Below are 72,089 nucleotides of genomic sequence, written 5' to 3' on the forward strand. Positions count from 1 at the left end.
CAACAAGATAGCTATGAGTACAGACCCATTATATATGGTATCATTAAGTACAAGTTCACCAAAAATCTGGGCCTGTCCTCTGAGGTTACACATGTAACTACATTGTGTGTTGTGGTCCTGCTTTGTGTGGAAGGCTAATTTTGTCACATGCTGTTTCTACATGATGTCACAACAACACTATGTGCTTGTTTTAGCTGAGGAGGTTGTGCCTCCATTTTTTGGGGGGGCACCCTCACCATACCTGTTCACAGCAACGTTCAACTCTTATTGTACTGCCTGCTAATGGCAGTTGTCCACCAGGCAGGTTTGCTGTGCTATGAGGAGCTCATGTTCCTCTTATCACGTACAGCCAAGTCTATGCAGTTGTACTGCTGCTTAAATAATGCATGGGTGTAGAGCTCTGCATACTTGTCTGTCCCATCTGAGGGGGAGGTGCAGACAAGCTATGCAAACCATCCAATGGGAGGTAATAAATTGCTTTGTTGAAGTATATTTCAATATTTTCTGCAAGTGGGGAGTTAGGTCTGATAGTTTTAATGAGCCTGATCTGTGGTCAGCTCTCACCAGGGAGGACCTCACAGTGGGGGGCTGCAGTGGTCACCCATATTGTTTAATGCACGATGCACTATGTTGGCTCCCCTTGTGGGGATGTCACGTCACTGGTCCAGGGCATTGTAGTTAAGGATGTGGCTAACCTTTGGGCAAGTGAGCTTCAGTATGACTAAGCAACATAGTTAGTGGTTACTTAATGCCACTCCAAACCATGGTGTATTGCTATATCTTAACAGACACAAGTATATTCAAATAAGCACAGCGGGTGTCTGGATTCATGGAGCTGCTCATGTAGCTTGCAATGCCTTGATTTGGTGCCTTTCCAGCAGTGAATAGCACATGCAGTGTCTCCAGGAAATCACAGTGTTTCACTAAATCAGGATGTGTTTCTATCCTTAATAAATATGTATGCAAGTGGAAGGACGTGTAGTCCGGTATGGCTGTGGTGCTGTCCACAGCCTTGAACCAGGTGTTTTTACTGCACAAATGTCTGCATATTCCAAGGTGGGGACACCTTCCACAGATTGGGGTTTAGTGTTGCCATACTCAGCATGTAGTAGCATAATCGTAATGTTGTATGAAGATGTCATTCTCATTGGAAAGTTTTCCCTCCAGACAGTGCCTATAACATGCACTGTTGGGGTGTCAGCAGCCTTGGCCAGTACTTAAAATTCCAAGGGATTAGAAATTAATACCATCTCTAGCAAAGCATTCACGTCTGCTCAGCAAGTCATCCCAGGCAGACATGTAGCGGATGCCCTAACAATACTACACACTAAAGTAATTATTGACACCCATCATTTTCCATGTGTATTGAGCTATCATTCTAGGTGAGGGTCAAATGCAGCTGAAAGCTATGGGCATACCCAGGAGAGACACAGAGTGTCTAAGCTCACTCATGTGTCTGCATACATTCCTGTGATGTATGACCCCAGCTGTACACAGCTGCCAGCACTATGATATCATCATTATATTCCTTATATTCCTTGAGTTGTGGCAATGTGTGATATGGCATATTGTGTCAACCCACAGACAGCTAACTGTGACCTTTCCCATATGTAGCCTGGTGACAAAGACATCAGTGTGTCTCACAGTGTAATCACCTATGTATAATAGGTTTGATGTTGTGTCTTGCTTCAGGTGTTTGAGCAGTGAGACAGTTGTGCAAGCACTATTATATGTACTGTGCTCTACAAAAGTAGGATTTTCTGTTGTTTGAGAATGTATCTGGTAAAGAGCTGCCCAAATGCAGTTGTGTGTAATATGGGTGTGAGTGGTGCAGGAGGTGAGCTGTGCATGTTTGCAAAATGCTCATTGCCATATGTACTGACAGCTGTCTGAGATACTATGGAATCAAGGTTTGAAATACAATCACATCTGTCACATGTTGTGTTTGTGTGGCATAGGAGTAGAGAGGTGGATACTCTTTCCACATCTGGTCAGCAGGCATTGATACTGTCATTAGCAATACAGTCATGGTTGTGTGTACATCATAGTATGCCACTGATAGACAGTGTCATGACAGATGGCGAAATGTAACATGCCACCTTTATGTAGGTCCCCTAAAGTAATACAGCATCTGACAGTGTGCCAGCCATGTGGACCTTGAATTGATCATAATCCTGTCATTTGGCTTGGTCCAAATACCATACCTACAAATGTGACACTGTGCAAGTCCTGCAAAGATAGGGTCATGCTGCCACACCTTTGGGGTTGACAGCCTGAAACAAAGTGTTTTTAGGCACTCCTTGCAGTGAAGATGTTGATGCCTGTGCATGCAGAGTGGACCTGTTCAACATAGCTGACATTACGTTGGCCTTGGAAGCATATAATGTCTGTCAAGCAACCATACAGCAAACTGGCTGTTGTGTGACATGATGTGGGAACACAGACATGTTCTCGGTACATGACTGTACAGTGTGACATACCTAGGCCATGTAGCAGGTGGACACACTTTGTTGAAAGGTGGACACTCCTCTGCAGTAGACCTCACAGCCTTGTCATGCAGATACCCACCATTAACTTGCTGAAGACATAGTTCTTCTGTCCTGACATTCCATCCTGTGCTGTGATGTCTATGAGTTTATTGCCACTGTGTATCCATAGGTGTCCCGTACAGAATCCTGAAACTGAACCTTAAACAAGTCTATGACACACCTTTCATTGTGTAAGTACATAGCCATTACAACATCATACAACATAAGCTACATAATATTATGTGGCCTACGCATTACAAATGTCAGCATACAGCATCTGTCAGTGACCAGTACAAGTGGCATGGCAAAGCAACACTACATTACACAATTACATATCAATTTATATAGTCAACTTGTGCATCAGGCATAGCTTAATTTCCCTACATCAATGATGAGGTTGACAGGGATATGGAACAGGTATCATCACTTGCACAGGGTGTTGTGTGGGGGTGCAGGAGGCCTAGGCTGATTCAATAGGTTGAAATGATTTGTGTGAGTCAGGAAGGGAAGCAGGCAAGATGGACCATGGAAATGTACCGTGTGTTTCTGTAGATGACTTGAATTTGACAGTGGTATGTGAGTGTGTGCATGAAGACTGTCAAGCTCAGTGCTAGCCCTACACACGTGTATGTTGGACAGCATTGAACCATGCATGGTAGATCTGACAGTTCACAATCTCCACCCTCGAACACGGGAACTGTCTTGGCCATAAGTTCCACTGGCACCTGCATACCCAAGGTCAGAAGCGGTGCTAGTACATGACAGTGATTGCTGTCTACTGGGACCATGTCTTCCACAGGAACGCCCAGTACCCTGAGCCCATGGCCTACCAGTCTTGGTGTGGACAGCACACTCCCTTATTGAGCCCTGTATGTACTGTCATTATGGGACTGTGATTGTGCACAGCCACGTGGACTCTTAGCAGATGGAGTTGTTGACCTATGTCCATGAGTCCAATGCTCAACTCCAGCCAGACATTCCATCACAGACAATGTGTGCTCCAGTACAGATATTCTGTGATCTGTCTCAGACCACCTTCTTTCCACTGCATCAGTGAACTGATCCAGGGTATCACCAATGCAGAGGAGGCAGTCACAGATGTCAGCCTGTGCTGCATCCATAACCCTGAACATTCATCTGGAGTTCCTTTCAGAATGTGCCTGTGCCTCCATGATGGCCTTAAACAAGAGCCGTGTGCCCATGATGAGACACCTGCAACAGGTGGTGGAAGGACAGCAGGCCTCCTACAAGCACCCCAAATCAATCTGCCTGTATGGAACTTCACCAGCTCTTTGGAGATGCCCAATGTCTACACTCACTGGAGCCATAGTTGCCACACTTTCCTGTTCAATGTCCTCACTCTCTGACTGTCCAATATCTGTGGCCTCCTGGGATTGGGTATGTGTAGGCATACTGATTGTGTTCAGTGATAATGAGGGCAGAATAGGGATGTAAGCCTCTGGGACAGATTCAGCCCTTGGAACCCCCGCCTGTGCCTCACTTTGGCCACCATCATCATCAGAGTCTGAAGAGGCACTGACTTCGGGTTATGTAGGGGACAGAGACCAACCCCCCAGTCACCTATGTTAAGAAAGGGAAAAGCAGCACATTAATGCCTGCACTATGTTCTGCAGTACTATGTTGCAATATATGTAAAGCTGAATACACTGTTGTCACTATTACAGACCTGTTTAACCCCCAACCTCATATAGTAGAACACGAGGACATTACTTTTCTCACAAAAATTTGTAGTTACTTGTAAATAACATCTCTTTACACAGCAGTCTCATCAGCAACAATGAGGAACACTGTTGACATTTTTGAAGACTCTGCACAGTTAACACATATGGCAATCTGTAATGTCCTGACAATACTGTCACATCTATCAGTGTGGTCACACGTTCAAAGCATACATATGACTCTAAAGTGTGTACAGTCAGAAAATATCTGTGCAGTTGGCAAACATGCCAATAGTACAGCAATCCAGCCAGCAGGCCTGGGATAACACTTTAAGGAATATATTGCAGTAAATCTACATCTGTAACAAAACAGTGTTGTGCTTACAGGAGCAGAACCACAGCTTTGATTGATTCCTGAGGGACCTTTGAAAAGTTGAAGGAGAGGTAATGTAAACACCACTGCATGTTGCACTATAACAGGGTAATATGTCCATATATCTCACAATCACAGTAGCTACTTTGCGCATGAGATTCAAACTGCAGCTAACCCCCCTAAAGAACAAACACCTGACACCCACATAAAAGTATGTACACCCTGACATACTGAATGCTACAGTATTCCAATGCTGATCAAACTAAGCCTACCTGAATGCTCCTCTGGCATGGAAACTGTGTCACCCACATCCACCATATACAGTGTGATGGATGCTTGGGAGCTGTCATGTGTTCCTAGGTTCACCAGGAATTCCTTAGTGGCTGAGAGTGGTTGCTCTGCTGTAGGCACTCCACCGGTGACACCATGATCCCTGGCCACATCTGATGCTCTTCTGTGTGCACCATTAATCATATCTGTTGCACGGTATCAAACCTGCTCATATGTCCTGCTCTGATGACCTATGGCATTAACATCATGGACAAGGTCAGCCCACACTGCTGCCTGCTGTTTCCTGTTTTGCCTTCCCTTGGACAGTAAGAGTTCATAGTGTTGATGGAGGTCTTTCAGGATTATATCAGTCTCAGCACCAGTAAAAGGGGCACAGCATCTGGCATACATGTTTCCTGAAAGACAACAAAATGGGAACACGTCAGGATCACATATGTGAAAGTACACTACATAGAAATAAACAAGATCAGAATGTCTGGCAGTATCCACTGCTTGATCACACCTGTCATATTCCACAATGTCCAAACATACTAAACATGTGCATACAACTCAGATACTAGCAATGCGCTATTCCTGTTTGTGCCATGATAGATACTGCTGTATGATCACACACCCAACATAGGAGTCCATTGTAGTGTGTTCCCTAGAGGCAACCCCCTGATAATATGTCAAAACAACAGTGCCAAACAAGTAGCAGTGTGCTATTACAACCACTATAAAGGGACATTCCCACGAGACCAGTGTGCCACACTGAAAGAAAACATTCCATCCTTGATGTACTTTACGTCCTCTGTAGGTGTAACAAATCTGGATGTCATCATTACAGTTCTAAGAAAGGCTTAATGCTGTAATCCCCATTCCCCCTAAGTATGCTCACACATATGCATCATTTTGTAAACAAAACGGTTACATACCTGATGGAGTACTATACTCCTCTGTTGATATGTGCAGATGTATAAAGTTTTTGGCAACGTGTTTACTGTCTGAAGAAAGTCTCATACTGACTGGTTCCCCTAGTCAGCTGTTTGCCTTTTTAACAGGGTTTTCATTACCAGATGATTGGCTCTTGGTTCTGAAATGCTAATTGCAGCTAACACAGCTGATTTACAGTATAATCAGCCAATGACATGCAAGCACTGAACAAGATATAAGGCCTTTAAATAGATTAGAAGCCTTTTATGACACATCATGCTGGACATTACTGGGGTCAAGATACTACTTAATCGCAGAGGGTATGTCTGTACCAGCAATTTTTACATAGAGCTGTGTATGACACAGGCTGCAGCTGATGCAACAGGCAATAGGCATAGGCAGAGAATGTGAACACGTTAGAGTACAACAAGCTGTAAAAATAACTGTGGGAGCTGTGGCAGCCTTGTTGTAGAGGCACAGCCAGTGTGAGGGTACCCATTCCACTGCACATTAAGGCATGTGTTTAAGGTAAGTATGTTAGGTAAAGGTATCACTGACAGAGTACTAGGCAAAATGTTTGTTGTGTCCTTGAGCAACATAGTGGTGGGTAAATATACCATTATATCTACAATTTGGGCAACTGTCAGGCCATGTATTACATTATGCTGCTCATTTGGAATGTGTGTGCTGGCAGGCCTTGTGACTAGCAGGACCTCCATATGTGTATGTTAGTTGTGCAGCTGTGCTAATCTGTAATATAATTATGAAATGATTGTGTGCTGCAGTCTGATATTAGTGGGCCCCATTTGCATTACCTAAGTTAAAACTGACCTGACACTGTATGCACTTATATTGTTGCTATAGGGATATGCCAAGTGTGTTCCTATCTGCAGGCCTGTGCCTTCCATCAGTGAAAAACAGGCATTTGATTTGAAATGCATTGTGTGGATAAAGAGTACATGACTCAGTCATTCATTGATGGCTTCAGAATAATGCAATTTAAATGCTACATACCACTGGATTTGAACTCAGGACTATGTGTGGCAAAACTTACTGCTTGCAAAGCATTGAACACACTGAGCTACTGAGTCACTGTTACAGCATGTGTATTTGTAAAGGTGTAAGTGCACACATACAGTCTATAATGGGTCTATATCAAAATCACGAAAGACGGAAACCACAAATACAAATACATTGACATGTAAAGAGTGAACTACCAGAAGAGCGAACCACCTATTGAGCGAAAGGTTAAATATCAAATGGATTTGTTTGGGCAGCAGTGCAATTCTGGGGATGAGGGAATATACCCTTTCCCCCACTGTAGTGCAATCTCAGAGTTGATATATTTAAGTAGGGGTGTGGGTGACGCAGCCCCCACATGGGGGGGTGCAGGGGGGCTTTCCCCCTGCAAAAGTGTGTTATGTAACTTTTTTGCACTTAGTTTAGGTATACCTGCATGGCGCTGTTGGTTGGGGAAATCCATTCGATGTTTTGGTTTTCGCTCACTAGGTGGTTCGCTGTTCTGGTAGTTTGCTCTTTACATGTTAACGTATTTGTATTTGTGGTTTCCGTCTTTCATGATTTTGATAGAGACCCTCTGTAACATACCTCTATTACATCCATTATTATTTGCCTGGCTTTATAGGGATGCATTTCTCCACCAGAGTCCCAGTTGAACATGTATTATGCCATTAATGTTTTAGCAGGTGTACTTGTACATGTTGCTGATAAAAGTGCCCATTTACCTGCTAGTAGGGACCTCATTTACATCCATTAGTCTGTGTCTGGTTTTCAAGCGGTGTCATCCTGTACCAGACTCTAAATGTCACTCCCAGTTTTTCCATTACCTTTTCAGCAAGTTTGCGTGACGTGGTGCAATCGCAGCTCTGCTTAAGCACGCTTAATGTCAGTAACTTGCAATTACTATGTTTTGCTTAAACCACCTATTTTAATTAACAGATGTGTGGTGTGGCAGGTTAATGCAGGTGTGATGATCTTAGGTTCAAAATAGGGGACAGGTGTTTATTTTGTATGTGTTTATTATCATTTAAAACACATATATCAATATAGCTCCATTTAGCTGAGCTTAGTGACATGCTGCATCATGCAAAAAATCTTTAAAGAAAATAAAAATGGGGCAATAGGATGGTGGTGAAATGGGGTACAAGCAGGGGAAAAGCACAGTGAGAGGCAGGTAGGTATGTGCAGGAAAGGGATAGGAAAGAACCATAGCTACCGATTTCTTCTACAGCAACAACCATGCACTGACAGAATTTGTAGATGAATATGAACTGTCACCCTGAGACAGAGGGATGTGGACAACATAACTGCACTGTAAAGTAAATTGGACCAAATTATGTGCCTTCAGTGGACATGTGTATGAAATGGAGAGCTATGTTTGGGACGATATTTTTAGGACAGGTGCCCATTTTTTTTAATGTGAGAGTGGAATGTTGGGGAAGGGACATAGGTAGGTGTGGGAAGGGTAAGCTGAGAAGGTGGAGAAGCTTTTGCAGACATACAAGACAGACAAGACAGCAGATAGGGGTGGCGAGTGACACAAGAACACCTTGAATGGGGAGGGTGTTATAGAATCTTAGTCTCAGGTGCCTCCACACGGTAGCAACATAACTCAAGTTCCCACCCATGGAATGGTTGGCACTGTTCTTTTACTGCCCCTAGGGTGGCAGTGGTGAAAGCTGGGCTCTGGAGTGAAGCTGCCCCACCATGGTAGTGAGCATGCCCTCCATTCAGTGCAGGCAGCATCCAAAACCATGGAGCACAATCCTGCGCATCAATCCTGGCAGTTTGTCATGGGTGACAACACCCCCACCACCAACGCTCCCTGGGGTAAAGTATACACATGATATCTGCCTAGAACATGGACTACCTTACCCATATACTTTATTCCTGGAGTGGGAGGAATACAGAGCATTATTTCACTGAAAGTGGCCTGAAGACAGCCCTGAACCATACTGTGGATTGTGCAATACTTTTATCAAGCAATTACTTTTGCATTCTTTATTTATTTCAGTTTCACAATTGACTGCAGTGACATTAGAACACACATGCAGTCAATACAGCCCTACTGTAGTTATTTGCACACATTAGTCATCGAACCACAATCCTGCTTTACACCTTATTGCTTATTGGTATTGGTATTGTTTATCATTTATTGCACTACAGTTATCAGAAAATAATTGTAGTTACCACACTCACAGCGCATCCTCGCCAGCTGCCCGGCATGAGACTGGACATTGCAAGCCAGTTCAGCTACAGCTGTTGGAAGAGAAACACACCATTATGCATACCTGTTTTGCATGGATTTACCTTGTATTTTAGTAAAGTACTAACATACATACTTACATATCTGTGGAGCATGCCCAGCCCTAGCCTTTTGGACCCAGGTGTCCAAGTTTCCCTTCTTTCTTTGCTTCAGGTTGTCATAGTGGTGACAACACTGCTCACCAGTGTGGGGGGGGGGATACAAGTAGCACTGGTAAGATCACTGGCAATCTGATCGCAGGCTTCAGCTTTACATTCTGAGCCCTGGTAATCGCCCTGCAACAGCCAGGGTTTATAGTTGCAGACCAGGAGTCCAACAAACACTCTGGGCTCCTGCACACCCTACCTTTGCACCTGAAAGCACACTCCCTCACTAACTCTGCCAAGCATATTGAGAGGTTAATTAGACTCCAACAATTGCTGCAGAATTCTGTCTATTGACCTTAATATAGGCTGTTTTCCTGCCCTTACACGTCATACTGTAACATTCAAAAAAGTGCTGCATTGCTTAGCGTTGAGGAAACCCACTGAGTGGAGCGGATGATCATGTAAACTCGCACAACCATGTTTTAATGAAGCTTAGTAATGTGCAAACATGAGTAGCCATTATGTTTAAGAAGAACTTAGCACTGCGCCGCTTTTCCAAATGTAACAATTTTGTTTTAACGTTAAACCGGTCATCTCACACATTTCCACAGCAATAAATGTAAAAAGATAAGACAACTGGGAACTTGATCCCAGGACCTACAATACTTTAGGCCATGACTCTACCTATTTAGCTACTTGGATAGTAAGAAAACCAGTATACCTTCACATATACTACTAAGCTACCTGTTAGGCTTGCTAAGCACTGTGTCACAGCATGCAATCGGCCATTCATAATATAAAATAAAAACACGTAGATAAAAACACATAATTAATTACATCCACTTTCTATTTTTAGATGTCTAGCACGTCACCTGTGCATGTGCAAGTGAAGCTCGGCATTGCTGTACTTTGCGCTGTGCAAACAGGCATTAAAAGATGGTTTCTATTTTTAGATGTCTGGCAGTTGTCAGCTATATATGTGTTAAGTGCAGCTCAACACTGCTGTGCTCCATGCCATGCTGTGCAAACAAGCATTAAAAATAAGTAAATAAAACAAAAATTGCTAAAGTTCACGCATATATCTGCATTAGCAGGGTACATTACAGGATTCTTATCCTGTACATAACATCTGTCCAGGAATTCCCTGGACAATCCACAGCCACTGGACAGCCTCTACTCTACTGCCTATGTGGATTCAATATTCCAGTTACTATGATCTCCTTTGGCAATGCTCCATGATTAATATGCATGGCATGCTGCTGAGGCGGAACCATGGCCATCTACATGGGTACATTCCATGTAGGTTCTAACAGAGCCTACACAGATTTTATTGAATCTTGGGGTAAGAGAAAAAGTTAATAAACACTCACACACACCCACACTTGTAAGCACATTGTTGCACTTTGAGGTGTGCATATACAAGTACAGTTCACAAGTAAAATATTTCTTAAATGATTTCCAATGTCCTTGCCATCATAAAAGATTTGTAAGAACACTGGCATTATTTTGTACTAAAGTGTACACTATGTACATAAAAATAACATTAAGACATGTGCTGTCAGAAGAAGAGTCCAGAATGGAATATAATACATCTTTTAATAATCAGCACATATTAGTGATTCCTTACATTAATTTATGAAAACAAAAAGCATGGACTGTGTCAAATCTATGAAACTATATGAGAAATATTTCATTGCTGTTAAACAAATATGTTTTCTAGTAAGATACTTTTCAGTTTTATAATGACCTATGTGATACTTTCTGAAATTACTTTAGCAACCTTGGGGATTCGAGCTTATGTATTCATTTAATATACTTCGCTTTTTTGCAATCACAAGCTTTCGCTTTGCATGTTTTCCTTGGTGACACAGTAGTTATTTTGTCCTCATCTCCATTTTTCTTATATTCCTATAACAAAGCTTGTCAGTTTTTCTGCAAACATCATAGAAAACTGATATGGCATTTCTGACCAATCCTTAGCATTTTCATACTTTAGCCCTCCCCTATCCCTATTCTGGTTGTGCAGTATCAGCCCAATGTCTTGTATGTTCCCCTGTAATAGTTGAAAAGACTTATGTTTCACTCTTAATTCTCTTGTTTCTTTCTCTAGGATCATCTTCATATTCTATAAAATCCTAGAGTTTTTTTCTTTTCTTTTCTTCAGCACTCCACAAACATGTACACACACAAGCACCTATGCACATGTAAATCTATGCACATGTAAACACCCATACACACACACACACACACACACACACACACACACACACACACACACACACATGCACTACCTGAGTCCACTGCAACATGCTAGCCCAGCTCCATCCATTCGTTGCAGTCCTGCACTAAAAGACCAGTTTTCTTCCATTCCTGCACTAAATCCATCTATTGCTCGTCCATTCCTGCAATAAAAAACCTGTGAGAAGTCCTTCTCCTTTCCGCAAGGGCAAGCTGCTACCCAGCCTACAGACATTGCAGTCTGATCCCCTTCCAGTCTATGCAGTTGTAACTGCATGCGTCTGTGTGTGTTTGTGTTTCTGCATGTGTGTATGTGTGAGCATGTGTATGGATCTTTAAGTGTGCATAGGTGCTTTTGAGTGTGTGTGTGTGTGTGTGTGTGTGTGTGTGTGTGTGTGTGTGTGTGTGTGTAATGCCCCAGTTAAATATACCATGTGGCTAGAGACAACTCAGGAAATATACCTGGTGGCAGTCTCAAACTCTATACCTTGCAATCAGGTAGCAAGAGCTTGAATTCCCTACCCACTACCACTTGTGAAATTTTTGCCTCATAGGTTTGATATTGTGAAATATGTGGTTTTCGGGATTTTGAATTCACTAAATAATGACAAACATTTGAATTTCAGATGTCATATTCTTCAGACAGTGCAAGGTAACACAAAACCTTTTATTCTAACAATTTTCTGTTTATAAGATTGAACTGTTCCTATTTTGGGGCTGTTTTCCCCCATTATTGGCTTTGTCCAGGTTTTTTTGTGCTAAGAGGGTGAGAGAAATGGTGAGAACTGAATTAACTGAATATGTTTGGGAGCTGTATTCTCCCATTATTTGCTTTGTCTAGGTGTTTTGTTCTAAGAAGTTGAGAGCTATGGTGAGAACGGAATTCACTAAATGATAGCCATTTAAGTTTCAGTCTACCTGTCTTTCAAGTAACAGATGATTTGGCATAGTGGTATGTTTCTCTGACTGTAGTGCACAGGGTCCTGGGTTCAAGGCTTGGCAGTAAAATGCATGGTGGTAATACAGCATTTTAGTCTGGCAACTTTCCAAGATTATACAAGCAATGTTTAAAATGTGTCCCTTGTTTTTGGGCCTTTGTCCACCCCCAATAAATTTTGGCTTTTTCCAAATTTCTTATGATTTAAAATTGAGAGATACAGTTGAGTGTCAAGTGGATTTTACAAGGAGCTGAGAGCTTGAAGAGAAATTTAGTGCTGATTATGGTGAGTCTGCTTGCATTGTTAATAGCACAACAGGTAGTGTACTTGCTTTTGATGCAGAAGGCTGTGAGTTCTACTCCCACAGTATAGAGATGCATTGCTGATACTGTACTGTGTTGTACTTTTAAAGGGGGTGGCTGCTGCAGTCCTGACAATGTCCTCTTTGGCGGAGATACCTAGTAACGATGAACCTTTTATCAGTTTGCCATGCATTTCCTATTGCAATATTACTAGCTTATCATTTTTTTAATGTAACATAGGCAATTTATTCCTCAAAGGCTTCAGGCACTTTATTTGTATATGAAACAATGAAATATAAAATTGTTTGCTAGCAGCAACCTCTTCATTAGTTACAGATCTCTTTAATGTGGAATTATTTAGATGACTTTTATTTCTGCAGAGATTGTGCATATTTACTGATACTGGTGGACTGTAGAAGTTTGAGTAGACTTTTTTATGATGGAAATGTTCTGAACTGGGCAGTTTTGTCATTATCGGTGTATGCATTTTTGCTTCATTGTTTACTGGAAAAATGTTCAAAACAATAAATTTAAAATGCTTTTTAGCAACTGTACTGTATTATACAAGGAATATGATTTAATACAATCAGGAAGGCATATCAAAGAACGCATGAACGTTTCCTGTCCAATGGGGCCTATGATTTGAAAACAGCCCAAAGTTAATCTTTTTCTGTCACTGGCCAGATGTATTTTCTTTGAATGTGAGTTTCAATGCTGTTTCAATGAATTTGAGTTTGAAGGGCAGAGAAGTTTTAATGCTAAGTCTATTTTCATTGTGAGACTGCATTGCTTCGTTTAATTGATGTCTATTAGTGTTTGTGCTGTAAAATATAAAATAAAACTTAAATGAAATCAAAATAATCGTAGAAGTAAAGCAGTATGCACATTTCAGTGTTCATGGTAAATGGGGCGGAATAGTCAAGTAATGGGACATTGGAATAGCTGCAGGGGGGGCCCCATTCGACCATGATTTTGTGACAGGGGAAGGGTGGCAAACTCAGACAGCCCTGGCTGGATTATACCTCTTAACTGTCCAGATTTTTGCAGAATGAATAGATTTGTGCTTCCTATTTTTGGTTTGTTCCTCATAAAATTTGTAGTTTTTTCCGGCAAATCATTTAGGAATGAAGTCACTAAATAATGGCAGACAATGAGTTTCAGACTTCATATTCTTCAGAAAATGCATGCTAAAGCAAGACCTGTTGTTCTGTCAACTGTCTAAGTTTATACAAATGCAAATTTTAGTACTGTTTGTATGTTCCCCCAATATATTTGGCCTTGTCCAGATTTTCTGCATTAAGAGGTTGAGAGGTACACGCAAATAAATCACTTTATAAAATTAGATATATCCAGACTTCTCATCCGTCCCTGATTTTGGCTCAAAATGTTACTCTCCCCCTTATAATCCCTCTGTAGAATGGCAAATTTGGAAGAAAACATGGTGGGTTTGCAATTAATAAATAATTGTAATGATCAGAGTTATAGATTACTTTTAATTTCAGAAATGCATGTAGATTCTCTTATTTTGTCAGTTAACAGTACTAATATTTAAAAAAGTGTCCCTTCTTTGATAGGTTCCCAGCTGGGTTGAGTGGCTATTTTATATTTTGCATCACATTTTTAGTCTGTTTTTCATAAAATTGTGTTTTTCTGGCAAATTAGTGGCAAATCATTAAAGATTGAAGTTAGAAAATAATAACAGACATTTGAGTTTCAGATTTTATACCCTTCAGAAAATTCATACTAATGCCAGAACTACTATTATATTATCTTTCTAAGTTTATAAGAACAATATTTAGAAATTGTCCTTATTTTTGGACCTTTGTCCCACTTCTGTTTATGGCTTTGTCCAGATTTTTGCTCTGAGGCTGAGAGGTATGACAAATGTGTCAGGGAGGCCATCACTATCAACCATAGACATTGCAAATTGTGACATACTTGTTGCACCCCACTCCCCCATGTAGTGAGTCTGGATGTGTCCAAGCAAGGCAAGGAGCAGTTATGTTGTGTAAGTGTGCAAAGTATCACCCCATCTAAGGTAGACACAAGTACTACAGTGGCTTTTTATCTGACCTTGATTTTGCAGAATGTTCTGAGTTTCTGTCATATTTTTATACTGTTGATTTATGCTTCTTTTTATTCAGAAAATGTATGTTGTTGCAGTACCTGTTGCTCTATGTTTAAGTAGCAATGCTTTAATGATGATCAGGTAAGCTTGTATAAGACTGTAAGATGCAAGTAAGCTTTAATAAGCATACTGTTAAAGAATTACCAACATTGAAAGCCTTTTTATTGTTGCCATGCAGAGAATATTTACATAACTAGATAGGGTATAAGCCTTAGATATTGAAATGCATATGACAGTATTTGTAATAAAGGATAGGACTGCAGTATTTTCAGAAGCTCATTACATTTGTTGGAGACTTGCAGACATCTTTGCAGGCTTTACCCATAAACTAAACAGAATACCAATCCATTATGTGTGGTCCCTAACCCATGCAGTAATCTTTTAAGCAATGTATATTGAGCTTGTTTCTTGTTTGCTGTTCATTTTTTACTTTGATCATGTCTTCCCCATGAAACAAGTAGATAGTTGTTGTCGGGCAGCAGGTCTTTTTTGGTTAAGAAACATTTTTACAAGTGGGGGTATCACAGAGATTGCTGCTTTCAGCATGTTACTTGGTACTTTTATAAAGCTGATTATAAATATTAATTAGAACTGCAGTGCAAGGAGAAGTGGTTTGAGTTGAATGCTGCTTGTTTTTTATACTTGATTTTGACTGGCATTCCAGTAATGTATTTAAAAAGTAATTTATTTTTTCATGCCTCACAACCTTTTCATTTCCATCTAGATATTAAGTAAGCTGTCATATAGCCAATGCATGGAAATATATATTTTTTTCTTCTACAATTCATTTTGTCTTGAGTGGACTCTCATAATGACAGTTTGGCACCCAGGCCCCACCCATTCAGCTGTCTCCTGCAGCCCCCCCCCCTTTAATTTGAAATCACCAGCCACCACTGGCTCAACAGCTTTCTAGTTGGCCACACAGCTTCCCATTGGCCCCACCCATTCAGCTGTCTCCTGCAGCCCCCTTTTTCTTTGAAGTCACCAGCCGCCACTGGCAGTAGTGAATTTCATTCCAGATGGGTAACCCCACCATTGATCCTAGGAATTATATGCCCATTAGCCTCTATCTTATTTGCAAAGCATTTGAACATATTATAACTGGTCTGATAAACTATAATATTTAAAAAAATCTCATAAAGTTAGACCTGCAGTAGTTTCAGTTGTAGATCCTGTCTAATTAAACTGGTTAAATATTTCATAGGGTATCACAGGTTGTTGACAGCAATCATTTTGTCCACACAGTGTACTATTATCTGGCCATGGAGTTTGCCACTGTCCCCCATGCCTGCAAGCTTAATGCATTACAAATAGGTCTTTATGTGGTAAGATGAATAGCAAGTTGGTTTAAGACAAAACTCATGTAATGTAGCTAGGAAGTGCCTCATTGAATACTGATGTCCCATAGGGCTCAATGCTGGATCATCTTTTGTACGGCATTTACTTTTCTAAGCTCTAGATCATGAATCAAGACCTTTGGCTAACCAATTTTGCAGATGACTATAAACTTGACAATTACTTTAAAATGCCAATCTGATGCCCAAGCATTTCAGCAAGAACTTACACTCATAAACACCTGATGTAGTAACAATGAACTTAAATTTACTGTGCATGTGTGCAATTTTGTGACATGGTACCCCCCACCAGAGTACAACATAAGCAGCACCCCACTCCAAATGAGAATGTTGTTAAAGACCTTGGACTTGGGTTGATACTTCCCTATCCTTTGATCATCCTGTAACAACAGTCATGTAGTCCTCCTACATGGCACAGCTAATTAACGAAGGAATATCACAAGGATCAAAGGAGATATTTGTCACTTTATAATCAGCATTGATTATTTCATTTATTGAATACAATGCCCCCTTTGAGAGACACCTCACTAGACATATTAAACTAACTAGAATGAGCACAGGGGATCCTAAGTAAGAAGATTACTGGATTAAAGCTCATGAGCTACCTTTAGTACCTTATAGTTTCCAGAGGGCAGACTTATACCTTGTATTCCATGCCATTAGGGACTCAGTGGTCTTGTATCTTTTCTGTTTACACAAATGAAATAGTCCCACAAATTCCAGACTGAGAGGTCTAAATCTTCATCAGCAAATAAATAAAATACAGTGGAAATAATGTTTTATTACAATGCACCACCCTCCTTCTGGAATTGACCCCCGCTGTAAATTAAGCAGTGTGATACATTATCTCCCGTCAAATGGAAGCTGGATGAATGGATGGGTATTCACAAATTCACCTCTGGATTGACTGGCCTCACCCTTACTGAAGAAGGAGGTACAGTCTAAGGGTGGGTACTTACAATGAGTAAAATGTTTGCAAGACTTTGTAACTTTGCATTTTAATGGCCCTATGATCTTTGGAACTTGTGCATGAGGCATACCTCAACTGGGACATGTCATAATGCACATGCAAGACTTCTGTGTCACAGTACAGCACACAGTAATGTTTCATGAAGCTGTGCTACTCCTTATTCAAAAATATATGTACAATATAGGACTTTGTCCACTATATTACTGTGGTTCATTCTATGATGGTTGCTCATTTTTCACTTTACGCAGCTTGGATTTAATCATGATGAAGGACTCCTGCATGATAGGTGAAAGAAGCCAAAACGTTTTTTAATTTCACCTGAAAGATTACAGATACAGGCTTCTGGGGAAGTATGATGGCACATTTAAAAAGGTCAATGTCTGGCTTGACCTCAGCCAGACATTAATATGGGACATAGGTGCCTCTCAGTCTACAAAATGGCCACCCATTATTATGATGAACTCAGCTGACACTAACTTGACCTTTTCCATCAGTGAGAAGAAGAAGAAGAAGAAGAAGAAGAAGAAGAAGACGATGATGATGATGATGAACAGCATTACCATGAGATTTCTTTTTTTTTTACAAAACATTTTTTGGATCCCCGATACCTGCCAAGCGTCAACCCACTTTTACCCAGCATCCTTCCAAAGAGACAAGAGCCATCCACCACCGAGATAGCCATTAGGAGATTTGCTTTTTAGGCCTTGTCCACATTTCTCTGACCCAAGGAGAGGTGCACAATCCATTCTGCCTACTGTAAATCATCAGAATCCCTGATCCCATTGAAAAGACTGTAGGCCCATGTGACTTTGGCCTCCACCAGTGGTTCTAATTTGGAGGTGTGCAAAGGGAAAGCATCCCATCCCAGCCCTCCCCCCATGTAGTTAATGTGACGCAAGTCACTATATCCCACCACTCTGCTGAGTTCTGTGACTGAGTTCTGTGAATGCCCAAACTCAGGTAATCTGGGTTGCTGTCAGTGTTTCGTCCAATTGTGTCACAGTGCCAGGAAGCGATTCCCTGTGATGTTCTGTAGGCATTTATTGAAGCACATTTTTTCATGCTGACCACATACCTGCTAGTCAATTAGTCACTGGCACTGACAGTAATGATGTGCACATGTATCTTACAGCATAAGAAGAGCATGACCTAACCATTATAAGTTGTCACAGAAAACTTCAAAAAGAAATGGCCTGGCAGGGAGAATAGGACTGTGTTATGATCTGAACTGTCATGTATATCAATTATATTTTATATATCATACTTTTGCCAGACTTTCCATGTGTGTACTCTGGCCTAGATGAAGAATAAGGTGACATCCAGACACCTCCACCACAGCCTATTCTGCCTCATCAGAGAGGAGTGCTGGCCCTTCTCTGGTAGTTATCCTTGACTCATCTCCTGTAGTGTTCCAGCTGCAGCTGTAGTAGTTCATTAAGATAATGGTAGAGACACATCCATATAATTATGTAAGTCATGTCAAACATTTCTTTAAGGAAATTGCAGATTAATTTGTCAGGCAGGCCTTTGCCACTGGCCATCAATTTTAATTCAGACTCATGGCATCCCCCTAATCGAATCATCAGAAACAGACAGTTCTCTGTAGGTTGTCCAGTCAACTGGATTAGCAATACCCTTCAGCCAACACCCCACCTTTACAACTGCCTGGTGTCACCCCACCCCCCACGTTTCAATACACCTTATGTGTGGTCCAACCCTCCATATCACTATTTGTCCATCCCCTCCACATTTATGCATATGTCCATACCTTTTCACACCAACCTTATGTGTGCACTGTTGCATGTTGTCCATTTAGACCCAGGTTACCTTACATAGTATCCTATACCCCTCACCCTTTCTCACTTTATATGAAAAATGGAGTTCTCAAAACATATTATCCCTTCTTACTGCCTAACTGAACTTGCACTCCCCTATTTGTTCTCCTTATGTGATTCCTTTTGCTTGCTGCTATCCCCCTTTCTTACTGTCCTATACACCCCTATTTTCACCATCTTATTTTGCTGGTAAGTGAGGTTGTATGCCTGGTTTCCCAAGTATTAAGCAGCATACATTAGAAAACTTTTCAGCAGTGTTTTGATCCACTCTGATGCAAAGTGCTGCACTCCTCCACAGAATACGTCTTCTATCTGAGACTGTTTCACATTGCTCTTCAGTACTATGTATCTCAAGAGATGAGGTAACAAGCATGCTACTTCTATTCCAGAAGAACGCAGTAAGGTCAATTAACTTGGAATAATTAATGCATGGCTGGAATGTCATTTGGCATATTACTACTGAGCTGTGTAGGCTGCACAGCAACACAGTTCACCTCATTGTTACATATTTTTTGTTGTCTGAACCAAGTTGAACTGTGGTGGGCTACTAGCCACAACTCTGAGCTAAGATTCCAGATGTCTAGAGGTTTCTGATCTTCCCAAAAACATAAGCTGCCTGTTTTTTTTTTTTGCTTGATTATACTATTTACTGCACTTTTCATTGTATTCTACTTATTTAATACCGTATTTGAATACTGTAAACTAAACTGCACTATTTGTACTGTATTTGTCTGCCTTACTGTGTCTGTTAAATTATATTTTTTTGCTGTTTTCATTGTTTCCAAAGTTTTTGCTATTCTCACTGATTGCGAAGTAAGTGTTGCTACTTTTCACTGTTTGCTAAGCATCTGTTTTGTTTTTTCTCTTTTCCTGCCAATCAGTATTTTTAAATAATTGATTTGTTTGCTGTTTAAAGCATTTTTTAGTGTCTCCTTGTTGTTTTTCTGCTATTTAAATAATTTTTTTAGTGTTTCCAGCCTAAATCAGTGTAGCTAGCAGCTGTAGCATAGTCGAAATACTGGGTCTTTTGTAGTTGCTGTTGTACTCTGTACATTTTCCAAGCATTCTTTGATTAGAAGGGGCCCTCCTGCACTGTTGTAAGAGAAGTGTGCTGATTGGAACCTCTCTGGTGAAGGGTGATTGATCTAGGCTTGGAGTAAACACCCTCATTGGTTCTTTCGAACTTTTGACATTTTTTTTTAGGTTTTTATCTTCTGGTATTTAAGCTCTGTGTTTGAGTGGGTTTCTGCTTGCTTGCATGTTGTGCAGCACCACGCACTGCTAGACAATTGGGCAACATATCCGAATAGATAATTTTGACAATTTTTCCCTTAGATACAGCTGTAGTACATTAGTATAGTCTTCATCTTTAGTACATTTCCAGTATAAGAAGTATTGCTAATGAGCTTTGACCTATTAAACCATCAGCCAAAAACCCTGTCAGAAATATCCCTCTACAGAGCACCTCCTAGATCAGTCCTAAAAGGACCTCTGGTGTGATAACAGTTCTTCAAACCTAGCATTATGAGCAGTTAGACTACTCCTGTTTCTCCCACCAGCCGTGTAGACTTGTGTCTCCTGAGGCAGTGAAGCAACTGCCTCATGTACACTGACAGCCCTCTACTAATAACTCACTCTAGTACAGAGTGTGACAGATGTATTTACAGCAAGAATCTTGAATCTCGAATCTCTAGCCTCGAAATAGTAACACTGTAGAGGTTGTCAACTCACCCACCACTACTCATGCACATAGTATGTATCCAACACATAAATCAAAATAGGCAACGATTCTCTCAAAAAATTATCAAAACACCAGAGACCTCCAAAACACAAGACTGCTACAATAAACACAGTTCCCACAGCATCCAAGACGCATAGTAACACCAGTGTCTCACCTCACAAGCCCCTAAGGGGTAGCACTCATAAACCAAATTTTCTTGTCATTGGAGACTCTGTAGTGAGACACATGGATGTCACAATCACCAGGTTAGATAAGGAGAAAGTCACAGTCAGCTGCCTGTGTGGTGTCAGGATTTGTCAGGTCATGCATGTAGCTGGTCTCTCAGCAACAAATGCCATTATGACTCTGTCAAAGTTCATGTTGGAGTGAATGACCTGAGATGTACCTCACTGGACTATATGAAGAGAGACATGATTGAGCTCTCTGAGTATGTGTCTCAGGCAGATATGTCCATAGCCTTGAGCAGCATATTACCCCCACCTAGAATGATGCCACAGTATAAACAAAAAATGATCAATTTCAATAAGTAGCTTAGTTTTTGGTGTCATTCCAAGGGGATCCAGTTTCTGACAGCCTGGGATGACATTGTCAACAAACCTTGCTGCTTTGCCAGAGATGGCTTGCACCTGACACCACTAGGCTTTCTAATGATGTCAATGGCTCTTCCCTCCACAATAGTGCCTTTTTTAGGCAAGGTCTCAAAAACAAAATTACTGACATGAAATTTGTCAGTCATAACAAAATAAGGGTTATGCTGCTAAATGAAACAGCTTAAACCAAAAACTGCACACCCTGGAAGCACCCCTATCACTGGAGAATGCAGATGTCTATGTAGTCACAGAAATCTGTCTCAAGACCTTAGAGACTATCCTGGCCTTGCAAGGCTACAATGCCTTCCACACCTTCAAACTGCGAAACGAACATGTGAGAACTAAAGGAGGTGGTGTTTCTGTCTATATTAGAGATAAATTCACCTCCTGACCAGTTAGACAGCACAACTCCATGGGGTTACTCCAAGTTCAAATTACTGTGGGTAAGACCCCCATTTCAAGTCATAGCTGGTTATAGATCCCCTTCCATGGATCATGATGTGCACTAGGCTTACTTGACCAATTTAGTGTCAATCCAAATATTAACACTTTTGTCATGGGGGATTTCAATTATCCCACCATCAACTGACAAACCTACTGTAGCCCTAACTCACCAGCATAAAGTTCCTTGACTTTGTTAACTCAAATTCCCCAGAACAAATTGTTCAAACCCCAACAACAGCAAAAAAATTTACTAGATCTGCTCCTCACTAACATGACAAACAGATACACCGCCATGACTGTCTGACACTCATTAGTCAAATCTAACCATAAATCAGTTGCCTTCAAACTGGCACTAACACCAGAACTCACAAAGGGTGAAGTCAGACTAAAAAACTTTGACTATACCCTCCTAGGGAAATGTATAAATGCTTTCCAGGCCCCACCCCCAGCTGGAAGTAGTAACTACACCAAAGCATACACCAAAGCCCTGTACAATCACTTGTATAAGTGTATAGACTTAGTTGTTCCAGAGACAATCAAAGCCAAAGCCCCAAGTAAAAACAAGCCACCCTGGTGGACATCCATCATCAACAAACTTCACAACAAATCCAAAAGTTGCTGTCTTAGAAAACTAAGGTGAGGGCACACAATGGAAAAGCACCCTCCTCAGCCTCAAATGGCAAGTAAGACAACATGTCAAATCCTCTAAGAGTAACTTTGAGGAAATACTTAGCAATCACAACCAAGGATAACCATAAAGCCTTTTACAGCTATGTAAATAGCCTAAAAGGCAGGACCCAAGCATGTGCCAAACTAGTGACTAACAGTATCACACACACTGATCCCGCAGAGATAGCAAACCTGCTGGCAAACAGAGTTGGCAAACATTTCATTTCCTTATCCCATCCAAACCTATCACATACCTTGTCCCAACTTCATCCCCCACAAACACATATCTGGAGCAGGTCATTAAAGCCTTGTCTAATGCAAAAAAAATAAAAAAACACTGCCTCTTTTGGGTCAGGCAGCATCCCGGGCTGTCTTCTAAACAAACTAAAACATGAATTAGCATCACCATTAAGTACCCTATTCAATCACAACCTAACCACAGGCTATGTTCCTGCAGAATGGAGAGCAGCAACAGTTATTCCCCTCCACAAAGATGGCTTAGCAACAGACTTGGAGAAATATAGACACATAAATCCTGCCACTCTCATCTGTAAGGCCAGTGAACCTCAAGACATAGGCAACCTCCAAACCCTAGATCTGACCCAATTTGGCTTCGTCAAGGGCAGATCCTGCCTATTAAATCTGGTGGATATCTTCAAAAATGTGACAAGGGCCATTGACAAGGGCAAATCTGTGCACACAGATTACCTCAACTTGAATAAGGCCTTCAACACAATCCCACACGCAGGCATTGCTAATAAACTTAGCAAACTGAATGTAAACCCCTTTGTTGTAAGGTGGGTTGCCAACTCGCTCACCAACCGGTCACACAGTATCAAAGTGGGTAACTCCACATCAGCCAGCAGATCTGTCACCAGTTCATTGCCACAAGGGTCAGTGCTGCACCCCCTACTGTTTGGTATATACTTCTCAGGCATTTAGGCCAAAACTAAGGGGCTGTGGCTGAACAAGTTTGCTGACAACTGCAAACTGGATGCAATTATTGAATTCCCCAAATGATGGTGGTATACTTCATGAGGGCCTTATGCAGACCAACAACTGGTGTCTTAGTCAGGGTCTCAAACTAAATGCAAAGAAATGCATCATCATTCCCTTCAGTAAAAACAATGTCCCTTCACACTATCAAATTAACAACAATACCCTATGTACATACAAAGTGGTAAGTGATCTGGGATCACAAGTAAACTGCGACCTTAACTTTAACCACCATGTGTCTACTGTAGTAAGGAAGGCTTTCTATGTAGCAGACTTGATTAGCAAAGGTATAACCTCTAGAGCAAAGGAGGTGATAGCCCCTCTATATTTGTCACTATTCGCGTTCATAATTGAGTATAACACCCCTTTTGGCATGTACCATGCAAAGCACCTGCAACAATGGAGAGACCTCAGAGGTTTCTAACAAAGAAGATCACAGGACTCCAGCATGTGCCTTACACAGACTGACTAAATTCCCTGTCACTATACTCTTTATTGTATAGACTTCTCAGGGTAGACTTATGCCTGGCTTACAGAGCAATCTCTGACCCAAACCTAATGAATCTTCTGCACATCCATACATCAAATGGAACTAGAGCTACCCATTCCAGGGACATAAATATGGCCTGCAACTTGAATTGAACGTGCTGGAGGGACATATTTCTCCCAGCAACTGCTGCATCTTTGGAATAGGCTGCCAATTCATGTGAAGCACAGCACTTCTATGACAATGTTCAAAAGGAACCTGGATGAAAGGATGGGGCACCATAAATTCATATCAAGAATACCAACCACAACCTTCCTGGAGATGGGCAGTCGTTATTATATACAGTCCTGAATATTGACTAGAGTATATATGGTATTATATTGGGATGAAATAGCTAGACTTGAAATGACCTGCGGGTGGATAGCCTAGTAACCTCTATGATCCTGTGATCCTATATAGGATTAGGCTAATTACTCAGGAGAATGCTGCTTTTTATGAATCCCAGACACTGTGTTTTTCTTTTATTTTCATTCACTTTCTGTTCAAGCTAAGCAGTCTTTCATTGACAGATGAGGTCATAACAAGAAAAGTGAATGAACAGCTTAGGTTTCATTATAAAATCCTTCTGATAACTCTGAAATATGACTAAAGCTTTGATATAAAATGCATGACCAGACTATTTTGTTTTCTACAAAAAAGATAAAGTTTTGATGAATAGAATGGCATAATACTGTGATTATAATGTTGACATGTTTTCTCTTCCAAGATCTAATACAACTGGTGAATGAATAATGCTCTCTTTCTTTCTCTCTCTCTCTGTATAACTTAGAAACATATATTATGAGTGATATTTCATCTTGCAGTATCTTGCATAATGAGTCATTCTGGTATGACTTTACAATGCAAAGTTCTGCTGTAACAATTTTCCCAAGCTTCATAATGCCTTACTGTGCTTATTATTTGCATATGTTATGTTTCTTACCTCCTAAGTAATCATTCCCTTCTGTTGTACTAGACACTAAGTGGTAAGAATATGTGTTAGTGCTTCCTAAAACATCCTGAACTATACTGATTTGCCATCAAAAATATCCGCAATGTGTTGGGAAACTGTATATTTAGAGCTCAACTGCTTTGCATCAGTGCATTATTGGTGTCTGAGCAAACTGCTACTAGTATGTTGTGTGTGTGTGTGTGTGTGTGTGTGTGTGTGTGTGTGTGTGTGTGTGTGTGTGTGTGTGTGTGTGTGTGTGTGTGTGTGTGTGTGTGTGTGTGTGTGTGTGTGTGTGTGTGTGTGTGTGTGTTTGTGTGTGTTTGTGTGTATGGGTTCACTTCACTATCTCGAAATACTGAAATCTTGAATTTCAGTATCTCGAGACTAAAATATCGAAAGCCCAGTTGAGCAAAAGTCCACATAACTGAATCCGGAAATGTCGAATCAGCAGCTGTGGTAGTGTGCTGTGTTAATGGATAGCTGGAGATTCAGCTAAGTGTTTATATTTTAAGGGTTTGGGGTAGGGGTTTTAGTGTATGTTAGTGTGTTGGGAAGTTGCAGGTGTAGGTTATGGTATGTAGGCAAGAGTGTGAGTGTGTAAGTGTTGAGAATGGTGGTGTTTGTATGTATGTGATGTGTGTTTGTGTATGTAGAGTGCGTAGTGGTGGGTTTAGTGTCTTTGCCTTTTTAGTGTGACCTCGGAGTTAGTATATATAAGTAGCGGGGGTGTGGGAGGTTTGCCGCTCTGCTTATATGTAGGGTAAGTTTGTGTATTTGTGTTGTTGCATTTGCATGTGTTTTGTTTGTTTGTTATAGTGTGGGGAGGAAGGTGAATGTGTGTTTGTGTGGTGTAGGGTGTATTTAAAAGTCATGATTTTGAATTTCACACTTTTGGGATTTTGGTACTTTGATTTTTCGGCTTTATAGTCTTGAGATACTGAAATTCAAGATTTCAGTATTTCGAGATTTTAATGTGAATCCATGTGTCTGTTTGTGTGTGTGTGTGTATACATATATATATATATATATATATATATATACATCATTTTGTGAGATCACAAAGGGTTACTCATGAGTACAGTCTTTCCTACACTGAAGTGATCCTAGTGTTCTCTAGTACTTTTCAAAGCAGGATGCAACATTAATATGTTCATTTTCTGCAAGTTTGTGAGACCCTTTATCTGTGTGGACTTTTAATTAATGACAAGGAGTTCTAAGTTATAATTTAAGCAGACTGAAATGAATTCCAGAACAGCTACTACTAGCAAATACATTTATACATTTTCACTGTTATGTACAATAAAATATTTAGTAATGCATGTGTGCAATATCATTTTTACTAAACTCCTACATGATGTTAGAAGTTGAGAATCTTAATAATGTGATCACTATGAAAGGAAACCTATTTCCTCAGCCAATTCTTCAATATTGCTCTTCCTGTGCAGTCAGTAATAAAATGTTCTAGCTGCTGCCTTTACCATACATCTCGTCAGATAAGAATTTGGCACCAGCTGCTATTTCTTTTATTATACTTTAAATGTAGTCCTTAAAATTACACAATTGAGATACTTCAGTAGTATTAAATGGAATGTCATCATTCTGACAAGTGACTAGAAAGATTCTTGAATCATCTCTGTTCCAAAAATGTGGACAAGTGCTAATTCCAACAGTCTAATTTCTGAAGTCAATTTTATTTTGCTTTATACTGGTAATGTGCTTAACAGTTACATATTATTATTATTTCTGAAAATATGACTTTCATCTGGTAAAGATTTCAGGGGGTCAGTAAAAGTTCTATAATTATGAATAGAGTACTTTTCAAATCTCATTGCTATCATTAAGATTGGTACTTGATAAGAATACAGAGATGTCCTTCTGCATTACGTATTCAGTAAGATTAAGCAGGAGATGAAATTGCAATTGGAAGAGCAATGCTTCATCTGTTAGTATGTGCAAGCTGTGTCACTTGTGGCCCACCTCAGCAAAAATCATTCTTACTGCATGGCCAAAACTTTAGCCCTCAGATGTATTCATTACATTTTATATAATTAACTAGAACCAGATTACCTTACATAGTATCCTATACCCCTTATGTTTGGCATATGGATTGTTACATACAGATGAAAATGAACATAATAGGCACCAAGATAAATGTATTAACACACACAGGACTGCTTTTAAAGTTAAAGTTAAGGTGTGTTTTTCCTTTGCCTATGAGTGTAGAGGGACCTAATATTAGGAATATTATTCATAGTAACTGGAAAATTATTATAGGTAATCAAGATTTAAGTGAAGTAGTAGATTTGCAGCTGGAATTTATAAATAAGAAAACTAGAACTCTCAAACAATTGTTAGAAGGTTCTTCAAATATTATTCATAGGGATGAGAATGTTACACATTATGGTACTTATCCTTGTATGAATTGTGTAGGTTTATGATGGCAGTGAATAGCCATCATTTTAAACATATGGATTTTACACTGATGGCCAGAGAACAATTTAATTGTCAGAGTGAGGGTTTAGTTTACCTTGCAGTATGCTCAAATTGTGAGAATTTTTATACTGGAAAAACTATTAGGAAGTTGCTGCATAGAATAAGGGAACATATGCTTGCTATTAAAAAAAGAGATTTTAGTAATGCATTAGTGAAGCATTCAGCTCATTGTGTAGATTTTAGAACATTTACATTTTTTGTTGTTGAAAAAGTAGATAAAGCAGATTTGTAGAGTCTTTTAATAATTATTTAGAAAAAGCTGAGCTTAAATGGCAGATTTTCCTGAGAGCGGATGTAACTCCATGATTAAATGCTAAAGTTTCTGTAAAATGCCATTTAAAGTATGATAATGATTGAATAAATGTGTTTAACATTTATCTTAAAAGATTTATAGTGACATTGCTATATATATGTTGTGTATTAATGTATATGTATATGTATATCTATATATATATATATCTATATATGTATCTATATTTATATATATATATATATATATATATATATATATATATATATATATATATATATATATATATATATATATATATATATATTTTTTTTTTTTTTTTTTTTTTTTTTTTTTTTTTTTTAAATGGGTTAATAATTGGGGAAGTGATGTCATGATTTTGTATGTAGAAAAGGAAGTTATTATGTATTGAATGGTTGTTCTGAGGAAGTTCTGTAATAAACAGGATGGAAGCACTAAACTCAAAAGTTGTCTTGGATCAAGTGTTTTTCATTTATTCTGTGGTTTGCACTGGTATAGTCTTTTAAAGTGTTGTCTCTGTGCAGTTACACTAGACCTGAGAAAGTGTGACATCCAATTTGGATTTGCCTACATTGGTTTTAGAAGAATTATTTTGGCATTAGCTCTTTTTAGAACTAGATGTTGGTGGTATACATCTTCAGATTTGCCGACTGACGTTATTGCACTGAGAGGCCAGTAGCTGGTTATTTTGTGGACAAGTACCTATAAATAGCTTTTTTTAGAACTGGTATTTTGGTTAAAAAAGCTGAATACATCAAATATACTGCTGTCTTCCTTCAAAGGAATTTGTAGTTTGTATATTATGACCGATAGTGCCTTAAATAGCTCTTTTTAGAGCTGATTTCAGCTGTAAAAAGGCGTGGTTCATTAAAGAGAGTTTTAAACAGTATATGCTGCTTTCTCCTACTGTTGACATTCTGCAAAGTTCGTTTGAAGAACATTTTTAGTTTTTGTGCCTGAAAAATTTCTTTCTAGAGCTGGTAATTTTGGGTATAAGGCATATTAAGTGGTTTTCCAAGTATACAGATAACGTTATTTTTTAGCATTTAGACACAGTCTACCTGTATTTGGCGGCAATTGTCATTAGTTGCTATGGCTATGGAGAGTTTAACAGTGATGACATCAGTATTTACCCTACACCACAGGAAGTGGCTGCTTTGACTTGTAATCTCAAGGAAGTTATCGAGAAGGCACAAAATATCCTTCAAAGAGTAAAAGGGTGTTTCGGAGCCCACCAGAATGCCGGGAAAAGATCCGATGATTCATCTGCAGATGAGGGGAGCATTGTAGCAGATGAGGTGTTTGTGAATTGTTGACCTGTCCCTGATTTAATTGAGAGAAATGAGAACAATCCTTTTGGTGACCTCAGTTATAATACTGGAGGTTGCAAAGACTGTATGAAAGGACAGATAGAAGCACCGGACTTTAAAAAATGATTTTTTATACTGGAGAAAAAGGTACTGAAATTTAAAACATTAATTTGTGAAAATCAATCCTCTAGATTCACTATCCTTACATGCAAGACTAGCTTATGGAAGTATCAATTTAGGAGCAGGACGGCAGTGCGCCATGCATATTAATGAAGGTGTACTGCCTGAGCTCCTAAACTTACACAGAGTGTGTACGAGTGCAGGGGGGCATGTCTGAGAGCAGAGCTCTCAGAATATACATGCCCCTGCAATGAAGAACAGCAGAGTATGAGTAAGAATGAGTGAGACCACTCATAGGTGTTCACATACCCCCAGCAACATCCCACCATGTTTACAAGAGCAATAGTTAAACATAAAATATAAAGAATATTTTTTTATGACACAGATTACATTTAATCGTAGGTGCTTGAGTTTGCCCATCGCTTAGCTACGGTTAAGGCAGCTTAAATAGCACAAGAGGATAAAAAGCAAAATATATGCAAATGAAGCAGTACAGCAATAGTGTAGTGGGCAGAGCATTTGCCTTATGAGCAGTCGTTCCGGTTTGGAGTCCCACTCCAGTACAATCCATTTTCCATATCAAATCACTGTATGATCAATTTATTTTGTTGCGTAACCTACGATAACATATATTTACAACATTTATATATTTATAACATATATTTGTGAACTGGAGAACTGCATTAAATGCAGATGTGAGGTGTCATTGTCATAATGTTGCAAAGTCCACAGATAATCACAAGTGCCCCATACAGTATATGTATACAGGAATCAGGGATGCAAATGGAAGGTAAAATGTTTAATGAATGATAACTCCATACAGTTTCCAAATCCACCACCTTCCCAAGAACCATTAGACATTACTGTCTAAATGAGTGCAGTGGTAAGCTGGAGTAAGCACTAGTAAGCAAGTGTAAGCACTATTAAGCAGTAGTAAGTGGGAAAAACCATATTTAAGCAGTAGTAAGTAAATTTAAGCTTGTTTGTGTGGGGATAAGCAATGCGCACACAGGTTAAGCAATATTGAAGTTAACTCTCTGTAAGAATATTTCACCAAAGGTTAGCATAGCTTACCCTCATGCAAACCCACACAAACCCACTTACAATTGCATAAAAGTGCCCTAATCACTCTGTATGCAACAGCCGCTGTTCTGGCCAGAAACAAAATAAACAACCTTTGCATGTCTTGAACCTGGAACCTCGGCACTATAGTCACAGTAGTTAACCACTTAGTCATCACAGCAATACATAAGATTGAGGTATCACCAAACAGATCCTCACAATAGGAAAATCAAACTGATCATGTGAAAGGAATCTATATGGAGTTTTATGTTGTATAACCTACTACATAACATAAATATGTAAACTGGAGTACTGCATTAAGCCCAGATGTGAGGTGCCATTGTAATAAAGTGTTCAAATCCCCTAATAAACACAAGGACCCCATACAGTGTACATACACATGAATCATGGATACAAAACACATACATAACATGTAATGAATAATAAATCAATGCCAAAAAGCAAATAGTATGCAAATTAAAAATTAAGCACACTAAACATTGCACAGCCCAGCTTACTAGGTATAAGCAATGTGTGGGCCAGCTAACTCAATTTGCCCATTGGTATAACGCTTTAAGCAATGCCAACCTTAGGTAAGCAAGTTTGTCCATAGCTTAGCCTTTTCAAAACTGTCCAATCACTGCAAAGTGCTGGAAATTGGCCCTATTTAAACCCAATAGGCAGAAATACATCTCATAACTGGTTGTAGCTTCACCTTGCAGGCACTATGCCTGGAATGAGAGAAGTTGTGCACGTTTGGGCACAGCACTGGGGCATCCAGGAGTCCAGAGTCATGGCAGGACTTCTTGTGAAAGACTATGACCAGAGACTGCTGCAGGGCCAGTACCAGGGTTCCCAATACAAGGTGGAAGCCTAGGACCATCTTGCCCATGACCTCACCAGTGCCACTGGCATACCCCAAACTGGTGAGTAGTTCAGGCATCACTATGCTGACCTGAAGTGACAAAAGGGGATCTCTTGGATCAGTGGATCCAAGAGGCTAGGAGGACAAAGGAGGTCCCAGCCATGTGCAAGAATCAGTCCACTAACAATTTAATAATTGCCAGCTCATGTATATTATGGATAGGTATGGCTAAATATACCTCTTATGTCCTTCACAGCAGCAAGTGAGCGGTCTATGAACCAGGAGGCCCATGGATGTCGCTTGGAGCGGTTGCAACGTGAGGCAGGTTAGTAGTACTCTTGCATGTACTGTCAGAGGAAATAAATTTAAAAGTAGTAGTAAATTAATTGCCTGTATGAAACCTGTATTGTTTAAGGCATGTACTGCATACACCAGAGAATATAGCAGGAAGAGTCTCATATAGGTTGGATGTAAATAAAAGCATAATAGTCTGACAATAAATGTCTAACTGTTGGACTGCATGTGTTTACTCTGGTAAAATATGGCAATGCAGATTTTCAATGACTTAATAGTATTGTTGTATTAAGCACTGTCACAACAGTTAACCACTATGCCATGACCACTGTGAAGACAGTCGTTGTTTTTCCAATATATCTGTCATTACACATATTGATTAGTATTGAACAATTGCTTTGACTTCCACAGTTGTGTAGTACTTGCTGTTGATTTTAATGTTGCATCACATATGTTGCTATATCATAATGTACACATATCATATACATGGGGTGAGATACATCTGGGAAGGTATACACAACCGTGATGTTTACACATGACAGGAATATGGATATATACATATACATATGTTGATATATGTCTACATGTACATACACATGAATATTCATACATATGTCTGACTACACATATGGCCATTTGTAGATATCTTTCTATATACATACATATATATATATATATATATATATATATATATATATATATATATATATATATATATATATATATATATATATATATATATATATATATATATATATATATATAGATAGATATATATATATATATATATATATATATATATATAGATATATATATATATATATATATATAGATAGATATAGAGATAGATATATCTGTATGTATGTATGTATATCTATATATATATATATATATATATATATATATATATATATATATATATATAGATATATATATATATATATAGGCTAGGACCTAGCTATGAACGTATATATATATATATATATAGATATATAGATATATGGATATATATATATATATATATATATCTGTATATATAGAATAGATATATATATATATATATATATATATATATGTTCATACATTCATAGCTAGGTACTAGGCTATCTGCCCGAATATAAGTCTAGCTAGAATGTGTTGGCTTTTGCCACCCCCTTAGATTAGTTCCCTATGCCTCTGTCCAGCAGAGCCACTGAAGTGATCCCTGGGGTAAACTTTCTGTTTCCCATCCACTCGTCAAGGTTTTTTTTGAAGAGTGTTAGTGAGGAGCTCTGCCTAATGTTGATTGGAATCTTGTTCCAAAGCATGGGAAGTCTGTGGGACAGGAATCTATCACTCCAGCACGTCCTATTTATTGTTGTGGTGAGGTTTAGATCCCTACAGCATGTGGCTCAAGGGGATAAGGTTTTCTTTAGGTGGAGCATGTTCATTAATTCTGGTTTGGATATGGCCTTGTATGTCAGGCAGAGATCACCTCTAAGTAGGTGATATGCAACCGAGTACAGCTGGAGTTTCTTCAGTCGAGCTGCATGGGGCATCTGTTTGAGGCCAGTGATCCTCTTGGTGAGGTACTTCTGTGGTCTTTCTAGCTATTGCAGGTGTCTTGTAAGGTACATCCCAAATGGGACATTGTACTCTATGATGGATCTGATGAGTGATGAGTAGAGGGGTACAATGACCTCTTTTGATCTGGATGCGAACCCTTTTGTGATTAGGTGGACCACATAGAAGGATTTTCTAAACACTTTGGCAATGTTATTATCAATGGAGAGATTGCTATCTACTTGGGTCCCCAGATCCCATATTACATCTTCCGTATTTAGTCGGCTACCACCTATGTGGTAGTTTGTGGGTACTTTGTTTTTCCCAAAGGGGATCACTATGCACTTTCTGGCATTTAGCTTGAGGCCATGATTTTGACACCAGGTATCTGTCTCAGTGAGGCCCTTTTGGGAGATGTCTTTGTCAGCTGGAGAGTCAATTATAGCCCTTAGTTTGCAGTTGTCTGTGAACTTGGTCAGCCATAGTCCTCCTGTGCTTGCCTATACCTCTGAGAAGTATATGCCGAACAGGAGGGGTCTTAAGACTGAGTCCTGGGGAATGCCACTTGTAATAGGTTTAGAGTCGGACCTAGCTCCTGAAACTCTCACCATGTGGGTTCTGTCAGTGAGCCATTTGGCAACCCATCTTGTGACATAGGGGTTTATGTTTAGGCTGGTGAGCTTGTCTATAATACCAGAATGGGGAATGGTGTTGAAGGCCTTAGCAACATCTAGGTAGGCTGTGTGGACCACCTTTTCCTCATCTATAGCCTTGGTGACTGTCTCAAAGAAGTCCACCAGGTTTAGGAGGCATGATCTGCCCTTAACAAAGCCGAACTGGGTAGGGTCCAGTGTTTGGAGGTTCCCAATGTCTCTGTTAATGAGTTCCATGATGATGTGCTCCATAGCCTTGCAGACCAAGCTAGTCAGGCTTATAGGGCAATTTTTCCTGGGGTCTGTTGTGGCTCCACCTTTGTAGAGTGGAATAACTGTTGCTGTGCGCCACTCTATATTTACGTAGCCTGTGGAGAGGCTGAGTTTGACCTCTGCACCACCAGGTAGATCAGTGTTGTCATGTACCTGTGATATATGTATATACATATATATATATATATATATATATATATATATATATATATATATAAAATATGTATATATCTATCTATATCTATCTATATCTATATCTATCTATCTATCTATATATATATATATATATATATATATATATATATATATATATGTATATGTATATATAGATATATATGTATGCCCATCCTACGTGTACAGATATATCTATTTATGTTGATATATATGTAGATATCCATAACTATATGTGCATATGTATCTATATCTGTATATGTGTAGACATATATTGCTGTGCATATGTATATATTTGAGTGGAGTCCTTCCTCAGCACCAATAGTCCCAACCATTTAGTGCAAGGGGATGTCATGTATGTATTGCAGGCATATATGTAGACTGTTGCTACTCTAATAGGGGTTGTCTTAACAGACATGTTGTGTGTGGGAGGTCACATCTGTGTTTGACATGTGCGCCATTGGCTACTGACAGACATCCTAAGGACATCATAGTACAGTACCACTGCTAGCACAGTAATGATCCTGTGGACTACAGCAGAAATATGTCCAATATATGTCGACAGTGTGGCACTCTGTGGTCAGTCCACAGGTGTACACATAACCCCTTCATGCAAGACATGTGGACCACGCCTCCCAATATGGATGTTAATAGCCATGTACATGGGTATATTATGTAAATACTGGACTACATATGCCCACACAGTTTATGCATGCACACACACCAGTCTGTCCTGACACATAATACCTAGTTGTGCAGAGGTCACATGGCCACATACTACCCAGTAGTTAGTGACATACATCTGTACAGACTCCCACTGCTTTGTCAGAAATTCACAACAGTTATGGTAGCCTGGCAGTAGTATGTCTTGCAAATTACTGGACATAACAGCAAACTGGGTAATTACACTAGGCTGCTACGCATGTCACAAAGCACTGTGCAAACTACAGGCAGACTGTCACAACACTGAACTGCATTTTGTATGGGGGAATACACATGTACCTGTGATTATAGCGGGCTCTCCAAGTATGTCACAGCACAGAGTAACAGACACCTGTGAAAAAGTGCATACCCACAACCATTGTACACACAGCCACAGCCACATGTGGTACACAAGCTTAATATGACACTTTATGGACTGTCTGATAAACACCATCCTCATATGTTCCACTCACACACTTATCCTACATACACTGGGTCATGGCACAGTGTGGTCCGATGGCTGTCATTGGTATGGGACACGTGTGTGTCTGGCCCTACAGACATGTGAGCCAACAGGGTACCATACACTGGAGCAGCATGTAACATCAGGTAAAACAGGACCAAGAACAATGACATCTACCACAGTCTATGCACAGACCAAAGTACATATGTGCAATACACATACGGTCAACAATCACCCTAAGTACACAGACCCCAGTACTGTACACACAACCACAGAATGTCCAGGTTATGTCCTCAGAAACAGCACCTGCTATACATAACATGCCTAGCAGTCTGATATCTGACTGGCTTGTTATCAGGTATGATGTCAATAAATAATGGTGTACAGAACATATGCACCTCTTACTGCATGACATATGTTCAAAGGATGACAAACTTGTGGCTGGAACTATGAACACTGCACCAATATTGGCATGTTGCTGTGATAACCTCATACATTTACTGTCGTACCAGGGTTTGTCGTGACATATGTCCTATGAGGGATATGAGGTCAGTAACTCTCATGGCTGTCACCATGTACTGACTGCAATCCTCACACTATGCTTCTGCAGTTTTCAGATAGGTGTTCTGTGAGTAACACAAGAAAAAAAGGCTCCACAAACTGCCCAGTCTGCAGATGACCCTACAGATGGGAGTTTCCTCAAAACATAGCACTGTCATGACAGGTATTAAAACATGGTAGACCAGGCATATCCACACATACCATATTAAACTGTCATTACTCCAAATGCAGAATAGCAACACTTACATTCTGTAGTCATGTCTGGCACATCCCCCTCCTGTCTGTTGGCCTTTTTCCACAGTGTATGTTGTTAGAGGTAAATCCCAAAACCAACTTTGATGCTGTTTGCCAAACATCAGATCTAGATCCTGCTCACAGCGAATGAAAAGGCCCAACACCAACATGATGTTCCTAGATATTGGAGTGTGTTTCCATGCAATTGGCTATGGGAATGTTACCACAGCTATTCCACATGCAATCAGCTAAAGGAGAACTGCAATTTGTGTAGAGGCAATAAGCTGATCATGAGCAACACCTACAAAACACAAGCTGCTGCCTAAGCAAAACAGGTGTACTTCTTCACACCCACCAGAGGGGGAGTTAGAGAGACAGATAGAGACAAAGTAAGTCAGGGAGGGGATGGGAGAGTAAAACCTAAGCATGTTTGTGTCACACACCTACCAGTACAGGTTACCCCTGACTGACTATGTATTGCTATCACATGTCTGTGCACTTATTGCATTCACCACATAATTTAAATATTGGGGAGCTGTCCAAACGTACATCTGATGGAGAGTGGCATCTGCAACAGTGATATAGTAGCGATACGGTAGGTGTAGTACATGTGTCTGTCCACATGAACAGGTGTCAGTGTCAACACAGCCACACTCTCTCAGGGACTCACACACATTGACACACTTGGCAGTGCAGGAATACACTTCCTAACTAGTTACTTTGCCACAATATAGTAATGCGCAGGTATCACATGCACCACAGGGGTCGTCTGGAAGGTATATGGGCAAAGGGTATGTGAAGGTGCCTGACATCAGACAGCCTGCTTCAGTATGCCAATGGGAGTTGTAGTTAGTGTGAATGTGGTTGAAAGCAACATACACCACACACACAGACACAGGGTGCAAGAACTGACATGCATGGGTGCATTGCTTCACGGGTGTGTTGTGGTTGACTGTGCCAGAAGGCTATACAAGGCTAGGTGAAGGGTATACCTTGGCTTCAGGCCACATGATAATGGTCTGCTGTGTGGCTCAGGGCTGTAGTGTTTGGATTGGCCCACACAGGTGGGTATTGTATTCACCATCCTGTCACCTGGGTTACTATTGTGTGTGGCCGGTGCTGTGCAATGCTTGCCATGTATGTGTTCTATATTCCATGACATGGACAGTGTCTGGGATGTGCACACATCCCACATGCATGTACAGTGACATGGAGAACTGTGCCTGGGGTGTCTGGCCCATGTTGTGTACACAGAATGTTATCACCACATGTACCAGTCCTGGCATCATGTGAAGGGAACTGGTAATGGACAGCAGGTTGACCCTGCACCTACATTGATAGCATGATACAGGTATTCCCTGGTGTCTGTGGCATCTGTCCATACAGGTCATGTGTTTAAGGCATGGTATGTCCTTTGTGGATCACACTTGAAGGCACGACAGTTGTTGCAGGCATCCAGTGGGGAACATAGTGAAAGTGCACTGTCTGCAATTACTTGCCTATTGTACTGATGGACAGGGGGCCATGCCCTCTGTCGTCCACTGCAATCACACCATGGTTACTATCTGTGGGCAATATGCAGGGTACTACCAACATAGCAGTTGTTGCCTAGGCAAGTGTGTTTGTGTATGAGACATGGGTTGAGAGTGTTCTCTGGGTAATACAAAAGTTGCTTTCTTTGTTCGCCAGGCCTTGATGTCACATGTTGGGGTATGGATTGTCACCGCAGCCTCTCGGCTATTTGACATCTGTTATCCTTGTAAGGTGGACATTGTGACATATAATATGGCCACCATATAAGAAATTTGCAAAACCCACTCCACAATGAGTCCAGCTGTTAAACATTCACAGCCACTTCCACATAGGATATGAATGACAAACACAGACACACACTTGCTATGTCTGGGATTAGAACTCCTACCTAACTAGTTTATCACACTACAGCATTATGCAGTAATAGGACATACCACAGAGATGACTGGAGTACTCCTTCCCCAAAGTTGCATTTCACTGGGAATGACATCAGCAGGCTTAACAAAGAAGGTCAATGGAGGTTGTAGTGACTGTGAATGGCCTTCAAAAGCATTGCATCCTACACAGTCAAACAATCACACACATCCACATGTCATGTTTGGGAATAGAACCCTGACCAAACTACTATATCACACTACAGCATTACTCCGTTATAGGATGCTCCACAGAGGTTACTGGAGTACTTCTTACCAAAGGTGTATTTCATTGGGAATGACATCAGCAAGCTTGACAAAGTAGGTCAATGGAGGTTGTAGTGACTGTGAATGGCCTCAAAACCATTGCACCCTACACAGACAAGCATCCACATTTGCCATGTCTGGGAACAGAACCCCTACCGAACTACTATATCACACTACAACATAACGCAGTTATAGGATGCACCACAGAGATTACTGGGCTATTCTTTTCCCAAAGGTGTATTTCAAAGTGAATGACATCAGCAGGCTTGCCAAAGTAGGGCATTTGAATTGTATTGAGTATGACTAGCCTAAAAAGCATTGCTCCCTACACAGACACACACACACACACACACACACACACACACACACACACACACACACACACACACACACACACACATAAAGTTGCCATGTCTGGAATTTGAACTCCTACCTAATTAGTTTATCACACTACATAATTATACTGTTATAGAACATGCCACAGTATTTACAGGGGGATTTCTTTTCCCAAAGGTGTATTTCAAAGTGAATGGCATCAGCAGGCTTTTCAAAGTAGGGCATTTGAATTGTAGTGAGTGTGACTAGCCTAAAAAGGCATTGCACCCAACACAGACACACATTTGCCATGTTCGGGATTAGAACTCCTACCTAACTAGTTTATCACACTAAAGCATTACACAGTTATAGGACGCGCCACAGAGATTTCTGGGCTATTTTTTCCCAAAGGTGTATTTCAAAGTGAATGACATCAGCAGGCTTGCCAAAGTAGGGCATATGAATTGTAATGAGTGTGACTAGCCTAAAAAGCATTGCTCCTTACACAGACAGAAACAAACACACAGTTGCCATGTCTAGGATTAGAATGCCTACCTAACTTGGTTATCACACTGCAACATTACGCAGGTATAGGACGTGCCACAGAGATTATAGAGCTAGTTATTTCCCAAAGGTGTATTTCATAATGACTGACAACAGCAGGCTTGACATAGTAGGGCTCTGGGGAGGGCAGTGTGTGTGCATGGGTCATAACCCATCCATGTAGAGGTATACACACCACACTCAGACACACACAGGTTTATATTCCGCAAGTATGTGTATACAAATGATACATGACTACTGACTTGTACAGTCATGTTGCACAGCTAGCACTAGCACCACATAGTCTTTAATGCTGAGGGATACCAGTGGCTAATTTCTACAGTGAGTGACATTTACACATCATGTGGTTTTAGCCATTTGGCTGTGTGCAGGATGGGACAGGCCACATGATGGAAGGCTCTTTGTCACTGTCACTTTCTTCCACACATCTATGTATGTGTACTTTTGACATATTACAGTGGGTTGTCCTTGGATATATATATATATATATATATATATATATATATTTTTTTTTTCCTATCCAATGTATGTGCAAAGCATGACTGGTGCATACTGAGGAGTGTATGCACTAACATCTGCAGCTGTCAGATATGTATGGTCCATTGTTGTTGGCATTCATGGGCTTCATTTGTTTAAGTGTGTGAGCATGTCCAGTATGCCCATCTGTACACCTGGCTGTTCCAATGTATTTACATTGGATTGGGGGGGGCACACCAGACTGTTACTGCATTTCTAATTAGGATTGGGGGCACACCTGACTGTTTCTACATTTCTACATAGGATTGTGGGGGGGGGGCACACCTGACTGTTACTATATTTCTACTTAGAATTGGGGGTGGCCACACCTGACTGTTACAATGTGTCTACATAACATTGTGGGGGACACACCAGACTGTTACTACATTTCTAGTTAGGATTGCGGGTGGGGAACACCTGACTCTTTCTACATTTCTACATAGGATTGGGGGGGCACACCTGACTGTTTCTACATTTCTGCACAGGATTGTGGGGGCAAACCTGCCTGTTTCCACATTTCTACATAGGACTGGGGGGTACAGCTGACACTTGTACACATTTGCTATGACTGTACTGGTATGTCAGGTACTCCATTTCATTCTGTATTGTAAGCTATCATGCTGACTAGAGGCATGTCAGTGTACTACAGGTCTTAGGTTTGATTGACCTACATATCAGTTTCTGACTTTTTACCCTTCAGAACTCACATCCCACTGCCTGACCTGATGTAGTCTGTCTGTGTAGGGCTGGGGGGAGGTTACTAATAGCCATTATTCAAAGGCATTAGCACAGGCTTTGTTTGTGTTTGTCTACATCTATCCTGCTGGCTGACACTGTTGTTTGGTATGTAAACCTCCCTGAATGGCATGTGTGTGTCATATGGACACACATGTGGTCCAGCACATTTCCTGCAGTGAGTTTTGTCAACATGTGTAGTACTGCCTACTATGGTGACACCAGTATCTGTTACAGATCACATGCTGCCACTATAGGTGTCTACTATCTGCTGGCATCCCATTCAGCCACCCAATTCCCTTGCATGCTCACATCCCTACCATAGATACAAATAACAACACATTATACTCCATTCAGCAATTGGCAAGGAGAGTGACTTACCTTGTGGGTGTGTTAGTATTGAGAATGGTACTGGAGGGCTGCCTATGTTGGATGCACATAGTACACTCCCTATGCATGGTTGAGCACAGGTAGTGTCATGTTTGGCATCCGTTTTACTGTATGTGTGAGTCAGAGAGAGATGTAATTCCCTGGTTCCCTTCTATGTCAGTGTATGTGCTATGCGTTCCTCTTTGCCAAGGCCAGGGCATACTGGGCATGCCTCCTTCTGCCTACTGGGGCAGGTTCAGGTTGTTCCTCCTCCGAATCACTCTGAGCCTATGCAGGCCGTGGCAATGGAGGGGGGCTGTGTGGCTCTGCCCCGTGCTGATCCTGCTGCAGATGTTTCCACAGGATCATATTGTGTAGCATGGCACATACGATGACAATGTGAGTACATGTAGCTGGGGAGTACTGCAAGGCACCACCGGATGTGTCCAGGCAGCAGAACCGTGACTTGAGCATCTCAGACACGTGCTCTATTATAACTCTGGTCTGTGCATGTGCCTCATTATGGAGTTCTTGTTCGTGTGTGTGTGCATTTCTGATGGGTGTCATCAGCCATGGCTCCACTGCGTAACCAACATCCCACTATAGGTGACCATAAGGGATGTCCCCATTGGCCAATCTCTGGTAGAGCTGCATCAGATGCCAGATGGGGGAATCATGATAGCTTCCAGGGCAGTCAGCACACACATTCATTATTATGCCCTGGGTATCGCACACAACCTGGCAGTTGATGGAGGAAAAACCCTTGCTGTTGATGTAGACCATACCCAACTCACAGGGTGGTGCTTTGATGCATATGTGAGTGCAGTCTATGGCACCCACTACCTCAGGGTATTCTGCTATTTGGCAGAAGAGATACATATTGCTGGCCAATGCCTCACGGGTGTTGGGGAGGTATACGTGCTCACCGGCATGTGCTGACATGACTTCCAGGAACTGGTGCAGTACCCTAGATGCTGATGCCTGTAATATCCCCATGATATCCCCAGTTGGTCTTTGGAAGGTACCTGTGGCTAGTATTCTTAGGCCTACACATACCTTGGTATCCACTGGGATGGGTTCCTTTCTGTTAGTTCTGTGTATCAGGCATGGCTGGCACAGCTCAACAATTTGCTGTAGGAGGTCCCTGTCCACCATATAGCACTCCACTATCTCCAGCTCATGTAACCCCTGGTAGCATACCATGGGTCTGTACACTTTTCTACATCTCTTCACTGTGGGTTGGTCGACAGCATTCTCATCCTCACCACCCTCAGCCTCTTCCACATGTTGATGTATGATAGTTACTACAGCCCCTATCATTTTGTTGTTTTCATTTGTTAAAATTTCCCCGCTTGTATGCACCAGTGGTGCAGAGTATGTGGTAAAAAACAGAGGGAACGGTGTTTGCATAGTTTATAGTAGTGCTCTGGGCTGGGCTGGTTTGCTGCCTGTGTAATTGGCTGATTCTATACATTTCACCTGCCAGCTATGCTAGTTCTCCCTGATTACCTTCCTACTTCTGTTTTCCCTTCCAATTGCCTTCCTGTTTAAGCCCAGGGGTGTGCCATGGGTTTACTTTTTGTTTTCCTTTAAAACCCAGTGCGCAGCACAAACACCCGCTTAGGCAATGTAAAGAGTGCTAGGCAGCTTACAGTATTCCTGACACCCCCCCCCCCATGATGACAGCTAAGTCCTAGGCTTGCAGATTGGAGTCCTGTGGCTCGGGTTTGCCTTTAGCTTAAAAGAGCTAAGCAAGGGGGTGTGTCTGAGGCTGCCTAGCTCTCTTTACATTGCCTAAGCATGTGTGTGTGCCACGCACCGGGTTTTAAAGGGGGAAAAAAAGTAAACCAAGAAATAGCAGCTCTGTGCACATTTGAGCACTGTGTTTGTGTGGTGCGCCCCCAGGGTTAAACAGGAAGGCAATGGGAAGGGAAAACAGCAGTAGGAAGGTAATCTAGGAGAACTAGCATAGCTGGTAGGTGAAATATATCAGAATCAGCCAATTACACAGGCAGTAGACCAGCCCAGCCCAGAACACTACTATAAACTATGTAAACACTTTTCCCTCTGTTTTTTCCCACATACTCTACACCACTGGTGTATGCAAGCGGGGAACTTTTAACAAACAAAAATAACAAAATGATAGGGACTGCAGCCGCTATTAGACATCAACATGTGGAAGAGGCTGAGGGTGGCGAGGATGAGAATGCTGTCAATCAACCCACAGTGAGGAGACGGAGAAGGGTGTACAGACCCAGGGTAACCTACCAGAGGCTACATGAGCTGGAGATAGTGGAGTACTATCGGGTGGACAGGGACCTCCTACAGCAAATTGTTGAGCTGTGCTGGCCATGCCTGACACACAGAACTAACAGAGGGGAACCCATCCCAGTGGATACCAAGGTATGTGCAGGATTAGGAATACTAGCCACAGGTACCTCACAAAGCCCAACTGGGGATATCATGGGGATCCCACAAGCATCTGCATCTAGGGTATTCCACCAGTTCCTGGATGCCATGTCAGCACATGCTGGTGAGCAAGTATATTTCCTCAACACCCGTGAGGTGTTGGCCAGCAATATGCATCTCTTCCACCAAATAGCAGAATACCCTGAGGTAGTGGGTGCTATAGATTGCATGCACATATGCATCAAAGCACCACCTGGTGAGCAGATCAGGGTCTACAGCAACTGCAAGGGCTTCCCCTCCATCAACTGCAAGGTCGTGTGTGATGCCCAGGGCATAATAATGAATGTGTGTGCTGGCTGCCCTGGAAGCTATCACGATTCCCACATATGGCATCTGACACAGCTGTACCAGAGATTTGTCAATGGGGACATCCCTTACGGTCACCTAGTGGGGGATGCTGGTTACGTACTGGAGTCGTGGCTGATGGCACCCATCAGAAATGCACACACACCTGAACAAAAACTCCATAATGAGGCACACGCACAGACCAGAATTATAATAGAGCATGTGTTTGGGATGCTCAAGTCATGGTTCTGCTGCCTGGACACATCTGGTGGAGCCTTGCAGTACTCACCAGCTACATGTACTCAAATTGTCATCATATGTGCCATGCTACACAATATGATCCTACAGAAACAGCTGCAGCAGGAACAGCACGGAGCAGGGTCACACAGCCCCCCAACAATGCCAAAGACTGCACAGCCACAGAGTGACTAAGAGGAGGAACAACCTGAACCTGCCCCAGTAGGCAGATGGAGGCATGCCCAGTATGCCCTGGCCTTAGCAAAGAGGCAAAAATAGCACATACACTGACACAGTAGGGACCCAGGGAATTGTACCTCTCTCTGACTTGCACATAGCAGTAAAAGGGATGCCATACATGACACTACCTGTGCTCAACCATGTATAAGAAGTGTACTATGTGCATCCCACATAAGCAGGCATCCAGCACCATCCTCAGTACTGGCACATCCACAAGGTAAGTCACTCTTCTTACCAATTGCTGAATGGAGTAGTATGTGTTGCTATTTGTGTCAATGGTATGGATGTGAGCATGCAAGGGAATCGGGTGGCTGAATGGGATGCCAGCAGATAGTAGACACCTATAGTGGCAGCATGAGAGCTGTAACAAATATTGGTGTCATTATAGTAACCAGTACTACACATGGTGGCAAAACCCACTGCAGGAAATGTGCTGGGCCATATGTGTGTCCATATGACACACGTATGCAAGTCAAGGAGGTTCACATACCCAACAATAGTCTCAGCCAGCAGGACAGGTGTAGACAAACACAAACAAAGGCTATGCTAAGGCCTCTGAATGATGCCTATGCGTAACCCCCCCCCCCCCCAGGCCTACACAGACAGATTATTTCAGGTCAGGCAGTGGGATGTTAGTTCTGAAGGGTAGGAAGTCAGAAACTAATATGTAGGTCAATGAAACCTAAGACCTGTAGTACATTGATATTCCTCTAGTCACCATGATAGGTTAGAATACAGAATGAAATGGAGTACCTGACATACCAGTACAGTCATAGCAAATGTGTACAAATGTCAGGTGTGCCCCCCAATCCTGTATAGAAACGTAAAAACAGTCAGGTGTGCCCCCCAAATCCTATGTAGACATGTAGTAACAGTCAGGTGTGCCCCCCCAATCCTATGTAGAAATGTAGAAATAGTCAGGTGTGCCCCCCCAATCCTGTGTAGAAATGTAGAAGCAGTCAGGTGTACCCCTCCCCCAATCCTGTGTATAAATGTAGTAACAGTCAGGTGTGAACCCCCCCCCCAATCCTATGCAGAAATGTAGAAACATTCAGGTGTGCCCCCCCAATCCAAGTAGAAATGTATTAGCAGTCAGGTATGCCCACCCAATCCTACTTATAAATGTAATAACAGTGTGGTGTGCCCCCCCAATCTGATGTGCGCATGTTGTAACAGTCAGGTGTGCCCCCCCCAAATCCTATGTAGAAATGTAGTAACAGTCTGGTGTGCCCTCCCCTCCAATCTGATGTAGACATGTAGTAACATGTATGTGTAGGTATAATACCTGTGGAGCACAGATGACCCGAGGTGGCCAAGGTAGCAGGATAGATTGTAGCATTTGTACAGTATGCAGGTATGCATGTGCTAGGTTGGTGCGTGTTTCATATTGTGCGAGAGTGGTCATTAAATATGCATGTTGTGGTTTGACCTGGTGGCCATTGTCCACTACTGCCGATGACAGGCCAACATCCTCACAACTGCAGTGCCAAAGACAATTCTCCCCAGTATAACACATGCTAGCAGTAAGCCATTGTAAATGTATGGTGGTAATATGTGTCACTATCTGAAAGATGGACATGGCATGACTGTTGGGCTAGATATACAAGCAGTACACAGGGAAAAGTACCCCAGACATACAGTATATAATGTTCAACCATGAAATGGACACACCTTTGGAATTGTACATACAGGTATGCATCACATAATCTGGGCTTGTAGTAGGGAATACCGATGTCGTCTGGCCGAACACTTGCAGATCACAAAGGTGATAGCACTGATGTATTGGGAAATGGGTGATGTCTCTGCACAAGCCAGCATAACTGGAATGTCCCATGCATATCTGTGAGTCAGATGCAAGTAGTGTCCATAGCACACATGCACCCAGCTCACCCAAACACCACGCACAGGTAGCTCTCTGTCATATCCCTGCTGTTAGGAATAGATACAATATGACCCCCACCTGTGTATGGCAATAGTGAAAGAATGCAGCATGCAGTGCAGATGTCTCATGCGGGTATGTCCCTAGCTGTAAGTAGCACCCTGCCTGCATCCACACCACCTGATCAATGCTGATAGAATGTATTGGAATGAACACCTAGCACACCTACCCTGTCACCCCAGGGGAATATACTGTTTGGCAGTCTGGGACTGTAGGACTGACAGAATGCAATGGCCTGCTACAGCTGGCCTGCATCACCACCCAATGGCCTACAGGCCTCTGTGAAAGGCCTGTATCTCACCCGTACTGCCAATGTTTGTTATGTCATGGGCTCCCAAATAACAACATAACACACTCCATATAAGCCATATGCAAGGCCATGTGGACAAACCACAGTAACAAGTCCAACATGTCCCACTGCATGAAAAGTGGACCAACAACAAGACACAGCTGTGTTGAGATGATAGCTATAGGGAAAGTATCAGAGAATGTATGCATAATGTATGGAAGAGGACAGAATAATACAGAGAGGGGTGGGAGCATGGGCAGCTTGGAATGTGCAGGGTCCGACACACAGCTGTGTGCACATACTATCCCTGGCTGCAAACACAAAATGGGTGGTTGCAAACCTGCCCGTACACCACAATAGGGGTAATGTCCTGACTTATGACCTCTGCCCCTGGGTAACCTGTGTGAAGCTGTACAGCTGTGAGGTATTGCCACAGCAAGATAAAACCATACTGTCATGTCGATGGATGTACAAGTATGGGATCCTCTGCAAGCACTGTACCAAGGTACTGAACTGGATACACAGACCCAGCAGCAAGTGAATGCAGCTCCTTCTCCAGAGTGGCATAACTTTCCATGAATATGTAGGCATTTGATCACAATACTGGACACAGCTGCATTCACCCTGTGTTCTCCAGGACATCACTGTGATCCAAAATCTCCACCTGACAGTACTTAAAGATATAAAACATCACAATGTATAACAGTACACATGTCTGAATATCTTTGCTAGCACCAGTGCCATGTAGCAGAAGCAGCACAGACACAATCACCTACAGTACACACTATCCCTTGCACAGTTTGACCCCATATTGCCAACTGATCTACAGATATCCTGCAGAAACAGTTTGCTACCTGCAGGTGTAGAACACAAAGGTCTGCACTGGAGTACAAACTACCTGGAAGGGATCCATACATTCAATACAGAAGGGCATACTGGGCATGCTCACACACATAGAGAAATAAAGGCAATGTCAGACAACAACAACATACTGAAAGGTCATACTGGGCATGTGCATACACTTAAACAAATGAAGCCCATGTCTGCTAACAAAAGTGGACCATACATATCTGACAGTTGCAGATGTTAGTGCATACACTCCTCATTATGCACCAGTCATGCTTTGCACACACATTGGATAGGAACGCACTAATATATCCAAGGGCAACACACTATAATATGCCAAACATACACATACATAGATGTGTGGAAGAGAGTGACAGTGACAAAGAGCCTTCCATCATGATGCCTGTCCCACCCAGCACACAGCCAAATGGCTACAACCCCATGATGTGTAAATGTCACTCACTGTAGAAATTAGCCACTTTTATCCCTCAGCATTACAGACTCAGTGGTGTAAGTGCTAGCTGTGCAACATGACTGTACAAGGCAGTAGTCATCTAGCAGTTGTATACACATACCTGTGGAATATAAACCTGTGTGTTCCTGAGTGTGGTGTGTCTACCTATAGATGAATGGGTTATGGCCCACACACAAACACTGCCCTCCCCATAGCCTACTATGACAAGCCTGCTGATGTCATTCACTTTGAAATACACCTTTGGGAAAAGAGTCACCCAGTGATCTTTGTGGCACATCCCATAACTGTGTAATGCTGTAGTGTGATAATCTGCTAAGGTAGGAGTTCTAATCCTAGATATAGCAACTGAGTGTTTGTCTCTGTCAATGTAGGGAGCAATGTGTTTTAGTTTAGTCACACTCACTACAATTCAAATGCCCTACTTTGGCAAGGCTGCTGATGTTATTCACTTTGAAATACACCTTTGGGAAAAGAATAACCCATAAGCTCTGTGACACATCCTATAACTGCATAATGCTGTAGTGTGATAAACTAGTTTGGTAGGAGTTGTAATCCCAGATGTGGCAACTGTATGTGTGTCTCTGTCTGTGTAGGGAGCAATGCCTTTTTAGAATAGTCACACTCATTACAATTCAAATGCCCTACTTTGGAAAGGCTGCTGATGTCACTCACTTTGAAATACACCTTTGGAAAAAAAAATAGCCGAGTAATTTATGTGGTGCATCCTATAACTGTGTAATGCTGTAGTGTGATAAACTATCTAGGCAGGAGTTCTAGTCCCAGACATGGCAAATGTGTGTGTCTCTGTCTGTATAGGGAGCAATGCTTTTTAGGCTAGTCGCACTCACTACAATTCAAATGCCCTACTTTGGCAAGCCTGCTGATGTCATTCACTGTGAGATACAACTTTGGGAAAAGCTTAGCCCGGCAATCTCTGTGGTGCGTCCTATAACAGCGTCATGCTGTAGTGTGATATAGTACTTTGGTAGGGGCTCTATTCCCACACATGGCAAGTGCGGATGTTTGTCTGTTTCTTTCTGTGTAGGGAGCAATGCTTTTTAGGCTAGTCACACTCATTACAATTCAAATGGCCTACTTTGGCAAGCTTGCTGATGTCATTCACTGTGAAATACATCTTTGGGAAAGAAGTAACCCAGTAATCTCTGCGGTGCGTCCTATAACAGTGTAATGTTGTAGTGTGGCATAGTACTTTGGTAGGGGTTCTATTCCCACACGTGGATAGTTGTGTGTATTTTTCATTGTCTGTGTAGGGTGCAATGCTTTTGAGGCCATTCACAGTCACTAAAACCTCCATTGAACTTCTTTGGCAAGCCTGCTGATGTCATTCCCAGTGAAATACACCTTTGGGAAAAAAGGACTCCAGTAATCCCCGTAGCACATTCTATAACTGCAGAATGCTGTAGTGTAATAAACTAGTTAGGTAGGAGATCTAATCTCAAACATGACAAGTGTGTGTGTGTCTGTTTGTCATTCGTATCCTATGTGGAGGTGGCTGTGAGTGTGTAACAACTGGACTCATTGTAGAGCGGGTTTTGCAAATTTCTTATATGGTGGCCCTATTATATGTCATAATGTCCACCTTACAAAGATAACCAATGTGAAATAGCCAATAGGCTGGGGTGGCAATCCATATCCCTACATGTGACATCAAGGCCTGGCAAACAAAGTTATCAACACATGTTTTACCCAGAGAACATTCTCTACCCATGTCTTATACACAAACACACTTGCCTAGGCAACAACCACTATGTTGGCAGTACCCTGCATATTGCCCACAGATAGTAACCAAGTTGTGATTGCAGTGGACTACAGAGGGCATGGCACCCTGTCCATCAGTACAATAGGCACATACATTCAGACAGTGTGCCTTCACTATGTTCCCCACTGGACGCCTGCAACACCTGTGGTGCCATCAAATGTTATCCATGAAGGACTTACCATGCCTTAAACACATGCCTTGTATGGACAGATGCAACTGACACTGGGGAATACCTGTATCAAGTTATCAATGTAGGTGCAGGGTCAACCTGCTGTCCATTAACAGTTCCCACCACATGATGCCAGGACTGGCACATTTGATGATAACAATCTGTGTACACAACATTTGCCAGACACCCTGGGTGCAATTCCACAGGCCACTGTACATGCATGTAGGACATGTGCACATCCCAGACAGCATCCATGTCATTGACTAAAGAACACATACATGGCAAGCATTACAAAGCAATGGCCACACAAAATAGTTACATAGGTGACTGGATGGTGAATACAATACCCACGTGGGTGGGTCAGTCCAGACACTACACCCCTGAGCCACACTGCAGACCATTGTCATGTGGCCTGATGCCGAGGTATATCCTTCACCTAGCCTTGTATAACCTTCTGGCACAGGCACAGTCAACCACTACACACCCATGAAGCAATGCATACATGTATGTCAGTGCTGGCACCCTGTGTCTGTGTATGTGATGTGTGATGCTTTTGACCACATCCACACTCACTACAACTCTCAATGGCATACTGAAGCATGCTATCTGATGTCAAACACTTTCAAATACCCTTTGCCCATGTGACCTATGGATAACCCCTGTGGTGCATGTGATACCTGCACATTATTGTATTGTGTCAAACTAACAAGTTAGGAAATGCATTCCTGACCCTGCCAAGTGTGTCAATGTGTGTGAGTTCCTGAGAGAGTGTAGCTGTGTTGAAGCTGACACATGTTCATGTGGTTAGGCACGTTTACTACACCTACCATATCGCTACCATATCACTGTTGCAGATGTCACTCACCATCACATATACGTTTGGACAGCTCCTCAACATGTAAGCTATGTGGTGCATGCAATAACTGCAAAGACATGTGATAGCAATACATAGTCAGTCAGGGATTTGAAACCTTGTACTGGTAGGTGTGTGACACAAACATGCTTAGATTTTACTCTCCCACCCCCTCCCTGACTTACTTTGTCTTTGTCTGTCTCTCTCACTCCCTCTCTGGTGGATGTGGGGAACTACACCTGCTTTGCTTAGGCAGCAGCTTGTGTTTTTTAAGTGATGCTCATGATCAGCTGATGGCCTCTGCATGAATTGCAGCCATCGTCTAGCTGATTGCATGTGGAACAGCTGTGGTAACATTCCCATAGCCAACTGCATGGAAAAATACTCCAATATCTAGAAACATCATGTTGGTGTTGGGCCTTTTCATTCACTGTGAGCGGGACCTAGATCTGGTGTTTGGCAAACAGCATCACAGATGGATTTGAGATTTACCTCTAACAACATACACTGTGGAAACAGGCCAAAAGACAGGAGGAGGATGTGCCTGACATGACTACAGAATGTAAGTGTTGCTATTCTGAATTTGGAGTAATGTCTGTTTAACAAGGTGTGTGTGGATATGGCTGGTCTACATGTTTTAATACCTGTCATGACAATGCTATGTTTTTGAGGACCCCCCCCCCATCTGTAGGGTCATCTGCAGACTGGGCAGCGTGTGGTGCCTTCTGTTTCTTGTGTTACTCACAGAACACCTATCTGAGAACTGCAGAAGAATAGTGTGAGAATTGTAGTCAGTACATGGTGACAGCCATGAGAGTTACTGACTTCATATCCCTCATAGGACATATGTCACAACAAACCCTGTTACAACAGTAAATGTATGAGGTTATCACAGCAACATATCAATATTGGTCCTGTGTTAGTTCCTTCAGCCACAACTCTGTCAACCTTTGTACATATGTCATGCAGTAAGAGGTGCATATGTTCTGTACACCATTATTTATTGACATCATATCTGATAACAAGCCAGTGAGATATCAGACCGCTAAACATGCTGTTTAGTAGGGGTTATATTTGAGGACATAACAAGGGCATTCTTTGGTTGTGTGTACAATACTGAGGTCTGTGTACTTATGGTGATTGTCTACACGGTGTGTATTGTGAATATGTACCTTGGCCTGTGTACAGACTGTGGTAGATGTCATCCTCCTTGGTCCTATTCTATCTGATGTTACATGCTGCTCCAGTGTATGGTACCCTATCAATTTACATGTTTGTAGGACTAAACACAAACATGTCCCATACCACAGACAGGCATCGGACTACACTGTGTAGTGGCCCAGTATATGTAGGGTTAGTGTGTGAGTGGCACATATGAGGATGGTGTTGATCAGACAGTCCATATACTGTAATATTAAGCTAGCTTACCATATGTGGCTGTGGCTATATTCACATTGGTTGTGGGTATGCACTTTCACACAGGTGTCTGTTACTCTGGGCTTCAACATGCCTGTAGAGCCTGCTATATTTGCAGGTATATGTGTATTCCCCCATAAAAACTGTAGGCCAGTGTTGTGGCAGTCTGCCTGTAGCTTGCACAATGCTTTGTTACATGCCTAGCAGCTTAGTGTACTTAGCCAGTGTGATGTTATGTCCAGATCTTTGCTAGATGTACTGCTGCTGGGCCACCATAACTGCCATGTATTTCTGGGAAAGCAGTGGGATGCTGAACAGATGTATGTCACTAACTAGTGGGTTATATGTGGAAATGTGACCTCTGCATCAGTGGTTATTATGTGTCAGGATAGACAGGAGTGTGTAAATGCATAACCTATGTGGGCATATGTATTCCAGTATTTATGTGATATACCCATCTACATGGTAGTTAAAATCCACATTGTCAGGCTTGGTCCACATGTCTTGCACTATGTGGTTCTGTGTATAGCTCTGGACTGACCAGAGTTTGTCAGACTGTCCACAATTATTGGCCATATCTTTGCTCTAGTCCACAGCACTATAGCAGTGATACTGTACTATGATGTCCTTAGGATGTCTGTCAGTAGCCAATGGCACACATGTTAAAAGCAGATGTGACCTCCCGCACACAACATGTCTGTTAAGATAACCCCTATTACAGTAGCAACAGTCTACATATATACCTGCAATACATACCTGACATCTCCTTGCACTAAGAGGTTGGGACTATTGGGGCTGAGGTAAGACTCCACTTCATGTTCTGTACATATGGTGAACATATATGTATATATAATTATTCATATATCTATATAGATATATACACATATACATAGTAACATACATTGATGGATATGTGTGTATATATATATATATATATATATATATATATATATATATATATATATATATATATACACACATATATATATATATATATATATATATATATATATATATATATATATATATATATATATATATATATATATATATATATATATATATATATATATATATATATATATGCACACACACATATAAACACTCAAATATATACATATACACGGCAATATATGTCTACACATATACAGATATAGATACATACACACATATACTTATGGATATCTACATATATATATTGACAGTAATAGGTATATCAGAATAGATATGTATGCACATATAGTTATAGATATCTACATATATATCTACATAAATAGGCATATCTGTACACATAGGATGTCCATACATATATAGCTATATATATCATGATCAAAATGCAATAACATAGAACACTATAACATCGAACTTATAACTGTGAAAACTGCAAACTCCGAAAGCTGAGAACAACTATTTTTTTCCCTGGGGAAAAAATCACTGTTCCAGCACAAAACACAAAACACACAAACACTACTATGTCTAATATGGGGGGCTTCACCCCCCCTACTTAAATATACCAACTCTGAAATTGCCCCACAGTGGAGGAAATAGCGATGCCGTGGAAATGGCCCACTGAATTCTTTCCCTGGGAAAGAATTCTATGTTCAGCAGTTTCGCTGTTCTCAGTCTTTGAGGTTTTGGGTTCAATGTCATAACATTCGAGGTTTTGCAACTTTGATGTTATGATATAGACCCTATATATATATATATATATATATATATATATATATATATATATATATATACAAAAAGATCTACACATGGCAATATATATGATGCACTATAGAGATGTGTATACAGACATATGTATGAATATACATGTGTATATACATGTAGACATATATCATCATATGTATATATCTATATTCCTGTCATGTGTAAACATCACGGTTGTGTATACCTTCCCAGATGTATCTCACAGTATGTATCTGATATGTGTACATTATGATATAACAACATATGTGATGCAACAGTCATATTAATAACAAATACTACGCAATTGTGGAAGTAAAGGCAATTGTTCAATACTAATCAATATGTGTATCAACAGATATATTGGAAAAACAGCTGCTTTCACAGTTGTTATGGTGTAGTGGTTAAGTGTTGTGACTGTACTGTACAGGGTCCTGGGTTCAAGAGCTACAAGGGCTGTTCATTTTGTTGCTGGGCAGAACAAGGCCTGTCTTATACAGAGTGGTTAAGGCAGTTTTGAGCAGCTTTAAGCACGTTTAGACACATTTGCACAAAGCTAAGCATTGCTAAGGTATGGGTAAACGTATGAGAGCTTACACCATGTAGGCTTTGCTTACCAGTGCTCAAATCAGTTTAGCTGTTATATTGGAGCAATGCTGATATCTGCTAAGCATGGCTTAGCCCTGGTAACCAGTTTTCACCACCCAGTCTGATAACATAGCAGGGTAATGACATTTGTAATAAGTGTATGCATTGCCATGTACAATACTTGCACCTATGTGCTGTCATTACAGTAATAAGGGATGTGAGTGTCATGCCTGGGACACACAAGTATATGAGGCCTATACAGCACTGTTATCCATGTGAATATGTTACATACAGGGGTAGTATGGCAGTACTACTGTTGACAGTGCTTTCCCAGACAAGAGTAGACTGCTAAATGTAGTACTGACAACAAGCACACCTGCAAGCATAGCTGGACTATGAGTCATCCCTGTTGTGTCCCTGGTGTGTGAGCTGTGTCACAGTATATATCCCCTACTGGATAACGATCCTACATTTGGAATGTAACTGTATACTACCATCTGTATAGCACGTTAGTGAGGGCTTCCAACATGTAGTTATGGCATACATATTGTTGTCAAACATCTAGCTATCAACACATTCATCCTACTGCATAGCTATTTGCCAAGCTGATGACTGTTAGTCCCTGTACAGATCTGCAGATGGCAGGTATCCGGCTGGGATATGTACAGGCAACCTATGCTTGATTGACACTGACATGTCTGCCCAGCTGTGTAAGAACTGGCACATATAGGAGACGACACCCTGTATGCACCACATACCATGGGTACCTCCACTACACTACCACAGTCAATAGAACATGCTTGGGTACAGGCTTCCATCACAGACACTAAAAATGTGTTGCAATACATGTTGCATACATGTCAACTTGATCACCTCAGTGGCCATGTGCAGGAGACACCCAGAGGATTGGCTAATGCATGTCAGTCTCACCCTGAGGGTCACCACAGTGGTATCTCTCGATAGATTGCCTGCTGCCACATGGCAGGTAGCAGCATACCACTGTGCACACATGCCATACACAACCCATCTTTCCATGGACAATAGCTAGATACACAGCTATGATCACCTGCAGCGATGCACCCCAGTACTGACATATGTGTACGTGTGCATTACTGAGGATAGCAGTGTCTGTGTGTTAGTGCACCTGTACTTGAGAATTCCATGAGGGCCTTCACAACCACTGCAACACCCATTGCCATAGTCAGTTGTGGTTGCTGCTTTATGGGACATTACATGTACCCTGTTATGCTCCTCTCCATACTGGCTACACAAGCCTTGCAGTACCAGCACAACAGTGTTGTACAAATGGGTCGATAGGCATGGGATACCAATGGAGTTCTGGCAAGTGTGTGTATGTGTGCATGTCTGTATATCTGTAAGGCACAGCATTCTGAGGCCACATACTCCTATTATAATACCCATTGCCACACAGTAGCACAGATAGTGTTGTTGCTGCCCATAGATGAGGCATGACAATGCAGCATCCTTCTATGCCTGTGGCATGTGCATTAGATGCCTATCCCTGTAGCACCACTGTTGGGATATAGAATGGGTTGTATCACAGGCTTGGACAATGTGTGATAGTGGGTATGTCAGAGTGTCATCATGGGTTTCAGGGAGTACAATATCCACTGGGGGATGTGGGTACTGTGTACACTGACATTACAACAAGGTGCAGCTGGTATATGTCCCATGTACCATTTTATGGTGACCACTGTCACTATCAATCATACAGGTAACTGATACCACAATCCTGCCCAGTTATACATGTGCTGTGTGCAGCCTACCTGTAACACATTGGACACATGGTCAAGTTAGTTAGCAGCGATAGGCCCAGGTCTCTCACACGTGTGTCTACCTGTTATGTGTCTGTTAATGTGTATATGATGGTATGTCACAATATGTATTGTCCATATACATGCATTACATCCCCCATTAGCATATTGTATATGTCTGGGGATGTTCTTCATGTAACATGTAACCTGGAACACACCTCACCCTAAACACTGTGTGGTGTGGTGTGTGCAATGAAAGACACAAACTTCAGTAGCACTACATACCTAGGTAGGGGTCTAGTCCCAGTGTTGCCAAGTAAGAGTGGATGAGTCTACATCAGGTTTCAGATTATACATGTCCCAGCAGGTCACCTGTTCATGTAGCACAGGCAATAACTGTTATACAAACCTGTGACATGTGTTCAACTGTACCCCAGATATGTCACAGCCATGGTGTAACCACAGTGCCATACCCCTTGTGGAATATGAATGCAGACCATCCTCCTGATGACACATGTACACCTACAACACAAATGGATAACATTATGGAGACCACAATCAACCAGTGTTACTAACAGCTATAATGCATCATTGCTGGATGGCTACACTACCTGACATGTATGCATTAAACTTTACTCCTGAAAAAATATTACACTGCAGTACTTTGGTACACTGTAGTACAGTCACGGTGTGCATCAGAACCATATTAGCTTATCACTGCATCAATGTTATGGATGATGGGGTTTGACACAGGTATCATCATATGCACAGGGTGTGTTGTTGGTTTACCAGAGGCAGAGGGTGTGTCATACATTTGACACCATGTGTGTGGTTGAGGGGTGTAATGATGTCAACTGGGCATGGTGATGCGGTGTGTGTAGGTATGGGGTTGCTCTAGGTGTGTTCGTACAATGTGTGGGCATGCATGTACACAGTTCTGCCATGTGGCTGCCCTACACAGCTGCAGACCATATCTGGCAGGGTGTGCAGTTCACTGCCTCTGGCCATGTTAATGTGGACTGAGCCTGCCAGCGGTTCCAATGCCATGTCCAAGTACATGCCTTAATGTGATACGCTCTCCTGATGAGGACAGATGTCTGCTGGAACCAGGTCCCTCCTGGGACTGGACAGGACCACATGCTTGTGGGCTGCTGTGGTGTGGTGTGAATAGCACCCCTCCAGTGCTGGGGCTGGTACTGCCACTACGGGAGGCCCTTGGTGTCCTAGCTTGTACACGTTGACTGCCAGCTGTTGGTGTTACTGGCCTACGTCCACGTGGCCATCGCCACACTGCCACCACATGTTCAAGCACGGACAAACCACGGTCGATGAGGATCATCATCTCACCAGACCATCTATCCATGAGCTCTGTATAAGCACAGATGGCACCAGGCAGTTCATGGAAGTTGTCAATTGCAGATGTGAGAGCAGCCCTCTGCAGCCTCAGGCCCAGTCTGGTGTAATGTTCCATACGTGCCTGCACCATCATGACAGACTGAAACATGCGTCTGGTGGTACCAGTTGTGCTGCATCTGCCAGGGGCATGATGACCAGTGGCCTTACCATGAGCACCCTGGGACATCTGTCTATGTGGTGCCCTGCCAGACATCTGGCTATGTCTGCTGAGACCAGACACTGTAGTCTTGGTTACCACACTCTTCTGTGAACTGCCACCTACCGCCAGCTGTCCCGCCACTATGGCCACTGGTGATGGAGTATGTATAAGCACTGAAACTGTGTGTGGGGCTGGAGTGGCTAAAACGGGGTGTCAAATGATGGTGCTGTTTTGGCCCCTGACAATCCCACCTGTGCCTCAACCATACTATCATCATCTTCGGTGTCTGTATGGACACCAACATCAGATTGCATGCAGGAGGGACCTTGACCCACCTCGCCACTTGTGGGGGAAAACAAGAAACGCATTTTAAGACGTACAGCATTGCATAACAGTATACACACACATGCACACACACACACACACACACACACACACACACACCACAGTAATACCTACCTGTCCGTGACTTTTCACACAGTCCCACTTTTATTCCCATGCATTCTCCATCCTGCATCACACTTGGTAATATACATTCATTAATACCACTCATTAATGTATCATTCCTCTAAATGCCTAGACAAGTGATCACAACACAAGACTTGTTACTCCATTGCCTCCCTGACCTGATTGGAGTGGTTTTACATGGCCTCACTGCTGTCATTCAGTGTTCACCCTGTGTATGTCCAGACATCATGAGCATGGCCCCTATATGTGAGGGGCTACTATGTTCACTCCATAATATCAAGCACTGAAGTGGCATGTGTAAGTATTGCTCAGTACATGCCAGATATGCTGCTCAATCAACCTATCATGTGATAACTGTAATATATGGATAAACTCCCTGGTGTTGTCTAGTAATTCACCAATGCATCTGTATTGCTGCATACGTGGGTTGTCAGTCATCTATCTGCTGAATGTGATATTAAGGGTACACTTGGTATCTACCTTCCCTCCCAATGCATGTTCCATGCTACAGACCTTATTATACTATCAGCTGTCCTGTGATTACATACATGACAAGTATTTCTGATGTGTCATGTGTCAGTCCATGTCCATGTACTGCATGATCCCAAAGGGAAGGACTGCTGTATGAACAACCCCACAATCACACATGTGGATACATGGACACCCACACAAACAAAGACACATGCATACATGCATCCTATATGCATCAACCTCCCTCCACTTCACCAGAGTGACCCTATGGATAAAATATCCACCCACTGATGCGCGCACACACACACACACACACACACACACACACACACACACACACACACACACACACACACACACGCACACACACGCACACACACACACATACAGGTGAGGTTGCACAAAGATAGTACACACAGTCCTCCTATTACCCACCTGTCAATATCCATAACATATGATACACAACAGAATGCAGTACAGCTATAGTCAATCCATGCTAGCAACAGTATACATGTGTATAATGCATGTGCTGTGTTAGTTGGTGATGCCCCTTTCCCTGGATACCGCTGCACCCATGTACATAGTATTGCTTTGCACCTGTTCTGCACCCTGCCATGTACTGTGCACCAAACCTCAAAGGTGTACAACATATTTCTGAATGTGTAGTACTGTGTCAGTTATGTCAACTCTAATGCTCACAGCCCCTATGTTTTTCAGCAACACATACCTGGGATGATATGTGGACAGATGTAATTTGTGAATGCCTGATGTCTGGTTTACAGATCTCAACATCAGTGGACCATGTATGACCAATCCAGTACTGTTACACTGACAACCGTCAGACCATACCATGGCTATGGGAAGTGTACACACCCTTATTGATATGATGCACCCTTCCTTGATCTCCCATGGGACCACATCACTGCATATATTAACAGTATATGAGCCCGATATGTGGCATATGTACTGTACATTCACATGCAGTGTCTACGGAATGTGTTAGGTGTGCGGATGCTGACCATGATTCATAGACTCTGCATGTACATATGTGTGCACACCCTTATTATGACAGTTTGTTGCACCTATTGTTATGTGTACTACAGCAGTCACTACTCCTGGCAGGGGTATACTAGCATGGGCCATCTGCATTTGCTAGTGTATGTTCAGTCTGCCCTACACATGTCCCCCAAATCTGCATGATTGCAAGGTCTACTCATGTACACATCCCTTGGTGTTCACACACTGCTGACACTATTGCTGTGGAGGTAGGGTTACATCTGCCACAGTTCTTGAACCTGACTGTGTGCTGATACAGCCATTCTTAGCATCCTTATGATCCATGCTGCAGTGCACTGGTGTGTCATACTGACAACCCCTCCCCACCTTCAGCCATTTTGCAGATGCTTGACAAGTAAGGCCTACACATGTGTGTCAGTTTGCAGTGTCCCATTCACTGAACATCACGTGTTGCAGCCTAGTCCCAGCTAATAATGTGGACCACAGTAATGTGTTATGCCATAGTGTAACTCTGTAACAGTTGTCATTGTACTACTGGTATATACACTGTTGTTGCACTGTGTATGGGTGATATTCCACACATGTCCCTAGTGCAGGCCATGTCTCCCACCATTATATTAATTCCTATGGAAACATTCTGCAATGACAGGATGTTAGTTATCTTGCAGGTGTCTTATGTACCCTTCCAATACCCAATCATGCTCACCGCTGTGATGCCGTGCATTTAACAGCAACAATACATGCACATGTACAGCATGCATTATGGGTAGGTGTGTTAGATGAGTGCATGGAATATGCCATAGTCATTACATGCCCAGTGTATTGGCAAGCATCAATATAAACCATACTTACCAGCTACAAGCTGCTGCCTTGGTGGTATACCAGAGGGACCTATATAAGAGGGTGAGAGATGTGTAGTCAGTTGCCACACCTGTGGCATTTTTACAGGGTGGGTGCAGCATTACAGTACATCAACAGTACATGTTTACAATACTACCATGTATGCACATCTGTTTATTACTAGTATGCAGCAACAAACTGCATATATGACATATCAGATATGCATGATCTATGTGTACAGATGTGGATGCATACAAAACAGTGGTCTACTGATGTGTCCTGTGGCCTTACCTGCATGCTCCTCAGCCGTTGTGTGGGTAGCACCCACCTCCACAATGGTTTGGCAGTTGTTGGCTGTGCAGATGGGCAGGTGCCACAAGGCTGGCAAGGAGCTCCTGAATACGTGTCGGGGGAATGGATAGCATTGCCCCATGTTGCGAGTTGATCCGCCCCAGACTGCAGCAGCATGCCGACAGGCATTGCGAAGCAGGTCAGAACAATGATGCTGGATCTGCTCATAACTGCAGTTGTGCAGTCCGACATCACTGACCCTGTGGACTAGGTCATTCCACAGATCAGTCCACTCCTGCTGCTCATGGGCGGCCCGGCCAAACAGGACAGGGTAGTGCTGGATTAGATAGGTTCACACTTTTTCATTCTCAGCAGCTGAATAAGATGGGAGCCTACCATGTGACATCTTGCCTGAAAGACATAAAGATGGAAACAGGTCTGAGCACCTCATACAGCAAGGTTACCACAGTTCTTAATACACATCTCTGTCACCCCCCCCACCATATCAGCAACAACAAACTGTACACACAACTCAATAGGTATGGCTACAGCTTACCTATCAGTGGGACAGATATTGTATTGTACCACATTTTGTGCTATGTGCTTGTAGCCATGTTCCCTGTGTGGACGCTATCATTGCTAACCTGTTACGCACTATTTACCTGCATGCCATTGTCAGGGCCACTATGGTTCCATATATGCCTGTGGTATTCTTGCTATGTGATTGCTGCACATTTGACATTCTGTGTTATTGGGGATATCTATGCATGCGTTTGGACATGTTCTAGGATTGTGTAGACTATTACTACTCACACATGTTCTATAACAGTAACACAATAGCATGTTTAGGGAATATTTGCCAGCAGAACCACCTCTCCAAACTCATCTGCCCATGTTACCAGGCCACATCACATGTGGGACCCACCCTGGGGCCTCCTCATGTACTGGACCAGCACTATCTTCAGGTGGAACCACCTTAGGGGTGTTGTCTCCCCGAGGGCACACACAGACATGATCCTGTACCCTGAGGTCAGGTCCAGGGTCTCTTCCATAGCGGGCTCCACAGACACATGTGGAATGTGGTACACCACCTTGAGGCACCCAATACACATTCATAGAGTCCAGGTGCTCCTCCTGCTCAGCCTTCAGGCCAGGCACCTTTGGAATGTGGACTGCTGTTGTGAGTAGCAGTGGGTGGGAGGCTTGTTCCCATTGTGTCCATATTGGGGCCTATGGGTCTTCCACATCACAGAGCACACACACCATTCAGGGTGTTTACCCACCACATGTGTCATATACCTCTGCTGTTGGCTGTCCTCTATATCTACCAACCTGGACCACCTCCACAACTATACCTGCCATACTTCCCCATATTCCCATTCCCTAATTCACAGACAAGGGCAATGTGGTCCCAACAAGGGGTTCACATGTGACATACCCGTCCATGTTGCACACACTGTCAGCTGTATATATCTGTGTGTATTGTTATGTGTGCTGTTCCCTCGCACATAGCATGCAGCACTGTGGTGGTAATACAGGGGACATATTTACATACATATATGTATGTGTGTGTTTGTATATATGTAGACATGTGCATATAGATATATATATCTATATATGTGTAGATATATATGATGCATATATGTGTTTATATATATGTCTACATATGGGTATCTGTATATCTGTGGACATATATATATATATATATATATATATATATATATATATATATATATATAGACACACATACACACACAGACACACACACACACACATATATATATATATATATTAATATAAATATATATATATATATATATATATATATACATAACTATATATTGGGTGCATTCAGACTTCAGATCCACAATCTCAAAACTCCTTCCTGCACAGCTGCACTGTTCTGTCTTGCTACAACACAGACAGGTGCCACATATGGACAAAGCCTAACATTACGGGGATATATGTAGAGCCAGATTGCACGTAACCCTATTACACACCTATGGCATTTCAGCATGCTACAATACAGGTTGACCTGAGTGTCCTGCAAGTGGTTTTCTGTGGAACCCACATGTCCATCATTATGGCATTACTTCCACCACCAGCTATTGGCCACAGTAGTATACATCCATTCCATTCCATTACACACTACACACTATAGTGGCATACATCTTGTTAGTCAGTGCTGCTCTACACAATTGATGGGTATGGCAGGTAGCAATACCTCTTGCAAGAGAACTTGCACACTCCGGCCAGCAACATATTTGTATGAGGTTCCAAAACTACAAACAGAGTGTGAGTAGTGTTGTTGTATGCATTGTATAGCACCAGTGTTACAGGATTTGTGTGTACATACTAGTTTAGTATGGAATGATGTCTGTCTGCATAGCTATCAATTGTGGGCCTATCCACTTAATGGCCAGAGGTGTGCCTATTATGTTTTGTCTGTCCACCACACAGGTCTTGTGTCAGATATATCACTGGCAGTGTGTTGAGTGCTATCAGTACATGGCTACATCCATTTGTGCTTTTAACTTCATATTCCTGACTAAAGGTATGTTGCAGACTATCCTGTTGTAACACCAGTGACTTGCTTAGTGTATGACAACATTATTTCACATATGGGCCTGTGTTCCATCCTCTGTCCTCCACCTACATACCAGCCTTTGCCCATATGACATGCTGTCAGGGGTTGTTATGCAGTGGACTGTGAGTATGTCATGCTGCTATTCCTGCCATCATTCCACTGCTGTTGTGCCCCAACACATATTGTGGAGTTGGGTCCATATATGTGTGGGCTTCATTTACACATGTGTGCCCTTATGCAGTCCAGAGGCCAGTGTATGTAACAGTGGTATATGGCCCTGCATGTCAGTGTAGGGGGGGATGCACCATAACTAACCTAGGCTGTTACAACATGTAGGGGTATCAGGGGTAAGCTGCCTTAAGGTATTTGGATGTACATTACCATGCAATTCACCTTGGGTAAATGCAGGCCTACTGCTTCCTGCCATACAGACTGTTCTGTTTGTCAGTGTGATTGTGATGGTTTTAGTTATGCCTTGTTATGTAACAGATACATCCCATTGTATCAACTGAGGTCTTTACTCCCCAGGGATTGTGCACAGAGTGTAGAAAGAGGCTGCTGGACTATACATCTGCATTACTTACTGTTGATTGATTGTTATCCTGTGGCCCAGTCTGTCTTTACTGTTGTACTGCTTGAAGGCCTTGGGCTGGACAGCAATCATATGTAAACCTATTCAGAATACTGTATTAATTTATCTGTTTGACAGTTGCATTAGTCTGTTTATATGTATTTCAGAGTCTAAAAAGCTACACGACATGACATACACAACTGTAATAGTACACAAATAAAGCTTGCCCATGTATGCAAACCTGTGTGTCGTGTTGTATCCTTTGACCTCTCTCTGGGTATATGTTGCAGGCAATAATTGTCATTTGTATGGGTGGCTCATACAGTGTCCAGTTGATAAGGTGGCAACTGCAGGCATTGCAGCTCTTCCATATTGTGTGCACCCTCTACATATGTATCTTCCAATACATATCTCTGTGTGTATGTGTAGTTACATATCTCTCTCTCTCTATATATATATGTATATATATATATGTATATACATATAGATAAATATATATATATATATATATATATATATATATATATATATATATATATATACATACATATACAGGTGTCAGGTCCTGGTTATGGGATTTGCATAAGTTGGTATTGTATTGCAGGGCAGACATGTTTGGCTGTGGGGGGTAATATCTATAAGTGCAAGTCATATGTTGCTTAGGCCCTTTCACCCCCATTAACAGTGCATGTGGTCATATATGTTTTTATTATGTTCTATTTTATATCTATAGATATATGTCTGTATATACATATATAGATATATATTTATGCCTACATATACATATATATATATATATATATATATATATATATATATATATATATATATATATACATATATATATATTTATATGTGTGGTTTACTATCACATGTTCGATATAACATTGTTCGAATGTGCAGATGTCCAAACCAAATGTTCGGAAATCTGAACATCGAACAGTGTTAATGTCGAACCGAACATTTCAGTGCAGTCGAATGTCGAAAATGTCGACTACACTGAAATGCTCCTACCTATACAACATACTACAACTGCGTCCCCCACACTCCCCCCACTTATATATACAAACTCCGAGATCGCACTACAGTAAGGGTAAGAGTATATTTCCCCATCCCCACTATAATGCGATCTGCACCGCAATGTTGGAGCTGACAACAGTGGTCAATCGCTCATGTCAGCTTTGACATTGTGGTGATCGCCCTATCGGTTCCGCAAAGTGGTTTTCGCACATGTTCGTCTAAAAGATGAATAACCATGTGATAGTAAACCATATATATATATATATATATATATATATATATATATATATATATATATATAATATACACATATATATATTTATAAATATATATATATATATATATATATATATATATATATATATATGTATATATATATATATATATATAGATATAGATATATAGATATGTATATATCTATTTAGATATAAATATATATATATATATATATATATATACACACACACACACACACACACACACACACACACACACACACACACGCACACAGTTCCTATACTGTTGAATGACTGTGCCGGATGATATGTTTATGAAAATATTAGGGTTATGTATATCTGACATGGCTTAGTGGAAAATCAGTTTGGCTATGGCTTGCAGGGTCCTTGGTTCGAGATTTGCAGTGACTGTTTTTTTTTTGTTGCTGGGCAGAGCAAGGGCCGTTAGGTACAGAGTGATTAAGACACTTTTAAGCAGTTGTAAGCAGGTTTGCATGGGTTTGTGCAGAGGTAAGCACTGCTAACTGCCGGTTACAGTTTCTTATACTCAGCTTCTAAATTGCTTAACTTGTGTAAGCATAGCTTGCCCCCGCACATACAGGCTTAAACCCACTTACTGCTGCTTAAAAGTGCTTACTCCCACTTACCCCTGTGCTAATTTCTTTAAAAGAAAAGAAAAAAGGTTGATAGGAAAGTGGTGAAAAAGGGGCACAAAGAGGGAAAGACAGTAGGGAAAATAGCTAGGGATGTGCAGGAAGGATGTAAGGAATGTCCATAGCTGCCCATTTCTTATACAGCAACAGCTGTGCATATACACTGAATTTGGAGGTACATTTGGACACTCTCTTTTTGCACAGACTCTGGCCATGTCTTGACCACATGCAGGTGAACCGTTACATATTTAGACTCTTGTCCTCATAAACCTTGAGTGACTTACAACACTCTTATACAGGATTTCCTAGACAGTTAGATTATGTAGCACAGTTTGGGTGATAGTGACAAGTGATACCTTATTATTCAGAGCAACTGCAACACTCACAATGCCATTAAATACCAGAGTAAACAGTACCAGTACAGGGTATCAATCTTTTCTTTCTAGGCACAGTGTTTATATCTGATGGACTTGTGGGAGCAATGTTTGTTAGCACTACCTGAATGTTGCCACACATATTACCAGATTCCACATTAGTATTATGCACATACATCTCACTTTGTTACTGTACACACTCTGGTCACAGCTTGGCAACATGTAGGTGTAGATGGGACATACTTGGCTTATTACTCTCATAATAATTTGGGGAGTTGCTAGAGTGACAGGTTTGTTCTTATAGATGTGTCTCAATCAGTTGTATTTCTTGTTTGCTGCCTAAACATCTGGGCTCATCCCACTGATTTCCCAGGAGGACAGGGTGACAGGCAGAAGATATGGGCCAATATACTGGCATTCTGGACATATCTGCACAGTTGTGGGTATAATTCTGTATGTAGACTACTACCACTCCCAGGATTCGGACCATGGCTGTGTCTGCTCAAAATAAAACACTCTGCATCACAGTTGTGTGTGCTATATAGATATTGCTGTATATCTCTTATCTGATTTCTGTCTATAATTCTCCTATGGTTTTATATTCTGACCTTGTTTTACAACACTCTTATACAGGATTTCCTAGACAGTTATATTATGTAGCACAGTATGGGTGACAGTGATGAGTAATACTGTATTATTCAGAGCAACTGCAACACTCACAATGCCATACAATACCAGAGTAAACAGTACCAGGTATCAATCTTTTACTTCTAGGCACAATGTTCATATCTGATGGACCTGTGGGAGCAATGTTTATTAGCACTACCTGAAAGTTGCCACACAAATTACCAGGTTCCACATTAGTATTATGCATGTACATCTCACTCTGTTACTGTATACACTTTGGTCACAGCTTGACAACATGAGGGTATAGATGGGGCATACTTGGCTTATTACTCTCATAACAGTTTGGGGAGTTGCTAGAGTGACAGGTTTGTTCTTATAGATGTGTGACAATCAGTTGTATTTCTTGTTTGCTGCCTAAACATATTGGATCATCCCAATGATTTCCAGGGGGCATGCAGCAGATATGGGCCGATTTGCTGGACATTCTGGACAGTTGTGGAGTATGATTCTGTATGCAGCCTACTACCACTCCCAGGATTTGAACCATGGCTGTGTGTGCTTTAAATACAACAGTTCACGTCTCAGTTGGGTGTGCTATCTGGATTTTGTTGTTTGTCTTTTCACTGTTTTCTATGTCTCTCTCATTTGTACTAAATGAGCTCTGGGGATTACACCAGTCATATTCAGACATTCCTACACATTTTATTTATGTTGCACAGTGTGGGTAGCAGTGCTTAATACAACAGTACTATTAAGTAATTGCAAATCTACATTACCATATGATACCAGAGTAAACTCATGCAGTCTAGCAGTTAAACATTTATTGTCAGGCTATTATGCTTTTATTTACATACAACCTATATGAGACTCTTCCTGCCATATTCTCTGGTGTATGCAGTACTTGCCTTAAACAATAGAGGTTTTATACAGACAATTAACTTACTAATACTTTTATATTTATTTCCTATGACAGTACATGCAAGAGTATTACTAACCTGCTTCACGTCGCAACCTCTCTAAGTGACAGCCATGGGCCTCCTCATTCACAGCCCATTCACTTGCCGCTGTAAAGGACATAAGAGGAATAATTAGCCATACCTATCCATAATATACATGAGCTGCCAATTATTAAACAGGTAGTGGAGTGATACTCACACACAGCTGGGACCTCCCCTGTCCACCTAGCCTCTTGGATCCACTGATCCAAGACATCCCCCTTTCGCTGCTTCAGGTCAGCATTGTGATGCCTGACCTGCTAACCAGTTTGGGGTATACCAGTGGCACTGGTGAGGTCATGGGCGAGATGGTCCCAGGCTTCCACTTTATATTGGAAACCCTGATACTTGCCCTGCAGCAGTCTCTGATCATGGCCTTTCACAAGGAGTCCTGCCATGACTCTCTACTCCTGGATGCCCCAGCGCTGCACCCAAAATCATACACCCTGTCCCATTTCAGACATAGTGCAAGCAATGGGAAGCTACAACCAATTATGAGATGTATTCCCACCTATTGGGTTTAAATAGGGCTGATTTCCCACACTTTGCCATGATTGGATGGTTTTGAAAAGCTAAGCTATGGGAAAACCTGTTTATCTAAGGTTAGCATTGTTTAAAGGGGTATACCAATGGCCAAATTGAGTTATCTGGCTTACACATTGCTTACACCTACTAAGCTGGCCTGTGCAATGCTTATCATTGCTTAATATTTAATTTGCATTATATTTGCTTTTTGGCATTGATTTATTATTCATTACATGTTATATATGTGTCTGGTATCCATGATTCATGTGTACGTACACTGTATAGGGTCCTTGTGTTTATTAGGGGACTTCAGCACTTTATTACAATTACATCTCACATCTGGGCTTACTGCAGTACTCCAGTTCACATATTTATGTTATGTAGTAGGTTATACAACATAAGACTGTATATAGATTCCTTTCACATGTTCAGTTTGATTTTCCTATAGTGAGGATTTGTTTGGTGATATCTCGGTGTTATGGACTGGTGTGGTGACTTAGTGGTTAACTACTGTAACTATAATGTACAGTGTCATGGGTTCAAGACCTGCGAAAGCTGCTTATTATGTTTCTGGCCAGGACAGTGGCTGTTACATACAGAGTGATAAAGTCACTTTTAAGCAATTGTAAGCAGGTTTGCGTGGGTTTGCACGAGGGTAAGCTATGCTAAACTCCAGTTAAATATGCTTACAAAGTGTTAGCTTCAATATTGCTTAACCTGTGTGTGCATTGCTTACCTCCATGCAAACAGGCTTAAACCCACTTACTAGTGTTTAAATATGCTTACTTACACTTACTACTGCTTAATGATGCTTACATTTGCTTATTAGTGCTTACTCCTGCTTACCACTGTACTAATTTAGACAGTAATGTCAAATGGTTCTTGGGAAGGTGGGGGATTTGGAAGCTCTATGGATTTATCATTCATTACACATTTTACCTTCCATTTGTATCCCTGATTCCTGTGTACATATACTGTATGGGGCACGTGTGATTATGTGTGGACTTTGCAACATTATGACACTGACACCTCACATCTGCATTTAATGCAATACTCCAATTCACAAATATATGTTATTTAGTAGGTTATGCAACTAAAAGTATTGGTCATAAAGTCATTTGACATGGAAAATGGAATATGCAGCAGTAGGACTCGAACCGGGAATGACTATTCATAAGGCAAATGCTCTGCCCATTACACTATTGCTGTACTGCTTTGTTTGCATATATCTTGCTTTTTATCCTCTTCTGCCATTTAAGCTGCATTAACCGTAGCTGGTGCGATGGGCAAACCCACACACCTACATTTAAATTTAATCTGTTTCATTAAAAAAAATCTTTATTTTTGTTGTTTTAACTATTGCTCTTGTACACGTGGGGGGATGTTGCTGGGGGTATGAGTACACCTATGAGTGGTCTCGCTCATTCTTTTATGTCTTGTCTGCTGTTCTTCATTGCAGGGGCATGTATATTCTGAGAGGTCTGCTCTCAGACATGCCCCCTGCACTCTTACATGCTCCGTGTAAGATTAGGAGCTCAGGCAGCGCTTCTTCATTAATATGCACGGCTCGCTGCCATCCTGCTCCTAAACGACCACTTCCGTGCAGGACTAAGCTAGTCCTGCATGGAAGGATAGTGAATCAGGGGCTTGATGTTCTTCTTAGGGAACATCCTTCATTGCATTTTTTTCACTATGTGTTTAGCAATCTTGAAAGCAAATTAAAAACAACATGTTGAAAGTGTAATCATGAAGAAAAAGAAAAAAACAGTTACAGATAGTAATGCCTATCAACAAGGACAGACATATAAGGTGGATAAAAAGAAAATGAACAACAATGGTTATTTTAGAAATGAGAAGAGGTTTAATTACAAGATGAATTCACTAAATAGGCTTGATACTTGTCCAGAAGGTAGTGGGGCAAGAATTATTGGGAATAATAACAATGTAAATGGTAGAGAAACACTGACTAGTGAAAGTAGTGTAAGTAGTGAAGAAAATTCCCCTTTTATTGCATAGGTGAGTGGAACAAGCAGCTTCCCTCCCAATCAAGAAACATTCACAGTAGTCAACAAGAAGAAGGGCAAGAACAGGGGGCATTAGTCAAAAACAAGAGATTTTTAATCTCAGTAAAATAAAATTTGCTAGAACAGAATTAGAAATTTTAAGAAAAGTTTTTCTGCTTTTGCCAGCTTGGAAAGTCTGTGTGACTAATACTATTTTAGATTTTAAGCTCTTTGTCAGGAAATGAAATTTAAAATATATTTATCATAATATTTCTGACACTGAGACAAGACCTTTTAGAAAAAAATAGTATTGTTAATCCACCCTTGGTAAGTGCATTAAATACATTTTCTACAGTTTGTGAGAATGAATTATATAAACTGTATAGGAAAGATACTAAAGGGGTTTTTAAAAAGAGATTTTTTGATAAGATGAATAAGATTATTACATATTAACAAACAGCAGCCCTGCAACGACTAATGGCTTAAAATGAAGTTATATATATGAAAGCTGATAAGTGGCAAGGATTAGTTATTATGGATGTTTTAGATTATAACAGAGCCATGAAATCTATGCTTTCAGATAGCAATAAATGTAAAAAAGTATCTAAGGATACTGTCAGGAGAAGATTTCAAGAGGTAGATTTAATTTTGTTATATTTATTGTATCAACAATATATTACTGTTGAGCTCCTTGAATTTCTAACAGTCAAACAACCACAATTAGGGATTCTATTTGGAATCTCAAAAATACATAAAGACACTAAGCATCCACCTTTTAGGCCTATAGTGTTAGCCCCACATAGTAAGACTGCAAATATTTCCATTTATTTGGACAAGATTCTTAATCCAATAGTGCAAGCCATTGAATGGTATTTAAGAGACTCCTGGATGTTTTTGAATGAATTGAAGCAGTACAAATTTACGGGAGATGAGACAAGTTATGTACAATTGACATCTGTTCTTTATACACTGCAACTGAGCAGACTGAAGGTGTAGAATTTATGTGATTATATCTCATTAAATTTGGGACTTCATTTAAACAAGATGTATTTGTGGTCTGCCAGCTCATGGAAATAGTCTTCTTAAATCATTGTTTTTATGTTTTGTGAGACTATATATCAACAAATTAGTGCAGTAGCGATGGGGGTATATGTGGCCCCAATCTTTGCCAACCTTGTAATGTGTTGGTAGGAACAAGAATTTCTGAAAAAAATAGAACATTTTAAGTATGTTAGGCTCTACAAGAAATATACTGATGATTTGTTTTTCATATGGGCTGGTAGTAAGTCACAGTTAAAAGAATTATGGTACTTATCCTTGTATGAATTGTTCAGGTTTATGATGGCAGTGCATAACCATCATTTTAAACATACGGATTTTACACTGATGGCCAGAGGACGATTTAATTGTCAGGGTGAGGGTTTAGTTTACCTTGCAATATGCTCAAATTGTGAGAAATTTATATTGGAAAAACTATTAGGAAGTTGGGGCATAGAGTAAGGGAACATATGCTTGCTATTAAAAAAGAGATTTTAGTAATACATTAGCGAAGCATTCAGTTCATTGTGCAGATTTTAGAATGTTTACATTTTTTGTTGTTGAAAAAGTAGATAAAAGAGGATTTGTAGTGTCATTTAATAATTATTTAGAAAAAGCTGAGCTTAAATGACAGATTTTCCTCAGAGCGGATGTAACTCCATGATTAAATGCTAAAGTTTCTGTAAAAACCCATTTAAAGTATGTTAATGATTGAACAAATATGTTTAACATTTATCTTGAAAGATTTATAGTGACATTGACATATTTATGTTGTGTATTAGTATATATGTATGTATGTGTGTATATATATATATGTATATATATATATGCATATGTATATCTATATCTATATCTATATATATATATATATATATATATATATATATATATATATATATATATATAGATTCACTTTAGAAGCTCGAAATACTGAAATATCAAAATTCAGTATTTCGAGCCCATAAAGTGGAATCCTGAAAACAAGAAAACCTCAGAAGCGCGGAATTCAAAACCTTGCACACCAGAGATTTTGAATTAGCGCTTCTGGTGTTTTGCTGTGGTTGTGGATTCAGGTAAGTGTTTATTTGATAGGGTTTTGGGTAGGGGCTGTGATGTGTATTAGTGTGTTTTGTTGCTGTAATGTGTGTGTGCGAGGAGAATGTAGCTTGTGTGGTGGTGTTTTGTGTGTGTTTGTATGTAGTG

The sequence above is a fragment of the Protopterus annectens genome, chromosome 7.part0, assembly GCF_019279795.1.
Source record: "Protopterus annectens isolate FY-2018-M chromosome 7.part0, PAN1.0, whole genome shotgun sequence".
NCBI lineage: Eukaryota > Metazoa > Chordata > Ceratodontiformes > Protopteridae > Protopterus > Protopterus annectens.